The sequence below is a fragment of the Pongo abelii genome, chromosome 22 (assembly GCF_028885655.2).
Source record: "Pongo abelii isolate AG06213 chromosome 22, NHGRI_mPonAbe1-v2.0_pri, whole genome shotgun sequence".
Classification (NCBI taxonomy): domain Eukaryota; kingdom Metazoa; phylum Chordata; class Mammalia; order Primates; family Hominidae; genus Pongo; species Pongo abelii.
The window spans coordinates 8,004,675-8,076,763 of record NC_072007.2 but is presented as its reverse complement, the minus strand read 5'-3'; positions in this window follow the sequence as shown (position 1 = coordinate 8,076,763).

The following is a 72,089-nucleotide window of genomic DNA, read 5'->3' as shown; positions in this document are numbered from 1 at the left end:
GCGCATTGGGACCTATGCTGGAAAAAGAAATATCTTCACATAATACCTAGACGGAAGCATTCTCAGAAACTTCTCTGTGATGAGTCATTTATGAAACACTTTCTTTGAAGAATCTATAAGAGATTATTTGGAGCTCATTGAGGCCTCTGCTGGAAAAGGGAATATCTTCATATAAAAACTAGACAGAACCATTCTGAGAAACTTCCCTGCGCTATTTGCATTCAACTCACACTCTTGAACCTTCTTTTTGAAAGAGCAGATTTGAAACACTCTTTTTGTAGAAAGTGCAAGTGCATATTTGGAGTGCTTTGAGGCCTATGATGGAAAAGGAAATATCCTCACAGAAAAATTAGACAAAAGCATTCTCAGAAATTTCTTTGTGATGTGTGCATTTAATTCACCGAGTTGAACTTTCCTTTTGATAGAACAGTTTTGAAACAGTCTTTTTGTAGAATCTGCAAGTGGATATTTGGATTGCTTGAGGCCTATGCTGGAGTAAGAAATAATTTCACATAAAAACTATATTGAAGCATTCTCAAAAACATCTTTGTGATGTGTGCCTTCAACTCACAGAATTGAAACTTCCTTTTGATAAAGCAGTTTTGAAACACCATATTGTAGAATCTGCAAGTGGATAGTTTTAGCACTTTGAGGCCTAGCCTGGAAAAGGGTATATCTTCACATAAAAACTGGACAGAAGCATTCTCAGAAACTTCCCTGTGCTTTATGAATTCAACTCACAGACTTGAACCTTCCTTTTGATCGAACAGTTTGGAAAAACACTTTTTGTAGAATCTGGAAGTGGATATTTAGAGCGCTTTGAGGCCTATGCAGGAAAAGGAAATACCATCACATAAAAACTAGACAGAAGTATTCTCAGAAACTTCTTTGTGATGTGTGCACTCAACTCACAGATTTGAACCCTGCTTTTCAAAGAACAGTTATGAAACACCCTTTTTGTAGGATCTGCAGGTGGACATTTTTGGCGCTTTGAGGCCAATGCTGGAAAAGGAAATATGTATACATAAAAACTAAACAGAAGCATTCTCAGAAACTTCTCTGTGTTTTATGATTTCAACTCACAGAGTTGAACCTTCCTTTTGATAGCGCAGTTTTGAAACACTCTTTTGTAGAATCTGCAAGTGGATATTTGGAATGCTTTGAGGCCTATGCTCGAAAAGGAAATTTCTTCATATAAATACTAGACAGAAGCATGCTCAGAAACTTCTTTGTGATGAGTGCATTGTACTCACAGACTTTAAATTTCCTTTTGATAGAGCAGTTTTGAAACAGTCTTTTTGTAAAATATGAAAGTGTATATTTGGTGCGATTTGAGGGCTAAGATGGAAAAGGAAATATCTTCACATAAAAACTGGACAGAAGTATTCTCCGTATTTTCTTTGTGATGTGTGCATTAAACTAACAGAGTAGAACCTTCCTTTTGATAGAGCAGTTTTGAAACCCTCTTTTTGTAGAATCTGCAAGTGGATATTTGGAGCGATTTGAGGCCTATGGTGAAAAAGGGGATATCTTCGCATAAAAACTAGATAGAAGCATTCTCAGAAACTTCCCTGTGCCGTATGCATTCAACTCACCGACTTATAACTTCCTTTTGAAAGAGCAGATTTGAAACACTTTTTTTGCAGAAACTGCAAGTGGATATTTGGAGCGCTTTGAGGCCTATGCAGGAAAAGGAAATATCCCCACATAAAAAGTAGACAAAAGCATTCTCCGAAACTTCTTTGTGATGAATGCATTCACCTCACAGAGTTGAACCTTCCCTTTGATGGAACAGTTTTGAAACACTCTTTTTGTAGAATCTGCAAGTGGCTATTTGGAGCGCTTTGAGGCGTATGCTGGAAAAGGAAATATCTTCACATAATAAATAGACGGAAGCATTCACAGAAACTTCTCTGTGATGAGTGCATTCACCTCACAGAGTTCAACCTTCCTTTTGGTAGAACAGTTATGAAACACTCTCTTTGTAGAGTCTACAAGAGATTATTTGGAGCTCATTGAGGCCTATGCTGGAAAAGAAAGTATCTTCCCGGAAAAACTAAGCAGAATCATTCTCAGAAATATTTTTGTGATGAGTGCATTCAACTCACAGCCTTGAACCTTCCTTTTGATAGAGTAGTTTTGAAACACTCGTTTTGTAGAATCTGCAAGTGGATATTTGGAGTGCTTTGAGGTCTATGCTGGAAAAGGAAATATCTTCACATCAAAACTAGACAGAAACATTCTCAGAAATTTCTGTGTGATGAGTGCATTCAACTCACAGGGTTGAACTTTCCTTTTGCTAGAACAGTTTTGAAACATTCTTTTTGTAGAATCTGCAAGTGTGTATTTGGAGCGATTTGAGGCCTATGCTGCAAAAAGAGAAATCTTCACATAAAAACTAGACAGAAGCATTCCCAAAAACTTCCCCGTGCTTCATGCATTCAACTCACAGACTTGAACCTTCCTTTTGATAGAGCAGTTTTGAAACACTCTTTTTGTAGAATCTGCAATTGGATATTTGGAGCGATTTGAGGCCTATGATGAAAAAGGGAATGTCTTCACCTAAAAACTAGACAGAAGCATTCTCTGAAACTTCTTTGCGATGAGTGCATTCAACCCACAGAGTTGAAACCTCCTTTTTTTTAGAACTGTTTTGTAACACTCTCTTTGTAGAATCTGAAAGTGGATACTTGGTGCGCTTTGAGGCCTATGCTGGAAATGGAAATATGTTCTCATAAAAACTAAGCAGAAGCATACTCACAGAGTTCTTAGTGATGAGTGCATTCAACTCACAGACATAAACTTTCCTTTTGATATAGCAGTTTTGACACACTCTTTTTGTAGAATCTGCAAGTGGATATTTGGAGCGCTATGAGGGCTACGCTGTAAAAGGAAATATCATCACACAAAAACTATACGGAAGCATTCTCAGAAACATCTCTATGATGAGCGCATTGTACTCACAGACTTGAACTTTCTTTTTGATAGAGCAGTTTTGAAACACTCCTTTTGTAGAATGTGCAAGTGGATATTTGGTGTGCTTTGAGGCCTAATCTGGAAAAGGAAATATCTTCACATAAAAACTAGACAGAAGCATTCTCTGAAACTTCTTTGTGATGCGTGCATTCATCTAACAGACTAGAAACTTCCTTTTGATAGAGCAGTTTTGAAACACCCTTTTTGTAGAATCTGCAAGTGGATATTTGGAGCGATTTGAGGCCTGTGGTGTAAAAGGGAATATCTTCACATAAAAACTAGAAGGAAGCATTCTCAGAAACTTCAGTGTGCGTTATGCATTCAACTCACAGACTTGAACCTTCCTTTTGAAAGAGCAGATTTGAAAAACTCTTTTTGTAGAAATTGCAAGTGGATATTTGGAGTGCTTTGAGGCCTATGCTGGAAAAGGATATATCCTCACATAAAAACTAGACAAAAGCATTCCCTGAAACTTCTTTGTGATGAATGCATTCAGCCTACAGAGTTGAACTTTCCTTTTGATAGAACAGTTTTGAAACACTCTTTTTGTAGAATCTGCAAGTGGATATTTGGAGAGCTTTGAGACCTATGCTGGAAAAGGAAATATCTTCACATAAAAATTAGACAGAAGCATTCTCAGACACTTCTCTGTGATGAGTGCATTCAACTCAGAGAGTTCAACCTTCCTTTTGGTAGAACAGTTTTGAATCACTCTCTTTCTAGAATCTACAATAGATTATTTGGAGCTCATTTAGGCCTATGATGGGAAAGGGAATATCTTCCCATAAAAACTAAGCAGAATCATTCTCAGAAACATTTATGTGATGAGTGCTTTCAACTCAGAGACTTGAACATTCCTTTTGATAGAGCAGTTTTGAAACACTCTTTTTGTAGAATCTGCAATTGGATATTTGGAGTGCTTTGAGACCTATGCTGGAAAAGGAAATATCTTCACATAAAAATTAGACAGAAGCATTCTCAGACACTTCTCTGTGATGGGCGCATTCAGCTCACTGAGTTCAAGCTTCCTTTAGGTAGAATAGTTTTGAATCACTCTCTTTGTAGAATCTACTATTGATTATTTGGAGCGCATTGAGGCCTACGATGGAAAAGGGAATATCTTCCCATAAAAACTAAGCAGAATGATTCTCAGAAACATTTTTGTGATGAGTGCATTCAACTCTGAGACTTGAACATTCCTTTTGAAAGAGCAGTTTTGAAACACTCTTTTTATAGAAACTACAAGTGGGTATTTGGAGCAATTTGAGGCCTATGCTGGAAAAGGGAATATCTTCACATAAAAATTAGACAGAAGCATTCTCAGAAATTTCTTTGTGATGAGTGCGTTCAACTCACAGGGTTGAACTTTCCTTTTGATAGAACAATTTTGAAACACTCTGTTTGTAGAATTTGCAAGTGGATATTTGGAGCGATTTGAGGCCTATGCTGCAAAAAGGGAATATCTTAACATAAGAACTAGACAGAAGCATTCTCAGAGACTTCCTTGTGCCTTATACATTCAATTCACGGGCTTGAACCTTCTTTTTGGTAGAGCAGTTTTGAAACACCCTTTTTGTAGACTCTGCAAGTGGATTTGAGGCCTACAGTGAAAAAGGGGATATCTTCACATAAAAACTAGATAGAAGCATTCTCAGAAACTTCCCTTTGCCTTATGCAGTCAACTCACAGACTTGAAACTTCCTTTTCAAAGAGCAGATTTTAAATACTCTTTTTGTAGAAACTGCAAGTGGATATTTGGAGCGCTTTGAGGCCTATGCTGGAAAAGGAAATATCCTCACATAAAAACAAGACAAAAGCATTCTCCGAAACTTCTTTGGGATGAATGCATTCAGCTCACAGAGTTGAACCTTGCCTTTGATAGAACAGTTTTGAAACACTCTTTTTTTAGAATCTGCAAGTGGATATTTGGAGCGCATTGGGACCTATGCTGGAAAAAGAAATATCTTCACATAATACCTAGACGGAAGCATTCTCAGAAACTTCTCTGTGATGAGTCATTTATGAAACACTTTCTTTGAAGAATCTATAAGAGATTATTTGGAGCTCATTGAGGCCTATGCTGGAAAAGGGAATATCTTCATATAAAAACTAGACAGAACCATTCTGAGAAACTTCCCTGCGCTATTTGCATTCAACTCACACTCTTGAACCTTCTTTTTGAAAGAGCAGATTTGAAACACTCTTTTTGTAGAAAGTGCAAGTGCATATTTGGAGTGCTTTGAGGCCTATGATGGAAAAGGAAATATCCTCACAGAAAAATTAGACAAAAGCATTCTCAGAAATTTCTTTGTGATGTGTGCATTTAATTCACCGAGTTGAACTTTCCTTTTGATAGAACAGTTTTGAAACAGTCTTTTTGTAGAATCTGCAAGTGGATATTTGGAGCAATTTGAGGTCTATGCTGGAAAAGGAAATATCTTCACATAAAAACTAGACAGAAGCATTCCCAAAAACTTCCCCGTGCTTCATGCATTCAACTCACAGACTTGAACCTTCCTTTTGATAGAGCAGTTTTGAAACACTCTTTTTGTAGAATCTGCAATTGGATATTTGGAGCGATTTGAGGCCTATGATGAAAAAGGGAATGACTTCAACTAAAAACTAGACAGAAGCATTCTCTGAAACTTCTTTGCGATGAGTGCATTCAACCCACAGAGTTGAAACCTCCTTTTTTTTAGAACTGTTTTGTAACACTCTCTGTGTAGAATCTGAAAGTGGATACTTGGTGCGCTTTGAGGCCTATGCTGGAAATGGAAATATGTTCTCATAAAAACTAAGCAGAAGCATACTCACAGAGTTCTTAGTGATGAGTGCATCCAACTCACAGACTTAAACTTTCCTTTTGATATAGCAGTTTTGACACACTCTTTTTGTAGAATCTGCAAGTGGATATTTGGAGCGCTATGAGGCCTACGCTGTAAAAGGAAATATCATCACATAAAAACTATACAGAAGCATTCTCAGAAACATCTCTATGATGAGTGCATTGTACTCACGGACTTGAACTTTCTTCTTGATAGAGCAGTTTTGAAACACTGCTTTTGTAGAATGTGCAAGTGGATATTTGGTGTGCTTTGAGGCCTAATCTGGAAAAGGAAATATCTTCACATAAAAACTAGACAGAAGCATTCTCTGAAACTTCTTTGTGATGCGTGCATTCATCTAACAGACTAGAAACTTCCTTTTGATAGAGCAGTTTTGAAACACCCTTTTTGTAGAATCTACAAGTGGATATTTGGAGCGATTTGAGGCCTGTGGTGTAAAAGGGAATATCTTCACATAAAAACTAGAAGGAAGCATTCTCAGAAACTTCAGTGTGCGTTATGCATTCAACTCACAGACTTGAACATTCCTTTTGAAAGAGCAGATTTGAAAAACTCTTTTTGTAGAAATTGCAAGTGGATATTTGGAGTGGTTTGAGGCCTTTGCTGGGAAAGGATATATCCTCACATAAAAACTAGACAAAAGCATTCTCTGAAACTTCTTTGTGATGAATGCATTCAGCTTACAGAGTTGAACTTTCCTTTTGATAGAACAGTTTTGAAACACTCTTTTTGTAGAATCTGCAAGTGGATATTTGGAGAGCTTTGAGACCTACGCTGGAAAAGGAAATATCTTCACATAAAAATTAGACAGAAGCATTGTCAGACACTTCTCTGTGATGAGTGCATTCAACTCACAGAGTTCAACCTTCCTTTTTGTAGAACAGTTATGAAACACTCTCTTTGTAGAATCTACAAGGGATCATTTGGAGCACATTGGGGCCTATGCTGGAAAAGGAAGTATCTTCCCATTAAAAAAAAAGCAGAATCATTCTGAGATACTTTTTTGTGATCAGTGCATTCGACTCACAGACTTGAACCTTCCTTTTGATAGAGCAGTTTTGAAAAACTCTTTTTGAAGAATCTTCAAGTGGATATTTGGAGCGCTTTGAGGCCTATGCTGGAAAAGGAAATATCTTCACATAAAAACTAGACAGAAGCATTGTCAGACACTTCTCTGTGATGAATGCATTCAACTCACAGAGTTCAACCTTCCTTTTTGTAGAACAGTTATGAAACACTCTCTTTGTATAATCTACAAGGGATCATTTGGAGCACATTAAGACCTATGCTGGAAAAGGGTGTATCTTCCCATAAAAAAATAAGCAGAATCATTCTGAGATACCTTTTTGTGATGAGTGCATTCAACTCACAGACTTGAACATTCCTTTCGATAGAGCAGTTTTGAAACACTCTTTTTGTAGATTCTGCAAGTGGGTATTTTGAGCGCTTTGAGGTCAAAGATGGAAAAGGAAATATCTTCGTATAAAAACTAGACAGAAGCATTCTCAGAAATTACTTCGGAATGAGTGCATTCAACCCAAAGAGTTGAACCTTCCTTTTGATAGAACAGTTTTGAAACACTTTTTTTGTAGAATCTGCAAGTGGATATTTGGAGCAATTTGAGGCCTATGCTAGAAAAGGAAATATCTTCACATAAAAACTAGACGGAAGCATTCTCAGAAATTTCTTGGTGATGAGTGCATTCAACTCACAGGTTTGAACTTGCCTTTTGATAGAACAGCTTTGAAACACTCTGTTTGTAGAATTTGCAAGTGGATATTTGGAGAGATTTGCGGCCTGTGCTGCATAAAGGGAATATCTTAACTTTAGAACAAGACAGAAGCATTCTCAGAGACTCCCCTGTGCTTTATGCATTCAAATCACAGGCTTGAACCTTCCTTTTGATAGAGCAGTTTTGAACCACTCTTTTTGTAGAATCTGCAAGTGGATATTTGGAGTGATTTGAGGCCTATGATGAAAAAGGAAATATCTTCACCTAAAAACTAGACAGAAACATTCTCAGAAACTTCTGTGGGATCAGAACGTTCAACCAACAGAGTTGAACCTTCCTTTTGATAGACTAGTTTTGAAACACACTTTTTGTAGAATCTGCAAGTGGATGTTTGGAGGGCTTTGAGGCCTATGCTGGAAAGAAAATATCTTCACCTAAAAACTAGACAGAAGCATTCTCAGAAACTTCTTTGTGATGAGTGCATTCAACTCACAGTGTTGAAAGTTCCTTTTGATAGAACAATTCTGACACAATCTTCTTATAGAATCTGCAAGTGGATATTTGGATTGCTTGAGGCCTATGCTGGAGTAAGAAATAATTTCACATAAAAACTATATTGAAGCATTCTCAAAAACATCTTTGTGATGTGTGCCTTCAACTCACAGAATTGAAACTTCCTTTTGATAAAGCAGTTTTGAAACACCATATTGTAGAATCTGCAAGTGGATAGTTTTAGCACTTTGAGGCCTAGCCTGGAAAAGGGTATATCTTCACATAAAAACTGGACAGAAGCATTCTCAGAAACTTCCCTGTGCTTTATGAATTCAACTCACAGACTTGAACCTTCCTTTTGATCGAACAGTTTGGAAAAACACTTTTTGTAGAATCTGGAAGTGGATATTTAGAGCGCTTTGAGGCCTATGCAGGAAAAGGAAATACCATCACATAAAAACTAGACAGAAGTATTCTCAGAAACTTCTTTGTGATGTGTGCACTCAACTCACAGATTTGAACCCTGCTTTTCAAAGAGCAGTTATGAAACACCCTTTTTGTAGGATCTGCAGGTGGACATTTTTGGCGCTTTGAGGCCAATGCTGGAAAAGGAAATATGTATACATAAAAACTAAACAGAAGCATTCTCAGAAACTTCTCTGTGTTTTATGATTTCAACTCACAGAGTTGAACCTTCCTTTTGATAGCGCAGTTTTGAAACACTCTTTTGTAGAATCTGCAAGTGGATATTTGGAATGCTTTGAGGCCTATGCTCGAAAAGGAAATTTCTTCATATAAATACTAGACAGAAGCATGCTCAGAAACTTCTTTGTGATGAGTGCATTGTACTCACAGACTTTAAATTTCCTTTTGATAGAGCAGTTTTGAAACAGTCTTTTTGTAAAATATGAAAGTGTATATTTGGTGCGATTTGAGGGCTAAGATGGAAAAGGAAATATCTTCACATAAAAACTGGACAGAAGTATTCTCCGTATTTTCTTTGTGATGTGTGCATTAAACTAACAGAGTAGAACCTTCCTTTTGATAGAGCAGTTTTGAAACCCTCTTTTTGTAGAATCTGCAAGTGGATATTTGGAGCGATTTGAGGCCTATGGTGAAAAAGGGGATATCTTCGCATAAAAACTAGATAGAAGCATTCTCAGAAACTTCCCTGTGCCGTATGCATTCAACTCACCGACTTAAAACTTCCTTTTGAAAGAGCAGATTTGAAACACTTTTTTTGCAGAAACTGCAAGTGGATATTTGGAGCGCTTTGAGGCCTATGCAGGAAAAGGAAATATCCCCACATAAAAAGTAGACAAAAGCATTCTCCGAAACTTCTTTGTGATGAATGCATTCACCTCACAGAGTTGAACCTTCCCTTTGATGGAACAGTTTTGAAACACTCTTTTTGTAGAATCTGCAAGTGGCTATTTGGAGCGCTTTGAGGCGTATGCTGGAAAAGGAAATATCTTCACATAATAAATAGACGGAAGCATTCACAGAAACTTCTCTGTGATGAGTGCATTCACCTCACAGAGTTCAACCTTCCTTTTGGTAGAACAGTTATGAAACACTCTCTTTGTAGAGTCTACAAGAGATTATTTGGAGCTCATTGAGGCCTATGCTGGAAAAGAAAGTATCTTCCCGGAAAAACTAAGCAGAATCATTCTCAGAAATATTTTTGTGATGAGTGCATTCAACTCACAGCCTTGAACCTTCCTTTTGATAGAGTAGTTTTGAAACACTCGTTTTGTAGAATCTGCAAGTGGATATTTGGAGTGCTTTGAGGTCTATGCTGGAAAAGGAAATATCTTCACATCAAAACTAGACAGAAACATTCTCAGAAATTTCTGTGTGATGAGTGCATTCAACTCACAGGGTTGAACTTTCCTTTTGCTAGAACAGTTTTGAAACATTCTTTTTGTAGAATCTGCAAGTGTGTATTTGGAGCGATTTGAGGCCTATGCTGCAAAAAGAGAAATCTTCACATAAAAACTAGACAGAAGCATTCCCAAAAACTTCCCCGTGCTTCATGCATTCAACTCACAGACTTGAACCTTCCTTTTGATAGAGCAGTTTTGAAACACTCTTTTTGTAGAATCTGCAATTGGATATTTGGAGCGATTTGAGGCCTATGATGAAAAAGGGAATGTCTTCACCTAAAAACTAGACAGAAGCATTCTCTGAAACTTCTTTGCGATGAGTGCATTCAACCCACAGAGTTGAAACCTCCTTTTTTTTAGAACTGTTTTGTAACACTCTCTTTGTAGAATCTGAAAGTGGATACTTGGTGCGCTTTGAGGCCTATGCTGGAAATGGAAATATGTTCTCATAAAAACTAAGCAGAAGCATACTCACAGAGTTCTTAGTGATGAGTGCATTCAACTCACAGACATAAACTTTCCTTTTGATATAGCAGTTTTGACACACTCTTTTTGTAGAATCTGCAAGTGGATATTTGGAGCGCTATGAGGGCTACGCTGTAAAAGGAAATATCATCACATAAAAACTATACGGAAGCATTCTCAGAAACATCTCTATGATGAGCGCATTGTACTCACAGACTTGAACTTTCTTTTTGATAGAGCAGTTTTGAAACACTCCTTTTGTAGAATGTGCAAGTGGATATTTGGTGTGCTTTGAGGCCTAATCTGGAAAAGGAAATATCTTCACATAAAAACTAGACAGAAGCATTCTCTGAAACTTCTTTGTGATGCGTGCATTCATCTAACAGACTAGAAACTTCCTTTTGATAGAGCAGTTTTGAAACACCCTTTTTGTAGAATCTGCAAGTGGATATTTGGAGCGATTTGAGGCCTGTGGTGTAAAAGGGAATATCTTCACATAAAAACTAGAAGGAAGCATTCTCAGAAACTTCAGTGTGCGTTATGCATTCAACTCACAGACTTGAACCTTCCTTTTGAAAGAGCAGATTTGAAAAACTCTTTTTGTAGAAATTGCAAGTGGATATTTGGAGTGCTTTGAGGCCTATGCTGGAAAAGGATATATCCTCACATAAAAACTAGACAAAAGCATTCCCTGAAACTTCTTTGTGATGAATGCATTCAGCCTACAGAGTTGAACTTTCCTTTTGATAGAACAGTTTTGAAACACTCTTTTTGTAGAATCTGCAAGTGGATATTTGGAGAGCTTTGAGACCTATGCTGGAAAAGGAAATATCTTCACATAAAAATTAGACAGAAGCATTCTCAGACACTTCTCTGTGATGAGTGCATTCAACTCAGAGAGTTCAACCTTCCTTTTGGTAGAACAGTTTTGAATCACTCTCTTTCTAGAATCTACAATAGATTATTTGGAGCTCATTTAGGCCTATGATGGGAAAGGGAATATCTTCCCATAAAAACTAAGCAGAATCATTCTCAGAAACATTTATGTGATGAGTGCTTTCAACTCAGAGACTTGAACATTCCTTTTGATAGAGCAGTTTTGAAACACTCTTTTTGTAGAATCTGCAATTGGATATTTGGAGTGCTTTGAGACCTATGCTGGAAAAGGAAATATCTTCACATAAAAATTAGACAGAAGCATTCTCAGACACTTCTCTGTGATGGGCGCATTCAGCTCACTGAGTTCAACCTTCCTTTAGGTAGAATAGTTTTGAATCACTCTCTTTGTAGAATCTACTATCGATTATTTGGAGCGCATTGAGGCCTACGATGGAAAAGGGAATATCTTCCCATAAAAACTAAGCAGAATCATTCTCAGAAACATTTTTGTGATGAGTGCATTCAACTCTGAGACTTGAACATTCCTTTTGAAAGAGCAGTTTTGAAACACTCTTTTTATAGAATCTACAAGTGGGTATTTGGAGCAATTTGAGGCCTATGCTGGAAAAGGGAATATCTTCACATAAAAATTAGACAGAAGCATTCTCAGAAATTTCTTTGTGATGAGTGCGTTCAACTCACAGGGTTGAACTTTCCTTTTGATAGAACAGTTTTGAAACACTCTGTTTGTAGAATTTGCAAGTGGATATTTGGAGCGATTTGAGGCCTATGCTGCAAAAAGGGAATATCTTAACATAAGAACTAGACAGAAGCATTCTCAGAGACTTCCTTGTGCCTTATACATTCAATTCACGGGCTTGAACCTTCTTTTTGGTAGAGCAGTTTTGAAACACCCTTTTTGTAGACTCTGCAAGTGGATTTGAGGCCTACAGTGAAAAAGGGGATATCTTCACATAAAAACTAGATAGAAGGATTCTCAGAAACTTCCCTTTGCCTTATGCAGTCAACTCACAGACTTGAAACTTTCTTTTCAAAGAGCAGATTTTAAATACTCTTTTTGTAGAAACTGCAAGTGGATATTTGGAGCGCTTTGAGGCCTATGCTGGAAAAGGAAATATCCTCACATAAAAACAAGACAAAAGCATTCTCCGAAACTTCTTTGGGATGAATGCATTCAGCTCACAGAGTTGAACCTTGCCTTTGATAGAACAGTTTTGAAACACTCTTTTTTTAGAATCTGCAAGTGGATATTTGGAGCGCATTGGGACCTATGCTGGAAAAAGAAATATCTTCACATAATACCTAGACGGAAGCATTCTCAGAAACTTCTCTGTGATGAGTCATTTATGAAACACTTTCTTTGAAGAATCTATAAGAGATTATTTGGAGCTCATTGAGGCCTATGCTGGAAAAGGGAATATCTTCATATAAAAACTAGACAGAACCATTCTGAGAAACTTCCCTGCGCTATTTGCATTCAACTCACACTCTTGAACCTTCTTTTTGAAAGAGCAGATTTGAAACACTCTTTTTGTAGAAAGTGCAAGTGCATATTTGGAGTGCTTTGAGGCCTATGATGGAAAAGGAAATATCCTCACAGAAAAATTAGACAAAAGCATTCTCAGAAATTTCTTTGTGATGTGTGCATTTAATTCACCGAGTTGAACTTTCCTTTTGATAGAACAGTTTTGAAACAGTCTTTTTGTAGAATCTGCAAGTGGATATTTGGATTGCTTGAGGCCTATGCTGGAGTAAGAAATAATTTCACATAAAAACTATATTGAAGCATTCTCAAAAACATCTTTGTGATGTGTGCCTTCAACTCACAGAATTGAAACTTCCTTTTGATAAAGCAGTTTTGAAACACCATATTGTAGAATCTGCAAGTGGATAGTTTTAGCACTTTGAGGCCTAGCCTGGAAAAGGGTATATCTTCACATAAAAACTGGACAGAAGCATTCTCAGAAACTTCCCTGTGCTTTATGAATTCAACTCACAGACTTGAACCTTCCTTTTGATAGAACAGTTTGGAAAAACACTTTTTGTAGAATCTGGAAGTGGATATTTAGAGCGCTTTGAGGCCTATGCAGGAAAAGGAAATACCATCACATAAAAACTAGACAGAAGTATTCTCAGAAACTTCTTTGTGATGTGTGCACTCAACTCACAGATTTGAACCCTGCTTTTCAAAGAGCAGTTATGAAACACCCTTTTTGTAGGATCTGCAGGTGGACATTTTTGGCGCTTTGAGGCCAATGCTGGAAAAGGAAATATGTATACATAAAAACTAAACAGAAGCATTCTCAGAAACTTCTCTGTGTTTTATGATTTCAACTCACAGAGTTGAACCTTCCTTTTGATAGCGCAGTTTTGAAACACTCTTTTGTAGAATCTGCAAGTGGATATTTGGAATGCTTTGAGGCCTATGCTCGAAAAGGAAATTTCTTCATATAAATACTAGACAGAAGCATGCTCAGAAACTTCTTTGTGATGAGTGCATTGTACTCACACACTTTAAATTTCCTTTTGATAGAGCAGTTTTGAAACAGTCTTTTTGTAAAATATGAAAGTGTATATTTGGTGCGATTTGAGGGCTAAGATGGAAAAGGAAATATCTTCACATAAAAACTGGACAGAAGTATTCTCCGTATTTTATTTGTGATGTGTGCATTAAACTAACAGAGTAGAACCTTCCTTTTGATAGAGCAGTTTTGAAACCCTCTTTTTGTAGAATCTGCAAGTGGATATTTGGAGCGATTTGAGGCCTATGGTGAAAAAGGGGATATCTTCGCATAAAAACTAGATAGAAGCATTCTCAGAAACTTCCCTGTGCCGTATGCATTCAACTCACCGACTTAAAACTTCCTTTTGAAAGAGCAGATTTGAAACACTTTTTTTGCAGAAACTGCAAGTGGATATTTGGAGCGCTTTGAGGCCTATGCAGGAAAAGGAAATATCCCCACATAAAAAGTAGACAAAAGCATTCTCCGAAACTTCTTTGTGATGAATGCATTCACCTCACAGAGTTGAACCTTCCCTTTGATGGAACAGTTTTGAAACACTCTTTTTGTAGAATCTGCAAGTGGCTATTTGGAGCGCTTTGAGGCGTATGCTGGAAAAGGAAATATCTTCACATAATAAATAGACGGAAGCATTCACAGAAACTTCTCTGTGATGAGTGCATTCACCTCACAGAGTTCAACCTTCCTTTTGGTAGAACAGTTATGAAACACTCTCTTTGTAGAGTCTACAAGAGATTATTTGGAGCTCATTGAGGCCTATGCTGGAAAAGAAAGTATCTTCCCGGAAAAACTAAGCAGAATCATTCTCAGAAATATTTTTGTGATGAGTGCATTCAACTCACAGCCTTGAACCTTCCTTTTGATAGAGTAGTTTTGAAACACTCGTTTTGTAGAATCTGCAAGTGGATATTTGGAGTGCTTTGAGGTCTATGCTGGAAAAGGAAATATCTTCACATCAAAACTAGACAGAAACATTCTCAGAAATTTCTGTGTGATGAGTGCATTCAACTCACAGGGTTGAACTTTCCTTTTGCTAGAACAGTTTTGAAACATTCTTTTTGTAGAATCTGCAAGTGTGTATTTGGAGCGATTTGAGGCCTATGCTGCAAAAAGAGAAATCTTCACATAAAAACTAGACAGAAGCATTCCCAAAAACTTCCCCGTGCTTCATGCATTCAACTCACAGACTTGAACCTTCCTTTTGATAGAGCAGTTTTGAAACACTCTTTTTGTAGAATCTGCAATTGGATATTTGGAGCGATTTGAGGCCTATGATGAAAAAGGGAATGTCTTCACCTAAAAACTAGACAGAAGCATTCTCTGAAACTTCTTTGCGATGAGTGCATTCAACCCACAGAGTTGAAACCTCCTTTTTTTTAGAACTGTTTTGTAACACTCTCTTTGTAGAATCTGAAAGTGGATACTTGGTGCGCTTTGAGGCCTATGCTGGAAATGGAAATATGTTCTCATAAAAACTAAGCAGAAGCATACTCACAGAGTTCTTAGTGATGAGTGCATTCAACTCACAGACATAAACTTTCCTTTTGATATAGCAGTTTTGACACACTCTTTTTGTAGAATCTGCAAGTGGATATTTGGAGCGCTATGAGGGCTACGCTGTAAAAGGAAATATCATCACATAAAAACTATACGGAAGCATTCTCAGAAACATCTCTATGATGAGCGCATTGTACTCACAGACTTGAACTTTCTTTTTGATAGAGCAGTTTTGAAACACTCCTTTTGTAGAATGTGCAAGTGGATATTTGGTGTGCTTTGAGGCCTAATCTGGAAAAGGAAATATCTTCACATAAAAACTAGACAGAAGCATTCTCTGAAACTTCTTTGTGATGCGTGCATTCATCTAACAGACTAGAAACTTCCTTTTGATAGAGCAGTTTTGAAACACCCTTTTTGTAGAATCTGCAAGTGGATATTTGGAGCGATTTGAGGCCTGTGGTGTAAAAGGGAATATCTTCACATAAAAACTAGAAGGAAGCATTCTCAGAAACTTCAGTGTGCGTTATGCATTCAACTCACAGACTTGAACATTCCTTTTGAAAGAGCAGATTTGAAAAACTCTTTTTGTAGAAATTGCAAGTGGATATTTGGAGTGCTTTGAGGCCTATGCTGGAAAAGGATATATCCTCACATAAAAACTAGACAAAAGCATTCCCTGAAACTTCTTTGTGATGAATGCATTCAGCCTACAGAGTTGAACTTTCCTTTTGATAGAACAGTTTTGAAACACTCTTTTTGTAGAATCTGCAAGTGGATATTTGGAGAGCTTTGAGACCTATGCTGGAAAAGGAAATATCTTCACATAAAAATTAGACAGAAGCATTCTCAGACACTTCTCTGTGATGAGTGCATTCAACTCAGAGAGTTCAACCTTCCTTTTGGTAGAACAGTTTTGAATCACTCTCTTTCTAGAATCTACAATAGATTATTTGGAGCTCATTTAGGCCTATTATGGGAAAGGGAATATCTTCCCATAAAAACTAAGCAGAATCATTCTCAGAAACATTTATGTGATGAGTGCTTTCAACTCAGAGACTTGAACATTCCTTTTGATAGAGCAGTTTTGAAACACTCTTTTTGTAGAATCTGCAATTGGATATTTGGAGTGCTTTGAGACCTATGCTGGAAAAGGAAATATCTTCATATAAAAATTAGACAGAAGCATTCTCAGACACTTCTCTGTGATGGGCGCATTCAGCTCACTGAGTTCAACCTTCCTTTAGGTAGAATAGTTTTGAATCACTCTCTTTGTAGAATCTACTATTGATTATTTGGAGCGCATTGAGGCCTACGATGGAAAAGGGAATATCTTCCCATAAAAACTAAGCAGAATGATTCTCAGAAACATTTTTGTGATGAGTGCATTCAACTCTGAGACTTGAACATTCCTTTTGAAAGAGCAGTTTTGAAACACTCTTTTTATAGAAACTACAAGTGGGTATTTGGAGCAATTTGAGGCCTATGCTGGAAAAGGGAATATCTTCACATAAAAATTAGACAGAAGCATTCTCAGAAATTTCTTTGTGATGAGTGCGTTCAACTCACAGGGTTGAACTTTCCTTTTGATAGAATAGTTTTGAAACACTCTGTTTGTAGAATTTGCAAGTGGATATTTGGAGCGATTTGAGGCCTATGCTGCAAAAAGGGAATATCTTAACATAAGAACTAGACAGAAGCATTCTCAGAGACTTCCTTGGGCCTTATACATTCAATTCACGGGCTTGAACCTTCTTTTTGGTAGAGCAGTTTTGAAACACCCTTTTTGTAGACTCTGCAAGTGGATTTGAGGCCTACAGTGAAAAAGGGGATATCTTCACATAAAAACTAGATAGAAGCATTCTCAGAAACTTCCCTTTGCCTTATGCAGTCAACTCACAGACTTGAAACTTTCTTTTCAAAGAGCAGATTTTAAATACTCTTTTTGTAGAAACTGCAAGTGGATATTTGGAGCGCTTTGAGGCCTATGCTGGAAAAGGAAATATCCTCACATAAAAACAAGACAAAAGCATTCTCCGAAACTTCTTTGGGATGAATGCATTCAGCTCACAGAGTTGAACCTTGCCTTTGATAGAACAGTTTTGAAACACTCTTTTTTTAGAATCTGCAAGTGGATATTTGGAGCGCATTGGGACCTATGCTGGAAAAAGAAATATCTTCACATAATACCTAGACGGAAGCATTCTCAGAAACTTCTCTGTGATGAGTCATTTATGAAACACTTTCTTTGAAGAATCTATAAGAGATTATTTGGAGCTCATTGAGGCCTATGCTGGAAAAGGGAATATCTTCATATAAAAACTAGACAGAACCATTCTGAGAAACTTCCCTGCGCTATTTGCATTCAACTCACACTCTTGAACCTTCTTTTTGAAAGAGCAGATTTGAAACACTCTTTTTGTAGAAAGTGCAAGTGCATATTTGGAGTGCTTTGAGGCCTATGATGGAAAAGGAAATATCCTCACAGAAAAATTAGACAAAAGCATTCTCAGAAATTTCTTTGTGATGTGTGCATTTAATTCACCGAGTTGAACTTTCCTTTTGATAGAACAGTTTTGAAACAGTCTTTTTGTAGAATCTGCAAGTGGATATTTGGATTGCTTGAGGCCTATGCTGGAGTAAGAAATAATTTCACATAAAAACTATATTGAAGCATTCTCAAAAACATCTTTGTGATGTGTGCCTTCAACTCACAGAATTAAAACTTCCTTTTGATAAAGCAGTTTTGAAACACCATATTGTAGAATCTGCAAGTGGATAGTTTTAGCACTTTGAGGCCTAGCCTGGAAAAGGGTATATCTTCACATAAAAACTGGACAGAAGCATTCTCAGAAACTTCCCTGTGCTTTATGAATTCAACTCACAGACTTGAACCTTCCTTTTGATAGAACAGTTTGGAAAAACACTTTTTGTAGAATCTGGAAGTGGATATTTAGAGCGCTTTGAGGCCTATGCAGGAAAAGGAAATACCATCACATAAAAACTAGACAGAAGTATTCTCAGAAACTTCTTTGTGATGTGTGCACTCAACTCACAGATTTGAACCCTGCTTTTCAAAGAGCAGTTATGAAACACCCTTTTTGTAGGATCTGCAGGTGGACATTTTTGGCGCTTTGAGGCCAATGCTGGAAAAGGAAATATGTATACATAAAAACTAAACAGAAGCATTCTCAGAAACTTCTCTGTGTTTTATGATTTCAACTCACAGAGTTGAACCTTCCTTTTGATAGCGCAGTTTTGAAACACTCTTTTGTAGAATCTGCAAGTGGATATTTGGAATGCTTTGAGGCCTATGCTCGAAAAGGAAATTTCTTCATATAAATACTAGACAGAAGCATGCTCAGAAACTTCTTTGTGATGAGTGCATTGTACTCACAGACTTTAAATTTCCTTTTGATAGAGCAGTTTTGAAACAGTCTTTTTGTAAAATATGAAAGTGTATATTTGGTGCGATTTGAGGGCTAAGATGGAAAAGGAAATATCTTCACATAAAAACTGGACAGAAGTATTCTCCGTATTTTCTTTGTGATGTGTGCATTAAACTAACAGAGTAGAACCTTCCTTTTGATAGAGCAGTTTTGAAACCCTCTTTTTGTAGAATCTGCAAGTGGATATTTGGAGCGATTTGAGGCCTATGGTGAAAAAGGGGATATCTTCGCATAAAAACTAGATAGAAGCATTCTCAGAAACTTCCCTGTGCCGTATGCATTCAACTCACCGACTTATAACTTCCTTTTGAAAGAGCAGATTTGAAACACTTTTTTTGCAGAAACTGCAAGTGGATATTTGGAGCGCTTTGAGGCCTATGCAGGAAAAGGAAATATCCCCACATAAAAAGTAGACAAAAGCATTCTCCGAAACTTCTTTGTGATGAATGCATTCACCTCACAGAGTTGAACCTTCCCTTTGATGGAACAGTTTTGAAACACTCTTTTTGTAGAATCTGCAAGTGGCTATTTGGAGCGCTTTGAGGCGTATGCTGGAAAAGGAAATATCTTCACATAATAAATAGACGGAAGCATTCACAGAAACTTCTCTGTGATGAGTGCATTCACCTCACAGAGTTCAACCTTCCTTTTGGTAGAACAGTTATGAAACACTCTCTTTGTAGAGTCTACAAGAGATTATTTGGAGCTCATTGAGGCCTATGCTGGAAAAGAAAGTATCTTCCCGGAAAAACTAAGCAGAATCATTCTCAGAAATATTTTTGTGATGAGTGCATTCAACTCACAGCCTTGAACCTTCCTTTTGATAGAGTAGTTTTGAAACACTCGTTTTGTAGAATCTGCAAGTGGATATTTGGAGTGCTTTGAGGTCTATGCTGGAAAAGGAAATATCTTCACATCAAAACTAGACAGAAACATTCTCAGAAATTTCTGTGTGATGAGTGCATTCAACTCACAGGGTTGAACTTTCCTTTTGCTAGAACAGTTTTGAAACATTCTTTTTGTAGAATCTGCAAGTGTGTATTTGGAGCGATTTGAGGCCTATGCTGCAAAAAGAGAAATCTTCACATAAAAACTAGACAGAAGCATTCCCAAAAACTTCCCCGTGCTTCATGCATTCAACTCACAGACTTGAACCTTCCTTTTGATAGAGCAGTTTTGAAACACTCTTTTTGTAGAATCTGCAATTGGATATTTGGAGCGATTTGAGGCCTATGATGAAAAAGGGAATGTCTTCACCTAAAAACTAGACAGAAGCATTCTCTGAAACTTCTTTGCGATGAGTGCATTCAACCCACAGAGTTGAAACCTCCTTTTTTTTAGAACTGTTTTGTAACACTCTCTTTGTAGAATCTGAAAGTGGATACTTGGTGCGCTTTGAGGCCTATGCTGGAAATGGAAATATGTTCTCATAAAAACTAAGCAGAAGCATACTCACAGAGTTCTTAGTGATGAGTGCATTCAACTCACAGACATAAACTTTCCTTTTGATATAGCAGTTTTGACACACTCTTTTTGTAGAATCTGCAAGTGGATATTTGGAGCGCTATGAGGGCTACGCTGTAAAAGGAAATATCATCACACAAAAACTATACGGAAGCATTCTCAGAAACATCTCTATGATGAGCGCATTGTACTCACAGACTTGAACTTTCTTTTTGATAGAGCAGTTTTGAAACACTCCTTTTGTAGAATGTGCAAGTGGATATTTGGTGTGCTTTGAGGCCTAATCTGGAAAAGGAAATATCTTCACATAAAAACTAGACAGAAGCATTCTCTGAAACTTCTTTGTGATGCGTGCATTCATCTAACAGACTAGAAACTTCCTTTTGATAGAGCAGTTTTGAAGCACCCTTTTTGTAGAATCTGCAAGTGGATATTTGGAGCGATTTGAGGCCTGTGGTGTAAAAGGGAATATCTTCACATAAAAACTAGAAGGAAGCATTCTCAGAAACTTCAGTGTGCGTTATGCATTCAACTCACAGACTTGAACCTTCCTTTTGAAAGAGCAGATTTGAAAAACTCTTTTTGTAGAAATTGCAAGTGGATATTTGGAGTGCTTTGAGGCCTATGCTGGAAAAGGATATATCCTCACATAAAAACTAGACAAAAGCATTCCCTGAAACTTCTTTGTGATGAATGCATTCAGCCTACAGAGTTGAACTTTCCTTTTGATAGAACAGTTTTGAAACACTCTTTTTGTAGAATCTGCAAGTGGATATTTGGAGAGCTTTGAGACCTATGCTGGAAAAGGAAATATCTTCACATAAAAATTAGACAGAAGCATTCTCAGACACTTCTCTGTGATGAGTGCATTCAACTCAGAGAGTTCAACCTTCCTTTTGGTAGAACAGTTTTGAATCACTCTCTTTCTAGAATCTACAATAGATTATTTGGAGCTCATTTAGGCCTATGATGGGAAAGGGAATATCTTCCCATAAAAACTAAGCAGAATCATTCTCAGAAACATTTATGTGATGAGTGCTTTCAACTCAGAGACTTGAACATTCCTTTTGATAGAGCAGTTTTGAAACACTCTTTTTGTAGAATCTGCAATTGGATATTTGGAGTGCTTTGAGACCTATGCTGGAAAAGGAAATATCTTCATATAAAAATTAGACAGAAGCATTCTCAGACACTTCTCTGTGATGGGCGCATTCAGCTCACTGAGTTCAACCTTCCTTTAGGTAGAATAGTTTTGAATCACTCTCTTTGTAGAATCTACTATTGATTATTTGGAGCGCATTGAGGCCTACGATGGAAAAGGGAATATCTTCCCATAAAAACTAAGCAGAATGATTCTCAGAAACATTTTTGTGATGAGTGCATTCAACTCTGAGACTTGAACATTCCTTTTGAAAGAGCAGTTTTGAAACACTCTTTTTATAGAAACTACAAGTGGGTATTTGGAGCAATTTGAGGCCTATGCTGGAAAAGGGAATATCTTCACATAAAAATTAGACAGAAGCATTCTCAGAAATTTCTTTGTGATGAGTGCGTTCAACTCACAGGGTTGAACTTTCCTTTTGATAGAATAGTTTTGAAACACTCTGTTTGTAGAATTTGCAAGTGGATATTTGGAGCGATTTGAGGCCTATGCTGCAAAAAGGGAATATCTTAACATAAGAACTAGACAGAAGCATTCTCAGAGACTTCCTTGGGCCTTATACATTCAATTCACGGGCTTGAACCTTCTTTTTGGTAGAGCAGTTTTGAAACACCCTTTTTGTAGACTCTGCAAGTGGATTTGAGGCCTACAGTGAAAAAGGGGATATCTTCACATAAAAACTAGATAGAAGCATTCTCAGAAACTTCCCTTTGCCTTATGCAGTCAACTCACAGACTTGAAACTTTCTTTTCAAAGAGCAGATTTTAAATACTCTTTTTGTAGAAACTGCAAGTGGATATTTGGAGCGCTTTGAGGCCTATGCTGGAAAAGGAAATATCCTCACATAAAAACAAGACAAAAGCATTCTCCGAAACTTCTTTGGGATGAATGCATTCAGCTCACAGAGTTGAACCTTGCCTTTGATAGAACAGTTTTGAAACACTCTTTTTTTAGAATCTGCAAGTGGATATTTGGAGCGCATTGGGACCTATGCTGGAAAAAGAAATATCTTCACATAATACCTAGACGGAAGCATTCTCAGAAACTTCTCTGTGATGAGTCATTTATGAAACACTTTCTTTGAAGAATCTATAAGAGATTATTTGGAGCTCATTGAGGCCTATGCTGGAAAAGGGAATATCTTCATATAAAAACTAGACAGAACCATTCTGAGAAACTTCCCTGCGCTATTTGCATTCAACTCACACTCTTGAACCTTCTTTTTGAAAGAGCAGATTTGAAACACTCTTTTTGTAGAAAGTGCAAGTGCATATTTGGAGTGCTTTGAGGCCTATGATGGAAAAGGAAATATCCTCACAGAAAAATTAGACAAAAGCATTCTCAGAAATTTCTTTGTGATGTGTGCATTTAATTCACCGAGTTGAACTTTCCTTTTGATAGAACAGTTTTGAAACAGTCTTTTTGTAGAATCTGCAAGTGGATATTTGGAGCAATTTGAGGTCTATGCTGGAAAAGGAAATATCTTCACATAAAAACTAGACAGAAGCATTCCCAAAAACTTCCCCGTGCTTCATGCATTCAACTCACAGACTTGAACCTTCCTTTTGATAGAGCAGTTTTGAAACACTCTTTTTGTAGAATCTGCAATTGGATATTTGGAGCGATTTGAGGCCTATGATGAAAAAGGGAATGTCTTCAACTAAAAACTAGACAGAAGCATTCTCTGAAACTTCTTTGCGATGAGTGCATTCAACCCACAGAGTTGAAACCTCCTTTTTTTTAGAACTGTTTTGTAACACTCTCTGTGTAGAATCTGAAAGTGGATACTTGGTGCGCTTTGAGGCCTATGCTGGAAATGGAAATATGTTCTCATAAAAACTAAGCAGAAGCATACTCACAGAGTTCTTAGTGATGAGTGCATCCAACTCACAGACTTAAACTTTCCTTTTGATATAGCAGTTTTGACACACTCTTTTTGTAGAATCTGCAAGTGGATATTTGGAGCGCTATGAGGCCTACGCTGTAAAAGGAAATATCATCACATAAAAACTATACAGAAGCATTCTCAGAAACATCTCTATGATGAGTGCATTGTACTCACGGACTTGAACTTTCTTCTTGATAGAGCAGTTTTGAAACACTGCTTTTGTAGAATGTGCAAGTGGATATTTGGTGTGCTTTGAGGCCTAATCTGGAAAAGGAAATATCTTCACATAAAAACTAGACAGAAGCATTCTCTGAAACTTCTTTGTGATGCGTGCATTCATCTAACAGACTAGAAACTTCCTTTTGATAGAGCAGTTTTGAAACACCCTTTTTGTAGAATCTACAAGTGGATATTTGGAGCGATTTGAGGTCTGTGGTGTAAAAGGGAATATCTTCACATAAAAACTAGAAGGAAGCATTCTCAGAAACTTCAGTGTGCGTTATGCATTCAACTCACAGACTTGAACATTCCTTTTGAAAGAGCAGATTTGAAAAACTCTTTTTGTAGAAATTGCAAGTGGATATTTGGAGTGGTTTGAGGCCTTTGCTGGGAAAGGATATATCCTCACATAAAAACTAGACAAAAGCATTCTCTGAAACTTCTTTGTGATGAATGCATTCAGCTTACAGAGTTGAACTTTCCTTTTGATAGAACAGTTTTGAAACACTCTTTTTGTAGAATCTGCAAGTGGATATTTGGAGAGCTTTGAGACCTACGCTGGAAAAGGAAATATCTTCACATAAAAATTAGACAGAAGCATTGTCAGACACTTCTCTGTGATGAGTGCATTCAACTCACAGAGTTCAACCTTCCTTTTTGTAGAACAGTTATGAAACACTCTCTTTGTAGAATCTACAAGGGATCATTTGGAGCACATTGGGGCCTATGCTGGAAAAGGAAGTATCTTCCCATTAAAAAAAAAGCAGAATCATTCTGAGATACTTTTTTGTGATCAGTGCATTCGACTCACAGACTTGAACCTTCCTTTTGATAGAGCAGTTTTGAAAAACTCTTTTTGAAGAATCTTCAAGTGGATATTTGGAGCGCTTTGAGGCCTATGCTGGAAAAGGAAATATCTTCACATAAAAACTAGACAGAAGCATTGTCAGACACTTCTCTGTGATGAGTGCATTCAACTCACAGAGTTCAACCTTCCTTTTTGTAGAACAGTTATGAAACACTCTCTTTGTATAATCTACAAGGGATCATTTGGAGCACATTAAGACCTATGCTGGAAAAGGGTGTATCTTCCCATAAAAAAATAAGCAGAATCATTCTGAGATACCTTTTTGTGATGAGTGCATTCAACTCACAGACTTGAACATTCCTTTCGATAGAGCAGTTTTGAAACACTCTTTTTGTAGATTCTGCAAGTGGGTATTTTGAGCGCTTTGAGGTCAAAGATGGAAAAGGAAATATCTTCGTATAAAAACTAGACAGAAGCATTCTCAGAAATTACTTCGGAATGAGTGCATTCAACCCAAAGAGTTGAACCTTCCTTTTGATAGAACAGTTTTGAAACACTTTTTTTGTAGAATCTGCAAGTGGATATTTGGAGCAATTTGAGGCCTATGCTAGAAAAGGAAATATCTTCACATAAAAACTAGACGGAAGCATTCTCAGAAATTTCTTGGTGATGAGTGCATTCAACTCACAGGTTTGAACTTGCCTTTTGATAGAACAGCTTTGAAACACTCTGTTTGTAGAATTTGCAAGTGGATATTTGGAGAGATTTGCGGCCTGTGCTGCATAAAGGGAATATCTTAACTTTAGAACAAGACAGAAGCATTCTCAGAGACTCCCCTGTGCTTTATGCATTCAAATCACAGGCTTGAACCTTCCTTTTGATAGAGCAGTTTTGAACCACTCTTTTTGTAGAATCTGCAAGTGGATATTTGGAGTGATTTGAGGCCTATGATGAAAAAGGAAATATCTTCACCTAAAAACTAGACAGAAACATTCTCAGAAACTTCTGTGGGATCAGAACGTTCAACCAACAGAGTTGAACCTTCCTTTTGATAGACTAGTTTTGAAACACACTTTTTGTAGAATCTGCAAGTGGATGTTTGGAGGGCTTTGAGGCCTATGCTGGAAAGAAAATATCTTCACCTAAAAACTAGACAGAAGCATTCTCAGAAACTTCTTTGTGATGAGTGCATTCAACTCACAGTGTTGAAAGTTCCTTTTGATAGAACAATTCTGACACAATCTTCTTATAGAATCTGCAAGTGGATATTTGGATTGCTTGAGGCCTATGCTGGAGTAAGAAATAATTTCACATAAAAACTATATTGAAGCATTCTCAAAAACATCTTTGTGATGTGTGCCTTCAACTCACAGAATTGAAACTTCCTTTTGATAAAGCAGTTTTGAAACACCATATTGTAGAATCTGCAAGTGGATAGTTTTAGCACTTTGAGGCCTAGCCTGGAAAAGGGTATATCTTCACATAAAAACTGGACAGAAGCATTCTCAGAAACTTCCCTGTGCTTTATGAATTCAACTCACAGACTTGAACCTTCCTTTTGATCGAACAGTTTGGAAAAACACTTTTTGTAGAATCTGGAAGTGGATATTTAGAGCGCTTTGAGGCCTATGCAGGAAAAGGAAATACCATCACATAAAAACTAGACAGAAGTATTCTCAGAAACTTCTTTGTGATGTGTGCACTCAACTCACAGATTTGAACCCTGCTTTTCAAAGAGCAGTTATGAAACACCCTTTTTGTAGGATCTGCAGGTGGACATTTTTGGCGCTTTGAGGCCAATGCTGGAAAAGGAAATATGTATACATAAAAACTAAACAGAAGCATTCTCAGAAACTTCTCTGTGTTTTATGATTTCAACTCACAGAGTTGAACCTTCCTTTTGATAGCGCAGTTTTGAAACACTCTTTTGTAGAATCTGCAAGTGGATATTTGGAATGCTTTGAGGCCTATGCTCGAAAAGGAAATTTCTTCATATAAATACTAGACAGAAGCATGCTCAGAAACTTCTTTGTGATGAGTGCATTGTACTCACAGACTTTAAATTTCCTTTTGATAGAGCAGTTTTGAAACAGTCTTTTTGTAAAATATGAAAGTGTATATTTGGTGCGATTTGAGGGCTAAGATGGAAAAGGAAATATCTTCACATAAAAACTGGACAGAAGTATTCTCCGTATTTTCTTTGTGATGCGTGCATTAAACTAACAGAGTAGAACCTTCCTTTTGATAGAGCAGTTTTGAAACCCTCTTTTTGTAGAATCTGCAAGTGGATATTTGGAGCGATTTGAGGCCTATGGTGAAAAAGGGGATATCTTCGCATAAAAACTAGATAGAAGCATTCTCAGAAACTTCCCTGTGCCGTATGCATTCAACTCACCGACTTAAAACTTCCTTTTGAAAGAGCAGATTTGAAACACTTTTTTTGCAGAAACTGCAAGTGGATATTTGGAGCGCTTTGAGGCCTATGCAGGAAAAGGAAATATCCCCACATAAAAAGTAGACAAAAGCATTCTCCGAAACTTCTTTGTGATGAATGCATTCACCTCACAGAGTTGAACCTTCCCTTTGATGGAACAGTTTTGAAACACTCTTTTTGTAGAATCTGCAAGTGGCTATTTGGAGCGCTTTGAGGCGTATGCTGGAAAAGGAAATATCTTCACATAATAAATAGACGGAAGCATTCACAGAAACTTCTCTGTGATGAGTGCATTCACCTCACAGAGTTCAACCTTCCTTTTGGTAGAACAGTTATGAAACACTCTCTTTGTAGAGTCTACAAGAGATTATTTGGAGCTCATTGAGGCCTATGCTGGAAAAGAAAGTATCTTTCCGGAAAAACTAAGCAGAATCATTCTCAGAAATATTTTTGTGATGAGTGCATTCAACTCACAGCCTTGAACCTTCCTTTTGATAGAGTAGTTTTGAAACACTCGTTTTGTAGAATCTGCAAGTGGATATTTGGAGTGCTTTGAGGTCTATGCTGGAAAAGGAAATATCTTCACATCAAAACTAGACAGAAACATTCTCAGAAATTTCTGTGTGATGAGTGCATTCAACTCACAGGGTTGAACTTTCCTTTTGCTAGAACAGTTTTGAAACATTCTTTTTGTAGAATCTGCAAGTGTGTATTTGGAGCGATTTGAGGCCTATGCTGCAAAAAGAGAAATCTTCACATAAAAACTAGACAGAAGCATTCCCAAAAACTTCCCCGTGCTTCATGCATTCAACTCACAGACTTGAACCTTCCTTTTGATAGAGCAGTTTTGAAACACTCTTTTTGTAGAATCTGCAATTGGATATTTGGAGCGATTTGAGGCCTATGATGAAAAAGGGAATGTCTTCACCTAAAAACTAGACAGAAGCATTCTCTGAAACTTCTTTGCGATGAGTGCATTCAACCCACAGAGTTGAAACCTCCTTTTTTTTAGAACTGTTTTGTAACACTCTCTTTGTAGAATCTGAAAGTGGATACTTGGTGCGCTTTGAGGCCTATGCTGGAAATGGAAATATGTTCTCATAAAAACTAAGCAGAAGCATACTCACAGAGTTCTTAGTGATGAGTGCATTCAACTCACAGACATAAACTTTCCTTTTGATATAGCAGTTTTGACACACTCTTTTTGTAGAATCTGCAAGTGGATATTTGGAGCGCTATGAGGGCTACGCTGTAAAAGGAAATATCATCACATAAAAACTATACGGAAGCATTCTCAGAAACATCTCTATGATGAGCGCATTGTACTCACAGACTTGAACTTTCTTTTTGATAGAGCAGTTTTGAAACACTCCTTTTGTAGAATGTGCAAGTGGATATTTGGTGTGCTTTGAGGCCTAATCTGGAAAAGGAAATATCTTCACATAAAAACTAGACAGAAGCATTCTCTGAAACTTCTTTGTGATGCGTGCATTCATCTAACAGACTAGAAACTTCCTTTTGATAGAGCAGTTTTGAAACACCCTTTTTGTAGAATCTGCAAGTGGATATTTGGAGCGATTTGAGGCCTGTGGTGTAAAAGGGAATATCTTCACATAAAAACTAGAAGGAAGCATTCTCAGAAACTTCAGTGTGCTTTATGCATTCAACTCACAGACTTGAACCTTCCTTTTGAAAGAGCAGATTTGAAAAACTCTTTTTGTAGAAATTGCAAGTGGATATTTGGAGTGCTTTGAGGCCTATGCTGGAAAAGGATATATCCTCACATAAAAACTAGACAAAAGCATTCCCTGAAACTTCTTTGTGATGAATGCATTCAGCCTACAGAGTTGAACTTTCCTTTTGATAGAACAGTTTTGAAACACTCTTTTTGTAGAATCTGCAAGTGGATATTTGGAGAGCTTTGAGACCTATGCTGGAAAAGGAAATATCTTCACATAAAAATTAGACAGAAGCATTCTCAGACACTTCTCTGTGATGAGTGCATTCAACTCAGAGAGTTCAACCTTCCTTTTGGTAGAACAGTTTTGAATCACTCTCTTTCTAGAATCTACAATAGATTATTTGGAGCTCATTTAGGCCTATGATGGGAAAGGGAATATCTTCCCATAAAAACTAAGCAGAATCATTCTCAGAAACATTTATGTGATGAGTGCTTTCAACTCAGAGACTTGAACATTCCTTTTGATAGAGCAGTTTTGAAACACTCTTTTTGTAGAATCTGCAATTGGATATTTGGAGTGCTTTGAGACCTATGCTGGAAAAGGAAATATCTTCACATAAAAATTAGACAGAAGCATTCTCAGACACTTCTCTGTGATGGGCGCATTCAGCTCACTGAGTTCAACCTTCCTTTAGGTAGAATAGTTTTGAATCACTCTCTTTGTAGAATCTACTATCGATTATTTGGAGCGCATTGAGGCCTACGATGGAAAAGGGAATATCTTCCCATAAAAACTAAGCAGAATCATTCTCAGAAACATTTTTGTGATGAGTGCATTCAACTCTGAGACTTGAACATTCCTTTTGAAAGAGCAGTTTTGAAACACTCTTTTTATAGAATCTACAAGTGGGTATTTGGAGCAATTTGAGGCCTATGCTGGAAAAGGGAATATCTTCACATAAAAATTAGACAGAAGCATTCTCAGAAATTTCTTTGTGATGAGTGCGTTCAACTCACAGGGTTGAACTTTCCTTTTGATAGAACAGTTTTGAAACACTCTGTTTGTAGAATTTGCAAGTGGATATTTGGAGCGATTTGAGGCCTATGCTGCAAAAAGGGAATATCTTAACATAAGAACTAGACAGAAGCATTCTCAGAGACTTCCTTGTGCCTTATACATTCAATTCACGGGCTTGAACCTTCTTTTTGGTAGAGCAGTTTTGAAACACCCTTTTTGTAGACTCTGCAAGTGGATATTTACAGCGATTTGAGGCCTACAGTGAAAAAGGGGATATCTTCACATAAAAACTAGATAGAAGCATTCTCAGAAACTTCCCTTTGCCTTATGCAGTCAACTCACAGACTTGAAACTTCCTTTTCAAAGAGCAGATTTTAAATACTCTTTTTGTAGAAACTGCAAGTGGATATTTGGAGCGCTTTGAGGCCTATGCTGGAAAAGGAAATATCCTCACATAAAAACAAGACAAAAGCATTCTCCGAAACTTCTTTGGGATGAATGCATTCAGCTCACAGAGTTGAACCTTGCCTTTGATAGAACAGTTTTGAAACACTCTTTTTTTAGAATCTGCAAGTGGATATTTGGAGCGCATTGGGATCTATGCTGGAAAAAGAAATATCTTCACATAATACCTAGACGGAAGCATTCTCAGAAACTTCTCTGTGATGAGTCATTTATGAAACACTTTCTTTGAAGAATCTATAAGAGATTATTTGGAGCTCATTGAGGCCTATGCTGGAAAAGGGAATATCTTCATATAAAAACTAGACAGAAGCATTCTGAGAAACTTCCCTGAGCTATTTGCATTCAACTCACACTCTTGAACCTTCTTTTTGAAAGAGCAGATTTGAAACACTCTTTTTGTAGAAAGTGCAAGTGCATATTTGGAGTGCTTTGAGGCCTATGATGGAAAAGGAAATATCCTCACAGAAAAATTAGACAAAAGCATTCTCAGAAATTTCTTTGTGATGTGTGCATTTAATTCACCGAGTTGAACTTTCCTTTTGATGGAACAGTTTTGAAACAGTCTTTTTGTAGAATCTGCAAGTGGATATTTGGAGAATTTTGAGGTCTATGCTGGAAAAGGAAATATCTTCACATAAAAACTAGACAGAAGCATTCCCAAAAACTTCCCCGTGCTTCATGCATTCAACTCACAGACTTGAACCTTCCTTTTGATAGAGCAGTTTTGAAACACTCTTTTTGTAGAATCTGCAATTGGATATTTGGAGCGATTTGAGGCCTATGATGAAAAAGGGAATATCTTCACCTAAAAACTAGACAGAAGCATTCTCTGAAACTTCTTTGCGATGAGTGCATTCAACCCACAGAGTTGAAACCTCCTTTTTTTTAGAACTGTTTTGTAACACTCTCTTTGTAGAATCTGAAAGTGGATACTTGGTGCGCTTTGAGGCCTATGCTGGAAATGGAAATATGTTCTCATAAAAACTAAGCAGAAGCATACTCACAGAGTTCTTAGTGATGAGTGCATCCAACTCACAGACTTAAACTTTCCTTTTGATATAGCAGTTTTGACACACTCTTTTTGTAGAATCTGCAAGTGGATATTTGGAGGGCTATGAGGCCTACGCTGTAAAAGGAAATATCATCACATAAAAACTATACAGAAGCATTCTCAGAAACATCTCTATGATGAGTGCATTGTACTCACGGACTTGAACTTTCTTTTTGATAGAGCAGTTTTGAAACACTCCTTTTGTAGAATGTGCAAGTGGATATTTGGTGTGCTTTGAGGCCTAATCTGGAAAAGGAAGTATCTTCACATATAAACTAGACAGAAGCATTCTCTGAAACTTCCTTGTGATGCGTGCATTCATCTAACAGACTAGAAACCTCCTTTTGATAGAGCAGTTTTGAAACACCCTTTTTGTAGAATCTACAAGTGGATATTTGGAGCGATTTGAGGCCTGTGGTGTAAAAGGGAATATCTTCACATAAAAACTAGAAGGAAGCATTCTCAGAAACTTCAGTGTGCGTTATGCATTCAACTCACAGACTTGAACATTCCTTTTGAAAGAGCAGATTTTAAAAACTCTTTTTGTAGAAATTGCAAGTGGATATTTGGAGTGGATTGAGGCCTTTGCTGGGAAAGGATATATCCTCACATAAAAACTAGACAAAAGCATTCTATGAAACTTCTTTGTGATGAATGCATTCAGCTTACAGAGTTGAACTTTCCTTTTGATAGAACAGTTTTGAAACACTCTTTTTGTAGAATCTGCAAGTGGATATTTGGGGAGCTTTGAGACCTATGCTGGAAAAGGAAATATCTTCACATAAAAATTGGACAGAAGCATTGTCAGACACTTCTCTGTGATGAGTGCATTCAACTCACAGAGTTCAACCTTCCTTTTTGTAGAACAGTTATGAAACACTCTCTTTGTAGAATCTACAAGGGATCATTTGGAGCACATTGGGGCCTATGCTGGAAAAGGAAGTATCTTCCCATTAAAAAAAAAGCAGAATCATTCTGAGATACTTTTTTGTGATCAGTGCATTCGACTCACAGACTTGAACCTTCCTTTTGATAGAGCAGTTTTGAAACACTCTTTTTGAAGAATCTTCAAGTGGATATTTGGAGCGCTTTGAGGCCTATGCTGGAAAAGGAAATATCTTCACATAAAAACTAGACAGAAGCATTGTCAGACACTTCTCTGTGATGAGTGCATTCAACTCACAGAGTTCAACCTTCCTTTTTGTAGAACAGTTATGAAACACTCTCTTTGTATAATCTACAAGGGATCATTTGGAGCACATTAAGACCTATGCTGGAAAAGGGTGTATCTTCCCATAAAAAAATAAGGAGAATCATTCTGAGATACCTTTTTGTGATGAGTGCATTCAACTCACAGACTTGAACATTCCTTTCGATAGAGCAGTTTTGAAACACTCTTTTTGTAGATTCTGCAAGTGGGTATTTTGAGCGCTTTGAGGTCAAAGATGGAAAAGGAAATATCTTCATATAAAAACTAGACAGAAGCATTCTCAGAAATTACTTCGGGATGAGTGCATTCAACCCAAAGAGTTGAACCTTCCTTTTGATAGAACAGTTTTGAAACACTTTTTTTGGAGAATCTGCAAGTGGATATTTGGAGCAATTTGAGGCCTATGCTAGAAAAGGAAATATCTTCACATAAAAACTAGACGGAAGCATTCTCAGAAATTTCTTGGTGATGAGTGCATTCAACTCACAGGTTTGAACTTGCCTTTTGATAGAACAGCTTTGAAACACTCTGTTTGTAGAATTTGCAAGTGGATATTTGGAGAGATTTGTGGCCTGTGCTGCATAAAGGGAATATCTTAACTTTAGAACAAGACAGAAGCATTCTCAGAGACTCCCCTGTGCTTTATGCATTCAAATCACAGGCTTGAACCTTCCTTTTGATAGAGCAGTTTTGAACCACTCTTTTTGTAGAATCTGCAAGTGGATATTTGGAGTGATTTGAGGCCTATGATGAAAAAGGAAATATCTTCACCTAAAAACTAGACAGAAACATTCTCAGAAACTTCTGTGGGATCAGAACGTTCAACCAACAGAGTTGAACCTTCCTTTTGATAGACTAGTTTTGAAACACACTTTTTGTAGAATCTGCAAGTGGATGTTTGGAGGGCTTTGAGGCCTATGCTGGAAAGAAAATATCTTCACCTAAAAACTAGACAGAAGCATTCTCAGAAACTTCTTTGTGATGAGTGCATTCAACTCACAGTGTTGAAAGTTCCTTTTGATAGAACAATTCTGACACAATCTTCTTATAGAATCTGCAAGTGGATATTTGGATTGCTTGAGGCCTATGCTGGAGTAAGAAATAATTTCACATAAAAACTATATTGAAGCATTCTCAAAAACATCTTTGTGATGTGTGCCTTCAACTCACAGAATTGAAACTTCCTTTTGATAAAGCAGTTTTGAAACACCATATTGTAGAATCTGCAAGTGGATAGTTTTAGCACTTTGAGGCCTAGCCTGGAAAAGGGTATATCTTCACATAAAAACTGGACAGAAGCATTCTCAGAAACTTCCCTGTGCTTTATGAATTCAACTCACAGACTTGAACCTTCCTTTTGATAGAACAGTTTGGAAAAACACTTTTTGTAGAATCTGGAAGTGGATATTTAGAGCGCTTTGAGGCCTATGCAGGAAAAGGAAATACCATCACATAAAAACTAGACAGAAGTATTCTCAGAAACTTCTTTGTGATGTGTGCACTCAACTCACAGATTTGAACCCTGCTTTTCAAAGAGCAGTTATGAAACACCCTTTTTGTAGGATCTGCAGGTGGACATTTTTGGCGCTTTGAGGCCAATGCTGGAAAAGGAAATATGTATACATAAAAACTAAACAGAAGCATTCTCAGAAACTTCTCTGTGTTTTATGATTTCAACTCACAGAGTTGAACCTTCCTTTTGATAGCGCAGTTTTGAAACACTCTTTTGTAGAATCTGCAAGTGGATATTTGGAATGCTTTGAGGCCTATGCTCGAAAAGGAAATTTCTTCATATAAATACTAGACAGAAGCATGCTCAGAAACTTCTTTGTGATGAGTGCATTGTACTCACAGACTTTAAATTTCCTTTTGATAGAGCAGTTTTGAAACAGTCTTTTTGTAAAATATGAAAGTGTATATTTGGTGCGATTTGAGGGCTAAGATGGAAAAGGAAATATCTTCACATAAAAACTGGACAGAAGTATTCTCCGTATTTTCTTTGTGATGTGTGCATTAAACTAACAGAGTAGAACCTTCCTTTTGATAGAGCAGTTTTGAAACCCTCTTTTTGTAGAATCTGCAAGTGGATATTTGGAGCGATTTGAGGCCTATGGTGAAAAAGGGGATATCTTCGCATAAAAACTAGATAGAAGCATTCTCAGAAACTTCCCTGTGCCGTATGCATTCAACTCACCGACTTAGAACTTCCTTTTGAAAGAGCAGATTTGAAACACTTTTTTTGTAGAAACTGCAAGTGGATATTTGGAGCGCTTTGAGGCCTATGCAGGAAAAGGAAATATCCCCACATAAAAAGTAGACAAAAGCATTCTCCGAAACTTCTTTGTGATGAATGCATTCACCTCACAGAGTTGAACCTTCCCTTTGATGGAACAGTTTTGAAACACTCTTTTTGTAGAATCTGCAAGTGGCTATTTGGAGCGCTTTGAGGCGTATGCTGGAAAAGGAAATATCTTCACATAATAAATAGACGGAAGCATTCACAGAAACTTCTCTGTGATGAGTGCATTCACCTCACAGAGTTCAACCTTCCTTTTGGTAGAACAGTTATGAAACACTCTCTTTGTAGAGTCTACAAGAGATTATTTGGAGCTCATTGAGGCCTATGCTGGAAAAGAAAGTATCTTCCCGGAAAAACTAAGCAGAATCATTCTCAGAAATATTTTTGTGATGAGTGCATTCAACTCACAGCCTTGAACCTTCCTTTTGATAGAGTAGTTTTGAAACACTCGTTTTGTAGAATCTGCAAGTGGATATTTGGAGTGCTTTGAGGTCTATGCTGGAAAAGGAAATATCTTCACATCAAAACTAGACAGAAACATTCTCAGGAATTTCTGTGTGATGAGTGCATTCAACTCACAGGGTTGAACTTTCCTTTTGCTAGAACAGTTTTGAAACATTCTTTTTGTAGAATCTGCAAGTGTGTATTTGGAGCGATTTGAGGCCTATGCTGCAAAAAGAGAAATCTTCACATAAAAACTAGACAGAAGCATTCCCAAAAACTTCCCCGTGCTTCATGCATTCAACTCACAGACTTGGACCTTCCTTTTGATAGAGCAGTTTTGAAACACTCTTTTTGTAGAATCTGCAATTGGATATTTGGAGCGATTTGAGGCCTATGATGAAATAGGGAATGTCTTCACCTAAAAACTAGACAGAAGCATTCTCTGAAACTTCTTTGCGATGAGTGCATTCAACCCACAGAGTTGAAACCTCCTTTTTTTTAGAACTGTTTTGTAACACTCTCTTTGTAGAATCTGAAAGTGGATACTTGGTGCGCTTTGAGGCCTATGCTGGAAATGGAAATATGTTCTCATAAAAACTAAGCAGAAGCATACTCACAGAGTTCTTAGTGATGAGTGCATTCAACTCACAGATATAAACTTTCCTTTTGATATAGCAGTTTTGACACACTCTTTTTGTAGAATCTGCAAGTGGATATTTGGAGCGCTATGAGGGCTACGCTGTAAAAGGAAATATCATCACATAAAAACTATACGGAAGCATTCTCAGAAACATCTCTATGATGAGCGCATTGTACTCACAGACTTGAACTTTCTTTTTGATAGAGCAGTTTTGAAACACTCCTTTTGTAGAATGTGCAAGTGGATATTTGGTGTGCTTTGAGGCCTAATCTGGAAAAGGAAATATCTTCACATAAAAACTAGACAGAAGCATTCTCTGAAACTTCTTTGTGATGCATGCATTCATCTAACAGACTAGAAACTTCCTTTTGATAGAGCAGTTTTGAAACACCCTTTTTGTAGAATCTGCAAGTGGATATTTGGAGCGGTTTGAGGCCTGTGGTGTAAAAGGGAATATCTTCACATAAAAACTAGAAGGAAGCATTCTCAGAAACTTCAGTGTGCTTTATGCGTTCAACTCACAGACTTGAACCTTCCTTTTGAAAAAGCAGATTTGAAAAACTCTTTTTGTAGAAATTGCAAGTGGATATTTGGAGTGCTTTGAGGCCTATGCTGGAAAAGGATATATCCTCACATAAAAACTAGACAAAAGCATTCCCTGAAACTTCTTTGTGATGAATGCATTCAGCCTACAGAGTTGAACTTTCCTTTTGATAGAACAGTTTTGAAACACTCTTTTTGTAGGATTTGCAAGTGTTTATTTGGAGCGCTTTGAGTCCTATGATGGAAAAGGAAATATCTTCCCATAAAAACGAGGTAGAAGCATTCTCAGAACATTCTCTGTGATGAGTGCATTCAACTCACACACTTGAACTTTCGTTTTGATAGAGCAGTTTTGAAACACTCTTTTAGTAGCATCTGTAAGTCGATATTTGGAGGGCTTTTATGCCAAGGCTGGAAAACAAAATATCATCACATTAAAACTAGGCAGAAGCATTCTCAGAAACTTCTTCGTGATGAGTGCATTCAACTCACAGAGTTGAACGTTCCTTTCGATAGAACAGTTTGAAACACTCCTTTTGTAGGATCTGCAACTGTTTATTTGGAGCACTTTGAGGCCTTTGTTGGAAAAGGAAATATCTTCACGTAAAATTAGACAGAAGCATTCTCAGAGACTTCCCTGTGGTTTCTGCATTCAACTCAAAAAGTTGAACCTTCCTTTTGATAGAACAGTTTTGAAAAACTCTTTTCGTAGAATCTGCAAGTCGACATTTGGAACGCTTTGAGGCCTATGCTGGAAAAGGAAATATCTTCACATAAAAACTAGATAGAAGCATTCTCAGAAACTTCTTTGTGATGTGTGCATTCTACTCACGGAGTTGAAACTTCCTTTTGATAGATCAGTTTTGAAACACTCTTTTCGTGGATTCTGCAAGTGGACATTTGGAGGGCTTTGAAGCCTGTGCTGGAAAGGGAAATATCTTCACATAAAAACTAGACGGAAGCATTCTCAGAAACTTCCCTGGCTGTATGCATTCAAGTCCCAGAGAGGAACCTTCCTTTTGAAAGCGCAGTTTTGAAACACTCTTTTTGTAGAATGTGCTGGTGGATGTTTGGAGCGATTTGAGGCCAATGCAGGAAAACCAATTATCTTCCCATAAAAACTAGACAGAAGCATTCTCAGAAACTTCTTTGTGCTGTGTAAATTCAACTCACGGAGTTGAACCTTACTTTTGATAGAGTAGTTTCGAAACAGGCTTTTTGAAAAATCTGCAAGTGGATATTTGGAGTGATTTGAGACCTATGCTGCAAAAAGAAATATCTCCACATAAACCCTAGACAGAAGCATTCTCAGAAACTTCTGTGTGATGAGTGCATTCAACTCACGGACTTGAAGGTTAGTTTTGATACACCAGTTTTGAAACACTCTTTTTGAAGAATCTGCAAGTGTTTATTTGGAGCGCTTTGAGGCCTATGATGGAAAAGGACATGTCTTCACATAAAAAGGAGACAGAAGCATTCTCAGAAACTTCTGTGTGATGCGTGCATTCAACTCACAGAGTTGAACCTTCCTTTTGATAGAGCAGTTTTGAAGCACTCTTTTAGTAGCATCTGAATGTTGATATTTTGAGGGTATTTATGCCAATGCTGGAAAACGAAATATCAACACATAAAAACTAGACAGAAGCATTCTTAGAAACTTCTTCGTGAAGAGTGCATTCAACTCACAGAGTTGAACGTTACTTATGATAGAACAGTTTTGAAACACTCCTTTTGTAGGATCTGCAACTGTTTATTTGGAGGGCTTTGAGGCCTATGTTGGAAAAGGAAATATCTTCACATAAAAACTAGACAGAAGCATTCTCAGAGACTTGCCTGTGCTTTCTGCATTCATCTCACATAGTTGAAACTTCCTTTTGATAGAACAGTTTTGAAAAACTCTTTTCGTAGAATCTGCAAGGGGATATTTGGAGCGCTTTGAGTCCTATGCTGGAAAAGGAAATATCTTCACATAAAAACGAGAGAGAAGCATTCTCAGAAATTTCTGTGTGATGAGTGCATTCAACTCACACACTTGAAATTTCCTTTTGATAGAGCAGTTTTGAAACACTCTTTTTGTAGAATCTGCAAGTGGATATTTGGAGGGTTTTGAGGCCTATGCGGGAAAACAAAATATCTTCCCATAAAAACTAGACAGAAGCATTCTCAGAAACTTCTTTGTGCTGTGTGCATTCAACTCACAGACTTGAACCTTCATTTTGAAAGAGCAGTTTTGAAACACTCTTTTTGTAGAATCTGCAAGTGGATACTTGGAGCGTTTTGAGGCCTTTGTTGGGAAATGAAATATCTTCACCTGAAAACTACACAGAAGCATTCTCAGAAACTACTTTGTGATGTATGCATTCAAATCACATAGTTGAACCTGACTTTTGATAGAGCAGTTTGGAAACAGCCTTTTTGTAAAATCTGCAAGTGGATATTTGGAGCTATTTGGGGCCTACGCTGCAAAAGGAAATATCTTCACAGGATCCCTAGACAGAAGCATTCTCAGGAACTTCTGCGGATGAGTGCATTCAACTCACAGACTTGAACCTTACTTTTGAGAGAACAGTTTTGAAACACTCCTTTTGTAGAATCTGCAAGTGTTTATTTGGAGCGCTTTGAGGCCTATGATGGAAAATGAAATATCTTCACATAAAAATGAGAGAGAAGCATTCTCAGAAACTTCTGTGTGATGAGTGCACTCAACTCACACACTTGAAATTTCCTTTTGATAGAGCAGTTTTGACACACTCTTTTAGTAACATCTGTAAGTGGATATTTGAAGGGTTTTTATGGCAATGCTGGAAAAGGAAATATCATCACATAAAAACTAGGCAGAAGCATTCTCAGAAACTTCTTCATGATGAGTGCATTCAACTCACAGTGTTGAACGTTCCTTTTGATAGAACAGTTTTGAAACACTGTTTTAGTAGCATCTGCAAATGGATATTTGGAGTGCTAAGAGGCGAACACTGGAAAAGGAAATATCTTCACATAAAAACCAGATAGAAGCATTCTCACAAACATGCCTGTGATGTGCACATTCAACTCACAGAGTTGAAGCTTCCTTTTGATATAGCTGTTTTGAAACACTCTTTTAGTAGAATCTTCAAGTGGATAATTGGAGTGTTTAGAAGCCAGCACTGGAAAAGGCAGCAACTTCACATAAAAACTAGACGGAAGCATTCTCAGAAACTTCCCTGTGCTTTATGCATTCAAGTCACCGAGAGGAACCTTCCTTTTGAAAGCGCAGTTTTGAAACACTCTTTTTGTAGAATTTGCTAGGGGATGTTTGGAGCGATTTGAGGCCTATGCTGGAAAACGAAATATCTTCCCATAAAAACTAGACAGAAGTATTCTGAGAAACTTCTTTGTGCTGTGTGCATTCAACTCACAGGATTGAAGCTGCCTTTTGATAGAGTAGTTTTGAAACAGCCTTTTTGTAAAATCTGCAAGTGGATATTTGGAGCGATTTGAGAACTATGCTGCAAAAAGAAATATCTCCACATAAACCTTTGACAGAAGGATTCTCAGAAACTTCTTTGTCATTTGGGGATTGAACTCACGGAGTTGAATCTTCCTTTTCGTAGAGCAGCTTTGCAATACTCTTGTTGTGGAAACTGCAAGTGTATATTTAGTGCGATTGTGGCATCTAGTGGAAATGGAAACACATTCAGATGAAAACTAGATAGAACCATTCTCAGAAACTTCTTTGCGATGTGTGCATTCTACTCACAGAGTTCAACCTTCCTTTTGATAGAAAAGTTTTCAAACACTCTTTTTCTGGAGTCTGCAAGTGGATATTTGGAGCGCTTTGAAGCCTATGCTGGAAAAGGAAACATCTTCACCTAAAAACTAGATAGAAGCATTCTCAGAAACTTTTTTGTGATGTGCGCATTCAACTCACAGTGTTGAAGCTTCCTTTTGATATAGCTGTTTTGAAACACTCTTTCAGTAGAATCTGCAAGTGGATATTTGGAGGGCTAAGAGGCCAACACTGGAAAAGGAAATATCTTCACATAAAAACTAGATGGAAGCATTCTCAGAAACTTCCCTGTGGTTTATGCATTGAAGACACAGAGTGGAACCTTCCTTTTGAAAGCGCAGTTTTGAAACCCTCTTTTTGTAGAATTTGCTAGTGGATGTTTGCAGCGATTTGAGGCGTATGCTGGAAAACGAAATACCTGCCCCTAAAAACTAGACAGAAACATTCTCAGAAACTTCTTTGTGATGAGTGCATTCAACTCACAGACTTGAACCTTCATTTTTAAAGAGGAGTTTTGAAACACACTTTTTGTAGTATCTGCAAGTGGATATTATGAGCGTTTTGAGGCCTTTGCTGGGAAATGAAATATCTTCACCTGAAAACTACCCAGAAGCATTCTCAGAAACTTCTTTGTGATGTGTGCATTCAACTCACAGAGTTAAAGCTGCCTTTTGGTAGAGCAGTTTGGAAACAGCCTTTTTGTAAAATCTGCATGTGGATATACGGAGCGCTTTGAGGCCTCTGCTGGAATAGGAAATATCTTCACATAAAAAATTGATAGAAGCATTCTCAGAAACTTCCCTGTGCTTTATGCATTCAAGTCACAGAGAGGAACCTTCCTTTTGAAAGCACAGTTTTGAAACACTCTTTTTGTAGTATTTGCTAGTGGATGTTTTGAGGGATTTGAGGCCTATGCTGGAAAACGAAATATCTTCCCATAAAAACTAGACAGAAGCATTCTCAGAAACTTCTTTGTGATGAGTGCATTCAACTCACAGACTTTAACTTTCCTTTTGAAATAGCAGTTTTGAAAACAGTCCTTTTGTAGAATCTGCAGGTGGATATTTTGAGCATTTTGATGCCTTTGCTGGGAAATGAAATATCTTCACCTGAAAACTAGACAGAAGCATTCTCATAAACTTCTTTGTGATGTGCGCATTCAACTGACAGAGTTGAAGCTTCCTTTTGATATAGCTGTTTTGAAACACTCTTTCTGTAGGATCTGCAAGTTGATATATGGAGTGTTAAGAGGCCAACACTGGAAAAGGAAATAACTTCACATAAAAACTAGACGGAGGCATTCTCAGAAACTGCCCTGTGCTTTATGCATTCAAGTCACAGAGAGGAACCTTCCTTTTGAAAGCGCAGTTTTGAAACACTCCTTTACCAACATAGGCCTCAAAGAGCTCTAAATAAACACTTGGAGATTCTACAAAAATAGTGTAGAGTTTATTGGAGATTCCAATCCATTCCATTCTGTTGCATTCTACTCACAGAGTTGAACTTTTCTTTTGATAGAACAGTTTGGAAATACTCTTTTGAAGAATCTGCAAGTATTTATTTGAAGCGCTTTGAGGCCTACATTGGAAAAGGAAATATCATCCCATAAAAACTAGACCGAAGAATTCTCAGAAACTTCTTTGTGATGAGTGCATTCTACTCACAGAGTTGAACCATCCTTTGAAAGAACAGTTTTGAAACACTCTTTTTGTAGAATCTGCAAGTGGGTATTTGAGCGCTTTGAGGCCTATGTTGGAAAAGGAAATTTCTTCCCATAAAAAGTAGACTGAAGCATTCTCAGAAACTTCTTTGTGATGAGTGCATTCTACTAACAGAGTTGAACCTTCCTTTTGATAGAACAGTTTTGAAACACTCTTTTTGGAGATTCTGCAAGTGTTTATATGTAGTGCTTTGAGGCCTATGCTGGAAAAGGAATTATCTTCACATAAAAACTAGACAGAAGCATTCTCAGAAACTTTTTCTGATGTGTGCATTCAACTCACCGAGTTGAACCTTCCTTTTGGTAGAGCATTTTTGAAACACTCTTTTTCTAGAATGTGCAAGTGGATATTTGGAGTGTTAGGGGGTCAACACTGTAAAAGGAAATATCTTCCCATAAAAACTAGACAGAAGCATTCTCAGAAACTTCTTTGTGATGAGTGCATTCCACTCACAGACTTTAACTTTCCTTTTGAAAGAGCAGTTTTGAAAAACTCTTTTTGTAGAATCTGCAGGTGGATATTTTGTGTGCTTTGAGGCCTAAGCAGCAAAAGGAAATATCCTCACGTAAAAACTAGACAGAAACATTCTCCAAAACCTCTTTGTGATGTGTGCATTCAAATAACAGAGTAGAACCTTCCTTTTGATAGTGCAGTTTTGAAACACCCTTTTTGTAGAATCTACAAGTGGATATTTGGAGAGATTTGAGGCCTATGCTGAAAAAGGGGATATCTTCACATAAAAACTAGATAGAAGCATTCTCACAAACTTCTCTGTGCTTTATGCATTCAACTTACAGACTTGAAACTTCCTTCTGAAAGAGCAGATTTGAAACACTGTTTTTGTAGAAACTGCAAGTGGATATTTGGAGCGCTTTGAGGCCTATGCTGGAAAAGGAAATATCCTCACATAAAAACTAGAAAAAAAATCCTCTGAAACTTGTTATGAGGAATTCATTCAGCTCACAGAGTTGAACCTTCCTTTTGATGGAACAGTTTTGAAACACTCTTTTTGTAGAATCTGCAAGTGGATATTTGGAGCGCTTTGAGGCCTATGCTGGAAAAGGAAATATCTTCACATAAAAACTAGACGGAAGCATTGTCAGACACTTCTCTGTGATGAGTGCATTCAACTCACAGAGTTCAACCTTCCTGTTTGTAGAACAGTTATGAAACACTCTCTTTGTAGAATCTACAAGGGATCATTTGGAGCACATTGGGGCCTATGCTGGAAAAGGAAGTATCTTCCCATTAAAAAAAAAGCAGAATCATTCTGAGATACTTTTTTGTGATCAGTGCATTCGACTCACAGACTTGAACCTTCCTTTTGATAGAGCAGTTTTGAAACACTCTTTTTGAAGAATCTTCAAGTGGATATTTGGAGCGCTTTGAGGCCTATGCTGGAAAAGGAAATATCTTCACATAAAAACTAGACAGAAGCATTGTCAGACACTTCTCTGTGATGAGTGCATTCAACTCACAGAGTTCAACCTTCCTTTTTGTAGAACAGTTATGAAACACTCTCTTTGTATAATCTACAAGGGATCATTTGGAGCACATTAAGACCTATGCTGGAAAAGGGTGTATCTTCCCATAAAAAAATAAGCAGAATCATTCTGAGATACCTTTTTGTGATGAGTGCATTCAACTCACAGACTTGAACATTCCTTTCGATAGAGCAGTTTTGAAACACTCTTTTTGTAGATTCTGCAAGTGGGTATTTTGAGCGCTTTGAGGTCAAAGATGGAAAAGGAAATATCTTCATATAAAAACTAGACAGAAGCATTCTCAGAAATTACTTCGGGATGAGTGCATTCAACCCAAAGAGTTGAACCTTCCTTTTGATAGAACAGTTTTGAAACACTTTTTTTGGAGAATCTGCAAGTGGATATTTGGAGCAATTTGAGGCCTATGCTAGAAAAGGAAATATCTTCACATAAAAACTAGACGGAAGCATTCTCAGAAATTTCTTGGTGATGAGTGCATTCAACTCACAGGTTTGAACTTGCCTTTTGATAGAACAGTTTTGAAACACTCTGTTTGTAGAATTTGCAAGTGGATATTTGGAGAGATTTGTGGCCTGTGCTGCATAAAGGGAATATCTTAACTTTAGAACAAGACAGAAGCATTCTCAGAGACTCCCCTGTGCTTTATGCATTCAAATCACAGGCTTGAACCTTCCTTTTGATAGAGCAGTTTTGAACCACTCTTTTTGTAGAATCTGCAAGTGGATATTTGGAGTGATTTGAGGCCTATGATGAAAAAGGAAATATCTTCACCTAAAAACTAGACAGAAACATTCTCAGAAACTTCTGTGGGATCAGAACGTTCAACCAACAGAGTTGAACCTTCCTTTTGATAGACTAGTTTTGAAACACACTTTTTGTAGAATCTGCAAGTGGATGTTTGGAGGGCTTTGAGGCCTATGCTGGAAAGAAAATATCTTCACCTAAAAACTAGACAGAAGCATTCTCAGAAACTTCTTTGTGATGAGTGCATTCAACTCACAGTGTTGAAAGTTCCTTTTGATAGAACAATTCTGACACAATCTTCTTATAGAATCTGCAAGTGGATATTTGGATTGCTTGAGGCCTATGCTGGAGTAAGAAATAATTTCACATAAAAACTATATTGAAGCATTCTCAAAAACATCTTTGTGATGTGTGCCTTCAACTCACAGAACTGAAACTTCCTTTTGATAAAGCAGTTTTGAAACACCATATTGTAGAATCTGCAAGTGGATAGTTTTAGCACTTTGAGGCCTAGCCTGGAAAAGGGTATATCTTCACATAAAAACTGGACAGAAGCATTCTCAGAAACTTCCCTGTGCTTTATGAATTCAACTCACAGACTTGAACCTTCCTTTTGATAGAACAGTTTGGAAAAACACTTTTTGTAGAATCTGGAAGTGGATATTTAGAGCGCTTTGAGGCCTATGCAGGAAAAGGAAATACCATCACATAAAAACTAGACAGAAGTATTCTCAGAAACTTCTTTGTGATGTGTGCACTCAACTCACAGATTTGAACCCTGCTTTTCAAAGAGCAGTTATGAAACACCCTTTTTGTAGGATCTGCAGGTGGACATTTTTGGCGCTTTGAGGCCAATGCTGGAAAAGGAAATATGTATACATAAAAACTAAACAGAAGCATTCTCAGAAACTTCTCTGTGTTTTATGATTTCAACTCACAGAGTTGAACCTTCCTTTTGATAGCGCAGTTTTGAAACACTCTTTTGTAGAATCTGCAAGTGGATATTTGGAATGCTTTGAGGCCTATGCTCGAAAAGGAAATTTCTTCATATAAATACTAGACAGAAGCATGCTCAGAAACTTCTTTGTGATGAGTGCATTGTACTCACACACTTTAAATTTCCTTTTGATAGAGCAGTTTTGAAACAGTCTTTTTGTAAAATATGAAAGTGTATATTTGGTGCGATTTGAGGGCTAAGATGGAAAAGGAAATATCTTCACATAAAAACTGGACAGAAGTATTCTCCGTATTTTCTTTGTGATGTGTGCATTAAACTAACAGAGTAGAACCTTCCTTTTGATAGAGCAGTTTTGAAACCCTCTTTTTGTAGAATCTGCAAGTGGATATTTGGAGCGATTTGAGGCCTATGGTGAAAAAGGGGATATCTTCGCATAAAAACTAGATAGAAGCATTCTCAGAAACTTCCCTGTGCCGTATGCATTCAACTCACCGACTTAAAACTTCCTTTTGAAAGAGCAGATTTGAAACACTTTTTTTGCAGAAACTGCAAGTGGATATTTGGAGCGCTTTGAGGCCTATGCAGGAAAAGGAAATATCCCCACATAAAAAGTAGACAAAAGCATTCTCCGAAACTTCTTTGTGATGAATGCATTCACCTCACAGAGTTGAACCTTCCCTTTGATGGAACAGTTTTGAAACACTCTTTTTGTAGAATCTGCAAGTGGCTATTTGGAGCGCTTTGAGGCGTATGCTGGAAAAGGAAATATCTTCACATAATAAATAGACGGAAGCATTCACAGAAACTTCTCTGTGATGAGTGCATTCACCTCACAGAGTTCAACCTTCCTTTTGGTAGAACAGTTATGAAACACTCTCTTTGTAGAGTCTACAAGAGATTATTTGGAGCTCATTGAGGCCTATGCTGGAAAAGAAAGTATCTTCCCGGAAAAACTAAGCAGAATCATTCTCAGAAATATTTTTGTGATGAGTGCATTCAACTCACAGCCTTGAACCTTCCTTTTGATAGAGTAGTTTTGAAACACTCGTTTTGTAGAATCTGCAAGTGGATATTTGGAGTGCTTTGAGGTCTATGCTGGAAAAGGAAATATCTTCACATCAAAACTAGACAGAAACATTCTCAGAAATTTCTGTGTGATGAGTGCATTCAACTCACAGGGTTGAACTTTCCTTTTGCTAGAACAGTTTTGAAACATTCTTTTTGTAGAATCTGCAAGTGTGTATTTGGAGCGATTTGAGGCCTATGCTGCAAAAAGAGAAATCTTCACATAAAAACTAGACAGAAGCATTCCCAAAAACTTCCCCGTGCTTCATGCATTCAACTCACAGACTTGAACCTTCCTTTTGATAGAGCAGTTTTGAAACACTCTTTTTGTAGAATCTGCAATTGGATATTTGGAGCGATTTGAGGCCTATGATGAAAAAGGGAATGTCTTCACCTAAAAACTAGACAGAAGCATTCTCTGAAACTTCTTTGCGATGAGTGCATTCAACCCACAGAGTTGAAACCTCCTTTTTTTTAGAACTGTTTTGTAACACTCTCTTTGTAGAATCTGAAAGTGGATACTTGGTGCGCTTTGAGGCCTATGCTGGAAATGGAAATATGTTCTCATAAAAACTAAGCAGAAGCATACTCACAGAGTTCTTAGTGATGAGTGCATTCAACTCACAGACATAAACTTTCCTTTTGATATAGCAGTTTTGACACACTCTTTTTGTAGAATCTGCAAGTGGATATTTGGAGCGCTATGAGGGCTACGCTGTAAAAGGAAATATCATCACATAAAAACTATACGGAAGCATTCTCAGAAACATCTCTATGATGAGCGCATTGTACTCACAGACTTGAACTTTCTTTTTGATAGAGCAGTTTTGAAACACTCCTTTTGTAGAATGTGCAAGTGGATATTTGGTGTGCTTTGAGGCCTAATCTGGAAAAGGAAATATCTTCACATAAAAACTAGACAGAAGCATTCTCTGAAACTTCTTTGTGATGCGTGCATTCATCTAACAGACTAGAAACTTCCTTTTGATAGAGCAGTTTGAAACACCCTTTTTGTAGAATCTGCAAGTGGATATTTGGAGCGATTTGAGGCCTGTGGTGTAACAGGGAATATCTTCACATAAAAACTAGAAGGAAGCATTCTCAGAAACTTCAGTGTGCGTTATGCATTCAACTCACAGACTTGAACATTCCTTTTGAAAGAGCAGATTTGAAAAACTCTTTTTGTAGAAATTGCAAGTGGATATTTGGAGTGCTTTGAGGCCTATGCTGGAAAAGGATATATCCTCACATAAAAACTAGACAAAAGCATTCCCTGAAACTTCTTTGTGATGAATGCATTCAGCCTACAGAGTTGAACTTTCCTTTTGATAGAACAGTTTTGAAACACTCTTTTTGTAGAATCTGCAAGTGGATATTTGGAGAGCTTTGAGACCTATGCTGGAAAAGGAAATATCTTCACATAAAAATTAGACAGAAGCATTCTCAGACACTTCTCTGTGATGAGTGCATTCAACTCAGAGAGTTCAACCTTCCTTTTGGTAGAACAGTTTTGAATCACTCTCTTTCTAGAATCTACAATAGATTATTTGGAGCTCATTTAGGCCTATGATGGGAAAGGGAATATCTTCCCATAAAAACTAAGCAGAATCATTCTCAGAAACATTTATGTGATGAGTGCTTTCAACTCAGAGACTTGAACATTCCTTTTGATAGAGCAGTTTTGAAACACTCTTTTTGTAGAATCTGCAATTGGATATTTGGAGTGCTTTGAGACCTATGCTGGAAAAGGAAATATCTTCATATAAAAATTAGACAGAAGCATTCTCAGACACTTCTCTGTGATGGGCGCATTCAGCTCACTGAGTTCAACCTTCCTTTAGGTAGAATAGTTTTGAATCACTCTCTTTGTAGAATCTACTATTGATTATTTGGAGCGCATTGAGGCCTACGATGGAAAAGGGAATATCTTCCCATAAAAACTAAGCAGAATGATTCTCAGAAACATTTTTGTGATGAGTGCATTCAACTCTGAGACTTGAACATTCCTTTTGAAAGAGCAGTTTTGAAACACTCTTTTTATAGAAACTACAAGTGGGTATTTGGAGCAATTTGAGGCCTATGCTGGAAAAGGGAATATCTTCACATAAAAATTAGACAGAAGCATTCTCAGAAATTTCTTTGTGATGAGTGCGTTCAACTCACAGGGTTGAACTTTCCTTTTGATAGAACAGTTTTGAAACACTCTGTTTGTAGAATTTGCAAGTGGATATTTGGAGCGATTTGAGGCCTATGCTGCAAAAAGGGAATATCTTAACATAAGAACTAGACAGAAGCATTCTCAGAGACTTCCTTGGGCCTTATACATTCAATTCACGGGCTTGAACCTTCTTTTTGGTAGAGCAGTTTTGAAACACCCTTTTTGTAGACTCTGCAAGTGGATTTGAGGCCTACAGTGAAAAAGGGGATATCTTCACATAAAAACTAGATAGAAGCATTCTCAGAAACTTCCCTTTGCCTTATGCAGTCAACTCACAGACTTGAAACTTCCTTTTCAAAGAGCAGATTTTAAATACTCTTTTTGTAGAAACTGCAAGTGGATATTTGGAGCGCTTTGAGGCCTATGCTGGAAAAGGAAATATCCTCACATAAAAACAAGACAAAAGCATTCTCCGAAACTTCTTTGGGATGAATGCATTCAGCTCACAGAGTTGAACCTTGCCTTTGATAGAACAGTTTTGAAACACTCTTTTTTTAGAATCTGCAAGTGGATATTTGGAGCGCATTGGGACCTATGCTGGAAAAAGAAATATCTTCACATAATACCTAGACGGAAGCATTCTCAGAAACTTCTCTGTGATGAGTCATTTATGAAACACTTTCTTTGAAGAATCTATAAGAGATTATTTGGAGCTCATTGAGGCCTATGCTGGAAAAGGGAATATCTTCATATAAAAACTAGACAGAAGCATTCTGAGAAACTTCCCTGCGCTATTTGCATTCAACTCCCACTCTTGAACCTTCTTTTTGAAAGAGCAGATTTGAAACACTCTTTTTGTAGAAAGTGAAAGTGCATATTTGGAGTGCTTTGAGGCCTATGATGGAAAAGGAAATATCCTCACAGAAAAATTAGACAAAAGCATTCTCAGAAATTTCTTTGTGATGTGTGCATTTAATTCACCGAGTTGAACTTTCCTTTTGATAGAACAGTTTTGAAACAGTCTTTTTGTAGAATCTGCAAGTGGATATTTGGAGCAATTTGAGGTCTATGCTGGAAAAGGAAATATCTTCACATAAAAACTAGACAGAAGCATTCCCAAAAACTTCCCCGTGCTTCATGCATTCAACTCACAGACTTGAACCTTCCTTTTGATAGAGCAGTTTTGAAACACTCTTTTTGTAGAATCTGCAATTGGATATTTGGAGCGATTTGAGGCGTATGATGAAAAAGGGAATGTCTTCAACTAAAAACTAGACAGAAGCATTCTCTGAAACTTCTTTGCGATGAGTGCATTCAACCCACAGAGTTGAAACCTCCTTTTTTTTAGAACTGTTTTGTAACACTCTCTGTGTAGAATCTGAAAGTGGATACTTGGTGCGCTTTGAGGCCTATGCTGGAAAAGGAAATATGTTCTCATAAAAACTAAGCAGAAGCATACTCACAGAGTTCTTAGTGATGAGTGCATCCAACTCACAGACTTAAACTTTCCTTTTGATATAGCAGTTTTGACACACTCTTTTTGTAGTATCTGCAAGTGGATATTTGGAGCGCTATGAGGCCTACGCTGTAAAAGGAAATATCATCACATAAAAACTATACAGAAGCATTCTCAGAAACATCTCTATGATGAGTGCATTGTACTCACGGACTTGAAATTTCTTCTTGATAGAGCAGTTTTGAAACACTCCTTTTGTAGAATGTGCAAGTGGATATTTGGTGTGCTTTGAGGCCTAATCTGGAAAAGGAAATATCTTCACATAAAAATTAGACAGAAGCATTGTCAGACACTTCTCTGTGATGAGTGCATTCAACTCACAGAGTTCAACCTTCCTTTTTGTAGAACAGTTATGAAACACTCTCTTTGTAGAATCTACAAGGGATCATTTTGAGCACATTGGGGCCTATGCTGGAAAAGGAAGTATCTTCCCATTAAAAAAAAAGCAGAATCATTCTGAGATACTTTTTTGTGATCAGTGCATTCGACTCACAGACTTGAACCTTCCTTTTGATAGAGCAGTTTTGAAAAACTCTTTTTGAAGAATCTTCAAGTGGATATTTGGAGCGCTTTGAGGCCTATGCTGGAAAAGGAAATATCTTCACATAAAAACTAGACAGAAGCATTGTCAGACACTTCTCTGTGATGAGTGCATTCAACTCACAGAGTTCAACCTTCCTTTTTGTAGAACAGTTATGAAACACTCTCTTTGTATAATCTACAAGGGATCATTTGGAGCACATTAAGACCTATGCTGGAAAAGGGTGTATCTTCCCATAAAAAAATAAGCAGAATCATTCTGAGATACCTTTTTGTGATGAGTGCATTCAACTCACAGACTTGAACATTCCTTTCGATAGAGCAGTTTTGAAACACTCTTTTTGTAGATTCTGCAAGTGGGTATTTTGAGCGCTTTGAGGTCAAAGATGGAAAAGGAAATATCTTCGTATAAAAACTAGACAGAAGCATTCTCAGAAATTACTTCGGAATGAGTGCATTCAACCCAAAGAGTTGAACCTTCCTTTTGATAGAACAGTTTTGAAACACTTTTTTTGTAGAATCTGCAAGTGGATATTTGGAGCAATTTGAGGCCTATGCTAGAAAAGGAGATAACTTCACATAAAAACTAGACGGAAGCATTCTCAGAAATTTCTTGGTGATGAGTGCATTCAACTCACAGGTTTGAACTTGCCTTTTGATAGAACAGCTTTGAAACACTCTGTTTGTAGAATTTGCAAGTGGATATTTGGAGAGATTTGCGGCCTGTGCTGCATAAAGGGAATATCTTAACTTTAGAACAAGACAGAAGCATTCTCAGAGACTCCCCTGTGCTTTATGCATTCAAATCACAGGCTTGAACCTTCCTTTTGATAGAGCAGTTTTGAACCACTCTTTTTGTAGAATCTGCAAGTGGATATTTGGAGTGATTTGAGGCCTATGATGAAAAAGGAAATATCTTCACCTAAAAACTAGACAGAAACATTCTCAGAAACTTCTGTGGGATCAGAACGTTCAACCAACAGAGTTGAACCTTCCTTTTGATAGACTAGTTTTGAAACACACTTTTTGTAGAATCTGCAAGTGGATGTTTGGAGGGCTTTGAGGCCTATGCTGGAAAGAAAATATCTTCACCTAAAAACTAGACAGAAGCATTCTCAGAAACTTCTTTGTGATGAGTGCATTCAACTCACAGTGTTGAAAGTTCCTTTTGATAGAACAATTCTGACACAATCTTCTTATAGAATCTGCAAGTGGATATTTGGATTGCTTGAGGCCTATGCTGGAGTAAGAAATAATTTCACATAAAAACTATATTGAAGCATTCTCAAAAACATCTTTGTGATGTGTGCCTTCAACTCACAGAATTGAAACTTCCTTTTGATAAAGCAGTTTTGAAACACCATATTGTAGAATCTGCAAGTGGATAGTTTTAGCACTTTGAGGCCTAGCCTGGAAAAGGGTATATCTTCACATAAAAACTGGACAGAAGCATTCTCAGAAACTTCCCTGTGCTTTATGAATTCAACTCACAGACTTGAACCTTCCTTTTGATAGAACAGTTTGGAAAAACACTTTTTGTAGAATCTGGAAGTGGATATTTAGAGCGCTTTGAGGCCTATGCAGGAAAAGGAAATACCATCACATAAAAACTAGACAGAAGTATTCTCAGAAACTTCTTTGTGATGTGTGCACTCAACTCACAGATTTGAACCCTGCTTTTCAAAGAGCAGTTATGAAACACCCTTTTTGTAGGATCTGCAGGTGGACATTTTTGGCGCTTTGAGGCCAATGCTGGAAAAGGAAATATGTATACATAAAAACTAAACAGAAGCATTCTCAGAAACTTCTCTGTGTTTTATGATTTCAACTCACAGAGTTGAACCTTCCTTTTGATAGCGCAGTTTTGAAACACTCTTTTGTAGAATCTGCAAGTGGATATTTGGAATGCTTTGAGGCCTATGCTCGAAAAGGAAATTTCTTCATATAAATACTAGACAGAAGCATGCTCAGAAACTTCTTTGTGATGAGTGCATTGTACTCACAGACTTTAAATTTCCTTTTGATAGAGCAGTTTTGAAACAGTCTTTTTGTAAAATATGAAAGTGTATATTTGGTGCGATTTGAGGGCTAAGATGGAAAAGGAAATATCTTCACATAAAAACTGGACAGAAGTATTCTCCGTATTTTCTTTGTGATGTGTGCATTAAACTAACAGAGTAGAACCTTCCTTTTGATAGAGCAGTTTTGAAACCCTCTTTTTGTAGAATCTGCAAGTGGATATTTGGAGCGATTTGAGGCCTATGGTGAAAAAGGGGATATCTTCGCATAAAAACTAGATAGAAGCATTCTCAGAAACTTCCCTGTGCCGTATGCATTCAACTCACCGACTTAAAACTTCCTTTTGAAAGAGCAGATTTGAAACACTTTTTTTGCAGAAACTGCAAGTGGATATTTGGAGCGCTTTGAGGCCTATGCAGGAAAAGGAAATATCCCCACATAAAAAGTAGACAAAAGCATTCTCCGAAACTTCTTTGTGATGAATGCATTCACCTCAAAGAGTTGAACCTTCCCTTTGATGGAACAGTTTTGAAACACTCTTTTTGTAGAATCTGCAAGTGGCTATTTGGAGCGCTTTGAGGCGTATGCTGGAAAAGGAAATATCTTCACATAATAAATAGACGGAAGCATTCACAGAAACTTCTCTGTGATGAGTGCATTCACCTCACAGAGTTCAACCTTCCTTTTGGTAGAACAGTTATGAAACACTCTCTTTGTAGAGTCTACAAGAGATTATTTGGAGCTCATTGAGGCCTACGCTGGAAAAGAAAGTATCTTCCCGGAAAAACTAAGCAGAATCATTCTCAGAAATATTTTTGTGATGAGTGCATTCAACTCACAGCCTTGAACCTTCCTTTTGATAGAGTAGTTTTGAAACACTCGTTTTGTAGAATCTGCAAGTGGATATTTGGAGTGCTTTGAGGTCTATGCTGGAAAAGGAAATATCTTCACATCAAAACTAGACAGAAACATTCTCAGAAATTTCTGTGTGATGAGTGCATTCAACTCACAGGGTTGAACTTTCCTTTTGCTAGAACAGTTTTGAAACATTCTTTTTGTAGAATCTGCAAGTGTGTATTTGGAGCGATTTGAGGCCTATGCTGCAAAAAGAGAAATCTTCACATAAAAACTAGACAGAAGCATTCCCAAAAACTTCCCCGTGCTTCATGCATTCAACTCACAGACTTGAACCTTCCTTTTGATAGAGCAGTTTTGAAACACTCTTTTTGTAGAATCTGCAATTGGATATTTGGAGCGATTTGAGGCCTATGATGAAAAAGGGAATGTCTTCACCTAAAAACTAGACAGAAGCATTCTCTGAAACTTCTTTGCGATGAGTGCATTCAACCCACAGAGTTGAAACCTCCTTTTTTTTAGAACTGTTTTGTAACACTCTCTTTGTAGAATCTGAAAGTGGATACTTGGTGCGCTTTGAGGCCTATGCTGGAAATGGAAATATGTTCTCATAAAAACTAAGCAGAAGCATACTCACAGAGTTCTTAGTGATGAGTGCATTCAACTCACAGACATAAACTTTCCTTTTGATATAGCAGTTTTGACACACTCTTTTTGTAGAATCTGCAAGTGGATATTTGGAGCGCTATGAGGGCTACGCTGTAAAAGGAAATATCATCACATAAAAACTATACGGAAGCATTCTCAGAAACATCTCTATGATGAGCGCATTGTACTCACAGACTTGAACTTTCTTTTTGATAGAGCAGTTTTGAAACACTCCTTTTGTAGAATGTGCAAGTGGATATTTGGTGTGCTTTGAGGCCTAATCTGGAAAAGGAAATATCTTCACATAAAAACTAGACAGAAGCATTCTCTGAAACTTCTTTGTGATGCGTGCATTCATCTAACAGACTAGAAACTTCCTTTTGATAGAGCAGTTTTGAAACACCCTTTTTGTAGAATCTGCAAGTGGATATTTGGAGCGATTTGAGGCCTGTGGTGTAACAGGGAATATCTTCACATAAAAACTAGAAGGAAGCATTCTCAGAAACTTCAGTGTGCGTTATGCATTCAACTCACAGACTTGAACATTCCTTTTGAAAGAGCAGATTTGAAAAACTCTTTTTGTAGAAATTGCAAGTGGATATTTGGAGTGCTTTGAGGCCTATGCTGGAAAAGGATATATCCTCACATAAAAACTAGACAAAAGCATTCCCTGAAACTTCTTTGTGATGAATGCATTCAGCCTACAGAGTTGAACTTTCCTTTTGATAGAACAGTTTTGAAACACTCTTTTTGTAGAATCTGCAAGTGGATATTTGGAGAGCTTTGAGACCTATGCTGGAAAAGGAAATATCTTCACATAAAAATTAGACAGAAGCATTCTCAGACACTTCTCTGTGATGAGTGCATTCAACTCAGAGAGTTCAACCTTCCTTTTGGTAGAACAGTTTTGAATCACTCTCTTTCTAGAATCTACAATAGATTATTTGGAGCTCATTTAGGCCTATGATGGCAAAGGGAATATCTTCCCATAAAAACTAAGCAGAATCATTCTCAGAAACATTTATGTGATGAGTGCTTTCAACTCAGAGACTTGAACATTCCTTTTGATAGAGCAGTTTTGAAACACTCTTTTTGTAGAATCTGCAATTGGATATTTGGAGTGCTTTGAGACCTATGCTGGAAAAGGAAATATCTTCATATAAAAATTAGACAGAAGCATTCTCAGACACTTCTCTGTGATGGGCGCATTCAGCTCACTGAGTTCAACCTTCCTTTAGGTAGAATAGTTTTGAATCACTCTCTTTGTAGAATCTACTATTGATTATTTGGAGCGCATTGAGGCCTACGATGGAAAAGGGAATATCTTCCCATAAAAACTAAGCAGAATGATTCTCAGAAACATTTTTGTGATGAGTGCATTCAACTCTGAGACTTGAACATTCCTTTTGAAAGAGCAGTTTTGAAACACTCTTTTTATAGAAACTACAAGTGGGTATTTGGAGCAATTTGAGGCCTATGCTGGAAAAGGGAATATCTTCACATAAAAATTAGACAGAAGCATTCTCAGAAATTTCTTTGTGATGAGTGCGTTCAACTCACAGGGTTGAACTTTCCTTTTGATAGAACAGTTTTGAAACACTCTGTTTGTAGAATTTGCAAGTGGATATTTGGAGCGATTTGAGGCCTATGCTGCAAAAAGGGAATATCTTAACATAAGAACTAGACAGAAGCATTCTCAGAGACTTCCTTGTGCCTTATACATTCAATTCACGGGCTTGAACCTTCTTTTTGGTAGAGCAGTTTTGAAACACCCTTTTTGTAGACTCTGCAAGTGGATTTGAGGCCTACAGTGAAAAAGGGGATATCTTCACATAAAAACTAGATAGAAGCATTCTCAGAAACTTCCCTTTGCCTTATGCAGTCAACTCACAGACTTGAAACTTCCTTTTCAAAGAGCAGATTTTAAATGCTCTTTTTGTAGAAACTGCAAGTGGATATTTGGAGCGCTTTGAGGCCTATGCTGGAAAAGGAAATAGCCTCACATAAAAACAAGACAAAAGCATTCTCCAAAACTTCTTTGGGATGAATGCATTCAGCTCACAGAGTTGAACCTTGCCTTTGATAGAACAGTTTTGAAACACTCTTTTTTTAGAATCTGCAAGTGGATATTTGGAGCGCATTGGGACCTATGCTGGAAAAAGAAATATCTTCACATAATACCTAGACGGAAGCATTCTCAGAAACTTCTCTGTGATGAGTCATTTATGAAACACTTTCTTTGAAGAATCTATAAGAGATTATTTGGAGCTCATTGAGGCCTATGCTGGAAAAGGGAATATCTTCATATAAAAACTAGACAGAAGCATTCTGAGAAACTTCCCTGCGCTATTTGCATTCAACTCCCACTCTTGAACCTTCTTTTTGAAAGAGCAGATTTGAAACACTCTTTTTGTAGAAAGTGAAAGTGCATATTTGGAGTGCTTTGAGGCCTATGATGGAAAAGGAAATATCCTCACAGAAAAATTAGACAAAAGCATTCTCAGAAATTTCTTTGTGATGTGTGCATTTAATTCACCGAGTTGAACTTTCCTTTTGATAGAACAGTTTTGAAACAGTCTTTTTGTAGAATCTGCAAGTGGATATTTGGAGCAATTTGAGGTCTATGCTGGAAAAGGAAATATCTTCACATAAAAACTAGACAGAAGCATTCCCAAAAACTTCCCCGTGCTTCATGCATTCAACTCACAGACTTGAACCTTCCTTTTGATAGAGCAGTTTTGAAACACTCTTTTTGTAGAATCTGCAATTGGATATTTGGAGCGATTTGAGGCCTATGATGAAAAAGGGAATGTCTTCAACTAAAAACTAGACAGAAGCATTCTCTGAAACTTCTTTGCGATGAGTGCATTCAACCCACAGAGTTGAAACCTCCTTTTTTTTAGAACTGTTTTGTAACACTCTCTGTGTAGAATCTGAAAGTGGATACTTGGTGCGCTTTGAGGCCTATGCTGGAAATGGAAATATGTTCTCATAAAAACTAAGCAGAAGCATACTCACAGAGTTCTTAGTGATGAGTGCATCCAACTCACAGACTTAAACTTTCCTTTTGATATAGCAGTTTTGACACACTCTTTTTGTAGAATCTGCAAGTGGATATTTGGAGCGCTATGAGGCCTACGCTGTAAAAGGAAATATCATCACATAAAAACTATACAGAAGCATTCTCAGAAACATCTCTATGATGAGTGCATTGTACTCACGGACTTGAACTTTCTTCTTGATAGAGCAGTTTTGAAACACTCCTTTTGTAGAATGTGCAAGTGGATATTTGGTGTGCTTTGAGGCCTAATCTGGAAAAGGAAATATCTTCACATAAAAACTAGACAGAAGCATTCTCTGAAACTTCTTTGTGATGCGTGCATTCATCTAACAGACTAGAAACTTCCTTTTGATAGAGCAGTTTTGAAACACCCTTTTTGTAGAATCTACAAGTGGATATTTGGAGCGATTTGAGGCCTGTGGTGTAAAAGGGAATATCTTCACATAAAAACTAGAAGGAAGCATTCTCAGAAACTTCAGTGTGCGTTATGCATTCAACTCACAGACTTGAACATTCCTTTTGAAAAAGCAGATTTGAAAAACTCTTTTTGTAGAAATTGCAAGTGGATATTTGGAGTGGTTTGAGGCCTTTGCTGGGAAAGGATATATCCTCACATAAAAACTAGACAAAAGCATTCTCTGAAACTTCTTTGTGATGAATGCATTCAGCTTACAGAGTTGAACTTTCCTTTTGATAGAACAGTTTTGAAACACTCTTTTTGTAGAATCTGCAAGTGGATATTTGGAGAGCTTTGAGACCTACGCTGGAAAAGGAAATATCTTCACATAAAAATTAGACAGAAGCATTGTCAGACACTTCTCTGTGATGAGTGCATTCAACTCACAGAGTTCAACCTTCCTTTTTGTAGAACAGTTATGAAACACTCTCTTTGTAGAATCTACAAGGGATCATTTGGAGCACATTGGGGCCTATGCTGGAAAAGGAAGTATCTTCCCATTAAAAAAAAAGCAGAATCATTCTGAGATACTTTTTTGTGATCAGTGCATTCGACTCACAGACTTGAACCTTCCTTTTGATAGAGCAGTTTTGAAAAACTCTTTTTGAAGAATCTTCAAGTGGATATTTGGAGCGCTTTGAGGCCTATGCTGGAAAAGGAAATATCTTCACATAAAAACTAGACAGAAGCATTGTCAGACACTTCTCTGTGATGAGTGCATTCAACTCACAGAGTTCAACCTTCCTTTTTGTAGAACAGTTATGAAACACTCTCTTTGTATAATCTACAAGGGATCATTTGGAGCACATTAAGACCTATGCTGGAAAAGGGTGTATCTTCCCATAAAAAAATAAGCAGAATCATTCTGAGATACCTTTTTGTGATGAGTGCATTCAACTCACAGACTTGAACATTCCTTTCGATAGAGCAGTTTTGAAACACTCTTTTTGTAGATTCTGCAAGTGGGTATTTTGAGCGCTTTGAGGTCAAAGATGGAAAAGGAAATATCTTCGTATAAAAACTAGACAGAAGCATTCTCAGAAATTACTTCGGAATGAGTGCATTCAACCCAAAGAGTTGAACCTTCCTTTTGATAGAACAGTTTTGAAACACTTTTTTTGTAGAATCTGCAAGTGGATATTTGGAGCAATTTGAGGCCTATGCTAGAAAAGGAAATATCTTCACATAAAAACTAGACGGAAGCATTCTCAGAAATTTCTTGGTGATGAGTGCATTCAACTCACAGGTTTGAACTTGCCTTTTGATAGAACAGCTTTGAAACACTCTGTTTGTAGAATTTGCAAGTGGATATTTGGAGAGATTTGCGGCCTGTTCTGCATAAAGGGAATATCTTAACTTTAGAACAAGACAGAAGCATTCTCAGAGACTCCCCTGTGCTTTATGCATTCAAATCACAGGCTTGAACCTTCCTTTTGATAGAGCAGTTTTGAACCACTCTTTTTGTGGAATCTGCAAGTGGATATTTGGAGTGATTTGAGGCCTATGATGAAAAAGGAAATATCTTCACCTAAAAACTAGACAGAAACATTCTCAGAAACTTCTGTGGGATCAGAACGTTCAACCAACAGAGTTGAACCTTCCTTTTGATAGACTAGTTTTGAAACACACTTTTTGTAGAATCTGCAAGTGGATGTTTGGAGGGCTTTGAGGCCTATGCTGGAAAGAAAATATCTTCACCTAAAAACTAGACAGAAGCATTCTCAGAAACTTCTTTGTGATGAGTGCATTCAACTCACAGTGTTGAAAGTTCCTTTTGATAGAACAATTCTGACACAATCTTCTTATAGAATCTGCAAGTGGATATTTGGATTGCTTGAGGCCTATGCTGGAGTAAGAAATAATTTCACATAAAAACTATATTGAAGCATTCTCAAAAACATCTTTGTGATGTGTGCCTTCAACTCACAGAATTGAAACTTCCTTTTGATAAAGCAGTTTTGAAACACCATATTGTAGAATCTGCAAGTGGATAGTTTTAGCACTTTGAGGCCTAGCCTGGAAAAGGGTATATCTTCACATAAAAACTGGACAGAAGCATTCTCAGAAACTTCCCTGTGCTTTATGAATTCAACTCACAGACTTGAACCTTCCTTTTGATAGAACAGTTTGGAAAAACACTTTTTGTAGAATCTGGAAGTGGATATTTAGAGCGCTTTGAGGCCTATGCAGGAAAAGGAAATACCATCACATAAAAACTAGACAGAAGTATTCTCAGAAACTTCTTTGTGATGTGTGCATTCAACTCACAGATTTGAACCCTGCTTTTCAAAGAGCAGTTATGAAACACCCTTTTTGTAGGATCTGCAGGTGGACATTTTTGGCGCTTTGAGGCCAATGCTGGAAAAGGAAATATGTATACATAAAAACTAAACAGAAGCATTCTCAGAAACTTCTCTGTGTTTTATGATTTCAACTCACAGAGTTGAACCTTCCTTTTGATAGCGCAGTTTTGAAACACTCTTTTGTAGAATCTGCAAGTGGATATTTGGAATGCTTTGAGGCCTATGCTCGAAAAGGAAATTTCTTCATATAAATACTAGACAGAAGCATGCTCAGAAACTTCTTTGTGATGAGTGCATTGTACTCACAGACTTTAAATTTCCTTTTGATAGAGCAGTTTTGAAACAGTCTTTTTGTAAAATATGAAAGTGTATATTTGGTGCGATTTGAGGGCTAAGATGGAAAAGGAAATATCTTCACATAAAAACTGGACAGAAGTATTCTCCGTATTTTCTTTGTGATGCGTGCATTAAACTAACAGAGTAGAACCTTCCTTTTGATAGAGCAGTTTTGAAACCCTCTTTTTGTAGAATCTGCAAGTGGATATTTGGAGCGATTTGAGGCCTATGGTGAAAAAGGGGATATCTTCGCATAAAAACCAGATAGAAGCATTCTCAGAAACTTCCCTGTGCCGTATGCATTCAACTCACCGACTTAAAACTTCCTTTTGAAAGAGCAGATTTGAAACACTTTTTTTGCAGAAACTGCAAGTGGATATTTGGAGCGCTTTGAGGCCTATGCAGGAAAAGGAAATATCCCCACATAAAAAGTAGACAAAAGCATTCTCCGAAACTTCTTTGTGATGAATGCATTCACCTCACAGAGTTGAACCTTCCCTTTGATGGAACAGTTTTGAAACACTCTTTTTGTAGAATCTGCAAGTGGCTATTTGGAGCGCTTTGAGGCGTATGCTGGAAAAGGAAATATCTTCACATAATAAATAGACGGAAGCATTCACAGAAACTTCTCTGTGATGAGTGCATTCACCTCACAGAGTTCAACCTTCCTTTTGGTAGAACAGTTATGAAACACTCTCTTTGTAGAGTCTACAAGAGATTATTTGGAGCTCATTGAGGCCTATGCTGGAAAAGAAAGTATCTTCCCGGAAAAACTAAGCAGAATCATTCTCAGAAATATTTTTGTGATGAGTGCATTCAACTCACAGCCTTGAACCTTCCTTTTGATAGAGTAGTTTTGAAACACTCGTTTTGTAGAATCTGCAAGTGGATATTTGGAGTGCTTTGAGGTCTATGCTGGAAAAGGAAATATCTTCACATCAAAACTAGACAGAAACATTCTCAGAAATTTCTGTGTGATGAGTGCATTCAACTCACAGGGTTGAACTTTCCTTTTGCTAGAACAGTTTTGAAACATTCTTTTTGTAGAATCTGCAAGTGTGTATTTGGAGCGATTTGAGGCCTATGCTGCAAAAAGAGAAATCTTCACATAAAAACTAGACAGAAGCATTCCCAAAAACTTCCCCGTGCTTCATGCATTCAACTCACAGACTTGAACCTTCCTTTTGATAGAGCAGTTTTGAAACACTCTTTTTGTAGAATCTGCAATTGGATATTTGGAGCGATTTGAGGCCTATGATGAAAAAGGGAATGTCTTCACCTAAAAACTAGACAGAAGCATTCTCTGAAACTTCTTTGCGATGAGTGCATTCAACCCACAGAGTTGAAACCTCCTTATTTTTAGAACTGTTTTGTAACACTCTCTTTGTAGAATCTGAAAGTGGATACTTGGTGCGCTTTGAGGCCTATGCTGGAAATGGAAATATGTTCTCATAAAAACTAAGCAGAAGCATACTCACAGAGTTCTTAGTGATGAGTGCATTCAACTCACAGACATAAACTTTCCTTTTGATATAGCAGTATTGACACACTCTTTTTGTAGAATCTGCAAGTGGATATTTGGAGCGCTATGAGGGCTACGCTGTAAAAGGAAATATCATCACATAAAAACTATACGGAAGCATTCTCAGAAACATCTCTATGATGAGCGCATTGTACTCACAGACTTGAACTTTCTTTTTGATAGAGCAGTTTTGAAACACTCCTTTTGTAGAATGTGCAAGTGGATATTTGGTGTGCTTTGAGGTCTAATCTGGAAAAGGAAATATCTTCACATAAAAACTAGACAGAAGCATTCTCTGAAACTTCTTTGTGATGCGTGCATTCATCTAACAGACTAGAAACTTCCTTTTGATAGAGCAGTTTTGAAACACCCTTTTTGTAGAATCTGCAAGTGGATATTTGGAGCGATTTGAGGCCTGTGGTGTAAAAGGGAATATCTTCACATAAAAACTAGAAGGAAGCATTCTCAGAAACTTCAGTGTGCTTTATGCATTCAACTCACAGACTTGAACCTTCCTTTTGAAAGAGCAGATTTGAAAAACTCTTTTTGTAGAAATTGCAAGTGGATATTTGGAGTGCTTTGAGGCCTATGCTGGAAAAGGATATATCCTCACATAAAAACTAGACAAAAGCATTCCCTGAAACTTCTTTGTGATGAATGCATTCAGCCTACAGAGTTGAACTTTCCTTTTGATAGAACAGTTTTGAAACACTCTTTTTGTAGAATCTGCAAGTGGATATTTGGAGAGCTTTGAGACCTATGCTGGAAAAGGAAATATCTTCACATAAAAATTAGACAGAAGCATTCTCAGACACTTCTCTGTGATGAGTGCATTCAACTCAGAGAGTTCAACCTTCCTTTTGGTAGAACAGTTTTGAATCACTCTCTTTCTAGAATCTACAATAGATTATTTGGAGCTCATTTAGGCCTATGATGGGAAAGGGAATATCTTCCCATAAAAACTAAGCAGAATCATTCTCAGAAACATTTATGTGATGAGTGCTTTCAACTCAGAGACTTGAACATTCCTTTTGATAGAGCAGTTTTGAAACACTCTTTTTGTAGAATCTGCAATTGGATATTTGGAGTGCTTTGAGACCTATGCTGGAAAAGGAAATATCTTCACATAAAAATTAGACAGAAGCATTCTCAGACACTTCTCTGTGATGGGCGCATTCAGCTCACTGAGTTCAACCTTCCTTTAGGTAGAATAGTTTTGAATCACTCTCTTTGTAGAATCTACTATCGATTATTTGGAGCGCATTGAGGCCTACGATGGAAAAGGGAATATCTTCCCATAAAAACTAAGCAGAATCATTCTCAGAAACATTTTTGTGATGAGTGCATTCAACTCTGAGACTTGAACATTCCTTTTGAAAGAGCAGTTTTGAAACACTCTTTTTATAGAATCTACAAGTGGGTATTTGGAGCAATTTGAGGCCTATGCTGGAAAAGGGAATATCTTCACATAAAAATTAGACAGAAGCATTCTCAGAAATTTCTTTGTGATGAGTGCGTTCAACTCACAGGGTTGAACTTTCCTTTTGATAGAACAGTTTTGAAACACTCTGTTTGTAGAATTTGCAAGTGGATATTTGGAGCGATTTGAGGCCTATGCTGCAAAAAGGGAATATCTTAACATAAGAACTAGACAGAAGCATTCTCAGAGACTTCCTTGTGCCTTATACATTCAATTCACAGGCTTGAACCTTCTTTTTGGTAGAGCAGTTTTGAAACACCCTTTTTGTAGACTCTGCAAGTGGATATTTACAGCGATTTGAGGCCTACAGTGAAAAAGGGGATATCTTCACATAAAAACTAGATAGAAGCATTCTCAGAAACTTCCCTTTGCCTTATGCAGTCAACTCACAGACTTGAAACTTCCTTTTCAAAGAGCAGATTTTAAATACTCTTTTTGTAGAAACTGCAAGTGGATATTTGGAGCGCTTTGAGGCCTATGCTGGAAAAGGAAATATCCTCACATAAAAACAAGACAAAAGCATTCTCCGAAACTTCTTTGGGATGAATGCATTCAGCTCACAGAGTTGAACCTTGCCTTTGATAGAACAGTTTTGAAACACTCTTTTTTTAGAATCTGCAAGTGGATATTTGGAGCGCATTGGGACCTATGCTGGAAAAAGAAATATCTTCACATAATACCTAGACGGAAGCATTCTCAGAAACTTCTCTGTGATGAGTCATTTATGAAACACTTTCTTTGAAGAATCTATAAGAGATTATTTGGAGCTCATTGAGGCCTATGCTGGAAAAGGGAATATCTTCATATAAAAACTAGACAGAAGCATTCTGAGAAACTTCCCTGAGCTATTTGCATTCAACTCACACTCTTGAACCTCCTTTTTGAAAGAGCAGATTTGAAACACTCTTTTTGTAGAAAGTGCAAGTGCATATTTGGAGTGCTTTGAGGCCTATGATGGAAAAGGAAATATCCTCACAGAAAAATTAGACAAAAGCATTCTCAGAAATTTCTTTGTGATGTGTGCATTTAATTCACCGAGTTGAACTTTCCTTTTGATGGAACAGTTTTGAAACAGTCTTTTTGTAGAATCTGCAAGTGGATATTTGGAGAATTTTGAGGTCTATGCTGGAAAAGGAAATATCTTCACATAAAAACTAGACAGAAGCATTCCCCAAAACTTCCCCGTGCTTCATGCATTCAACTCACAGACTTGAACCTTCCTTTTGATAGAGCAGTTTTGAAACACTCTTTTTGTAGAATCTGCAATTGGATATTTGGAGCGATTTGAGGCCTATGATGAAAAAGGGAATATCTTCACCTAAAAACTAGACAGAAGCATTCTCTGAAACTTCTTTGCGATGAGTGCATTCAACCCACAGAGTTGAAACCTCCTTTTTTTTAGAACTGTTTTGTAACACTCTCTTTGTAGAATCTGAAAGTGGATACTTGGTGCGCTTTGAGGCCTATGCTGGAAATGGAAATATGTTCTCATAAAAACTAAGCAGAAGCATACTCACAGAGTTCTTAGTGATGAGTGCATCCAACTCACAGACTTAAACTTTCCTTTTGATATAGCAGTTTTGACACACTCTTTTTGTAGAATCTGCAAGTGGATATTTGGAGCGCTATGAGGCCTACGCTGTAAAAGGAAATATCATCACATAAAAACTATACAGAAGCATTCTCAGAAACATCTCTATGATGAGTGCATTGTACTCACGGACTTGAACTTTCTTTTTGATAGAGCAGTTTTGAAACACTCCTTTTGTAGAATGTGCAAGTGGATATTTGGTGTGCTTTGAGGCCTAATCTGGAAAAGGAAGTATCTTCACATATAAACTAGACAGAAGCATTCTCTGAAACTTCCTTGTGATGCGTGCATTCATCTAACAGACTAGAAACCTCCTTTTGATAGAGCAGTTTTGAAACACCCTTTTTGTAGAATCTACAAGTGGATATTTGGAGCGATTTGAGGCCTGTGGTGTAAAAGGGAATATCTTCACATAAAAACTAGAAGGAAGCATTCTCAGAAACTTCAGTGTGCGTTATGCATTCAACTCACAGACTTGAACATTCCTTTTGAAAGAGCAGATTTGAAAAACTCTTTTTGTAGAAATTGCAAGTGGATATTTGGAGTGGTTTGAGGCCTATGCTGGAAAAGGATATATCCTCACATAAAAACTAGACAAAAGCATTCTCTGAAACTTCTTTGTGATGAATGCATTCAGCTTACAGAGTTGAACTTTCCTTTTGATAGAACAGTTTTGAAACACTCTTTTTGTAGAACCTGCAAGTGGATATTTGGAGAGCTTTGAGACGTATGCTGGAAAAGGAAATATCTTCACATAAAAATTAGACAGAAGCATTGTCAGACACTTCTCTGTGATGAGTGCATTCAACTCACAGAGTTCAACCTTCCTTTTTGTAGAACAGTTATGAAACACTCTCTTTGTAGAATCTACAAGGGATCATTTGGAGCACATTGGGGCCTATGCTGGAAAAGGAAGTATCTTCCCATTAAAAAAAAAGCAGAATCATTATGAGATACTTTTTTGTGATCAGTGCATTCGACTCACAGACTTGAACCTTCCTTTTGATAGAGCAGTTTTGAAAAACTCTTTTTGAAGAATCTTCAAGTGGATATTTGGAGCGCTTTGAGGCCTATGCTGGAAAAGGAAATATCTTCACATAAAAACTAGACAGAAGCATTGTCAGACACTTCTCTGTGATGAGTGCATTCAACTCACAGAGTTCAACCTTCCTTTTTGTAGAACAGTTATGAAACACTCTCTTTGTATAATCTACAAGGGATCATTTGGAGCACATTAAGACCTATGCTGGAAAAGGGTGTATCTTCCCATAAAAAAATAAGCAGAATCATTCTGAGATACCTTTTTGTGATGAGTGCATTCAACTCACAGACTTGAACATTCCTTTCGATAGAGCAGTTTTGAAACACTCTTTTTGTAGATTCTGCAAGTTGGTATTTTGAGCGCTTTGAGGTCAAAGATGGAAAAGGAAATATCTTCATATAAAAACTAGACAGAAGCATTCTCAGAAATTACTTCGGGATGAGTGCATTCAACCCAAAGAGTTGAACCTTCCTTTTGATAGAACAGTTTTGAAACACTTTTTTTGGAGAATCTGCAAGTGGATATTTGGAGCAATTTGAGGCCTATGCTAGAAAAGGAAATATCTTCACATAAAAACTAGACGGAAGCATTCTCAGAAATTTCTTGGTGATGAGTGCATTCAACTCACAGGTTTGAACTTGCCTTTTGATAGAACAGTTTTGAAACACTCTGTTTGTAGAATTTGCAAGTGGATATTTGGAGAGATTTGTGGCCTGTGCTGCATAAAGGGAATATCTTAACTTTAGAACAAGACAGAAGCATTCTCAGAGACTCCCCTGTGCTTTATGCATTCAAATCACAGGCTTGAACCTTCCTTTTGATAGAGCAGTTTTGAACCACTCTTTTTGTAGAATCTGCAAGTGGATATTTGGAGTGATTTGAGGCCTATGATGAAAAAGGAAATATCTTCACCTAAAAACTAGACAGAAACATTCTCAGAAACTTCTGTGGGATCAGAACGTTCAACCAACAGAGTTGAACCTTCCTTTTGATAGACTAGTTTTGAAACACACTTTTTGTAGAATCTGCAAGTGGATGTTTGGAGGGCTTTGAGGCCTATGCTGGAAAGAAAATATCTTCACCTAAAAACTAGACAGAAGCATTCTCAGAAACTTCTTTGTGATGAGTGCATTCAACTCACAGTGTTGAAAGTTCCTTTTGATAGAACAATTCTGACACAATCTTCTTATAGAATCTGCAAGTGGATATTTGGATTGCTTGAGGCCTATGCTGGAGTAAGAAATAATTTCACATAAAAACTATATTGAAGCATTCTCAAAAACATCTTTGTGATGTGTGCCTTCAACTCACAGAATTGAAACTTCCTTTTGATAAAGCAGTTTTGAAACACCATATTGTAGAATCTGCAAGTGGATAGTTTTAGCACTTTGAGGCCTAGCCTGGAAAAGGGTATATCTTCACATAAAAACTGGACAGAAGCATTCTCAGAAACTTCCCTGTGCTTTATGAATTCAACTCACAGACTTGAACCTTCCTTTTGATAGAACAGTTTGGAAAAACACTTTTTGTAGAATCTGGAAGTGGATATTTAGAGCGCTTTGAGGCCTATGCAGGAAAAGGAAATACCATCACATAAAAACTAGACAGAAGTATTCTCAGAAACTTCTTTGTGATGTGTGCACTCAACTCACAGATTTGAACCCTGCTTTTCAAAGAGCAGTTATGAAACACCCTTTTTGTAGGATCTGCAGGTGGACATTTTTGGCGCTTTGAGGCCAATGCTGGAAAAGGAAATATGTATACATAAAAACTAAACAGAAGCATTCTCAGAAACTTCTCTGTGTTTTATGATTTCAACTCACAGAGTTGAACCTTCCTTTTGATAGCGCAGTTTTGAAACACTCTTTTGTAGAATCTGCAAGTGGATATTTGGAATGCTTTGAGGCCTATGCTCGAAAAGGAAATTTCTTCATATAAATACTAGACAGAAGCATGCTCAGAAACTTCTTTGTGATGAGTGCATTGTACTCACACACTTTAAATTTCCTTTTGATAGAGCAGTTTTGAAACAGTCTTTTTGTAAAATATGAAAGTGTATATTTGGTGCGATTTGAGGGCTAAGATGGAAAAGGAAATATCTTCACATAAAAACTGGACAGAAGTATTCTCCGTATTTTCTTTGTGATGTGTGCATTAAACTAACAGAGTAGAACCTTCCTTTGATAGAGCAGTTTTGAAACCCTCTTTTTGTAGAATCTGCAAGTGGATATTTGGAGCGATTTGAGGCCTATGGTGAAAAAGGGGATATCTTCGCATAAAAACTAGATAGAAGCATTCTCAGAAACTTCCCTGTGCCGTATGCATTCAACTCACCGACTTAAAACTTCCTTTTGAAAGAGCAGATTTGAAACACTTTTTTTGCAGAAACTGCAAGTGGATATTTGGAGCGCTTTGAGGCCTATGCAGGAAAAGGAAATATCCCCACATAAAAAGTAGACAAAAGCATTCTCCGAAACTTCTTTGTGATGAATGCATTCACCTCACAGAGTTGAACCTTCCCTTTGATGGAACAGTTTTGAAACACTCTTTTTGTAGAATCTGCAAGTGGCTATTTGGAGCGCTTTGAGGCGTATGCTGGAAAAGGAAATATCTTCACATAATAAATAGACGGAAGCATTCACAGAAACTTCTCTGTGATGAGTGCATTCACCTCACAGAGTTCAACCTTCCTTTTGGTAGAACAGTTATGAAACACTCTCTTTGTAGAGTCTACAAGAGATTATTTGGAGCTCATTGAGGCCTATGCTGGAAAAGAAAGTATCTTCCCGGAAAAACTAAGCAGAATCATTCTCAGAAATATTTTTGTGATGAGTGCATTCAACTCACAGCCTTGAACCTTCCTTTTGATAGAGTAGTTTTGAAACACTCGTTTTGTAGAATCTGCAAGTGGATATTTGGAGTGCTTTGAGGTCTATGCTGGAAAAGGAAATATCTTCACATCAAAACTAGACAGAAACATTCTCAGAAATTTCTGTGTGATGAGTGCATTCAACTCACAGGGTTGAACTTTCCTTTTGCTAGAACAGTTTTGAAACATTCTTTTTGTAGAATCTGCAAGTGTGTATTTGGAGCGATTTGAGGCCTATGCTGCAAAAAGAGAAATCTTCACATAAAAACTAGACAGAAGCATTCCCAAAAACTTCCCCGTGCTTCATGCATTCAACTCACAGACTTGAACCTTCCTTTTGATAGAGCAGTTTTGAAACACTCTTTTTGTAGAATCTGCAATTGGATATTTGGAGCGATTTGAGGCCTATGATGAAAAAGGGAATGTCTTCACCTAAAAACTAGACAGAAGCATTCTCTGAAACTTCTTTGCGATGAGTGCATTCAACCCACAGAGTTGAAACCTCCTTTTTTTTAGAACTGTTTTGTAACACTCTCTTTGTAGAATCTGAAAGTGGATACTTGGTGCGCTTTGAGGCCTATGCTGGAAATGGAAATATGTTCTCATAAAAACTAAGCAGAAGCATACTCACAGAGTTCTTAGTGATGAGTGCATTCAACTCACAGACATAAACTTTCCTTTTGATATAGCAGTTTTGACACACTCTTTTTGTAGAATCTGCAAGTGGATATTTGGAGCGCTATGAGGGCTACGCTGTAAAAGGAAATATCATCACATAAAAACTATACGGAAGCATTCTCAGAAACATCTCTATGATGAGCGCATTGTACTCACAGACTTGAACTTTCTTTTTGATAGAGCAGTTTTGAAACACTCCTTTTGTAGAATGTGCAAGTGGATATTTGGTGTGCTTTGAGGCCTAATCTGGAAAAGGAAATATCTTCACATAAAAACTAGACAGAAGCATTCTCTGAAACTTCTTTGTGATGCGTGCATTCATCTAACAGACTAGAAACTTCCTTTTGATAGAGCAGTTTTGAAACACCCTTTTTGTAGAATCTGCAAGTGGATATTTGGAGCGATTTGAGGCCTGTGGTGTAAAAGGGAATATCTTCACATAAAAACTAGAAGGAAGCATTCTCAGAAACTTCAGTGTGCGTTATGCATTCAACTCACAGACTTGAACCTTCCTTTTGAAAGAGCAGATTTGAAAAACTCTTTTTGTAGAAATTGCAAGTGGATATTTGGAGTGCTTTGAGGCCTATGCTGGAAAAGGATATATCCTCACATAAAAACTAGACAAAAGCATTCCCTGAAACTTCTTTGTGATGAATGCATTCAGCCTACAGAGTTGAACTTTCCTTTTGATAGAACAGTTTTGAAACACTCTTTTTGTAGAATCTGCAAGTGGATATTTGGAGAGCTTTGAGACCTATGCTGGAAAAGGAAATATCTTCACATAAAAATTAGACAGAAGCATTCTCAGACACTTCTCTGTGATGAGTGCATTCAACTCAGAGAGTTCAACCTTCCTTTTGGTAGAACAGTTTTGAATCACTCTCTTTCTAGAATCTACAATAGATTATTTGGAGCTCATTTAGGCCTATGATGGGAAAGGGAATATCTTCCCATAAAAACTAAGCAGAATCATTCTCAGAAACATTTATGTGATGAGTGCTTTCAACTCAGAGACTTGAACATTCCTTTTGATAGAGCAGTTTTGAAACACTCTTTTTGTAGAATCTGCAATTGGATATTTGGAGCGCTTTGAGGCCTATGCTGGAAAAGGAAATATCTTCACATAAAAACTAGACAGAAGCATTGTCAGACACTTCTCTGTGATGAGTGCATTCAACTCACAGAGTTCAACCTTCCTTTTTGTAGAACAGTTATGAAACACTCTCTTTGTATAATCTACGAGGGATCATTTGGAGCACATTAAGACCTATGCTGGAAAAGGGTGTATCTTCCCATAAAAAAATAAGCAGAATCATTCTGAGATACCTTTTTGTGATAAGTGCATTCAACTCACAGACTTGAACATTCCTTTCGATAGAGCAGTTTTGAAACACTCTTTTTGTAGATTCTGCAAGTGGGTATTTTGAGCGCTTTGAGGTCAAAGATGGAAAAGGAAATATCTTCGTATAAAAACTAGACAGAAGCATTCTCAGAAATTACTTCGGAATGAGTGCATTCAACCCAAAGAGTTGAACCTTCCTTTTGATAGAACAGTTTTGAAACACTTTTTTTGGAGAATCTGCAAGTGGATATTTGGAGCAATTTGAGGCCTATGCTAGAAAAGGAAATATCTTCACATAAAAACTAGACGGAAGCATTCTCAGAAATTTCTTGGTGATGAGTGCATTCAACTCACAGGTTTGAACTTGCCTTTTGATAGAACAGCTTTGAAACACTCTGTTTGTAGAATTTGCAAGTGGATATTTGGAGAGATTTGCGGCCTGTGCTGCATAAAGGGAATATCTTAACTTTAGAACAAGACAGAAGCATTCTCAGAGACTCCCCTGTGCTTTATGCATTCAAATCACAGGCTTGAACCTTCCTTTTGATAGAGCAGTTTTGAACTACTCTTTTTGTAGAATCTGCAAGTGGATATTTGGAGTGATTTGAGGCCTATGATGAAAAAGGAAATATCTTCACCTAAAAACTAGACAGAAACATTCTCAGAAACTTCTGTGGGATCAGAACGTTCAACCAACAGAGTTGAACCTTCCTTTTGATAGACTAGTTTTGAAACACACTTTTTGTAGAATCTGCAAGTGGATGTTTGGAGGGCTTTGAGGCCTATGCTGGAAAGAAAATATCTTCACCTAAAAACTAGACAGAAGCATTCTCAGAAACTTCTTTGTGATGAGTGCATTCAACTCACAGTGTTGAAAGTTCCTTTTGATAGAACAATTCTGACACAATCTTCTTATAGAATCTGCAAGTGGATATTTGGATTGCTTGAGGCCTATGCTGGAGTAAGAAATAATTTCACATAAAAACTATATTGAAGCATTCTCAAAAACATCTTTGTGATGTGTGCCTTCAACTCACAGAATTGAAACTTCCTTTTGATAAAGCAGTTTTGAAACACCATATTGTAGAATCTGCAAGTGGATAGTTTTAGCACTTTGAGGCCTAGCCTGGAAAAGGGTATATCTTCACATAAAAACTGGACAGAAGCATTCTCAGAAACTTCCCTGTGCTTTATGAATTCAACTCACAGACTTGAACCTTCCTTTTGATAGAACAGTTTGGAAAAACACTTTTTGTAGAATCTGGAAGTGGATATTTAGAGCGCTTTGAGGCCTATGCAGGAAAAGGAAATACCATCACATAAAAACTAGACAGAAGTATTCTCAGAAACTTCTTTGTGATGTGTGCACTCAACTCACAGATTTGAACCCTGCTTTTCAAAGAGCAGTTATGAAACACCCTTTTTGTAGGATCTGCAGGTGGACATTTTTGGCGCTTTGAGGCCAATGCTGGAAAAGGAAATATGTATACATAAAAACTAAACAGAAGCATTCTCAGAAACTTCTCTGTGTTTTATGATTTCAACTCACAGAGTTGAACCTTCCTTTTGATAGCGCAGTTTTGAAACACTCTTTTGTAGAATCTGCAAGTGGATATTTGGAATGCTTTGAGGCCTATGCTCGAAAAGGAAATTTCTTCATATAAATACTAGACAGAAGCATGCTCAGAAACTTCTTTGTGATGAGTGCATTGTACTCACAGACTTTAAATTTCCTTTTGATAGAGCAGTTTTGAAACAGTCTTTTTGTAAAATATGAAAGTGTATATTTGGTGCGATTTGAGGGCTAAGATGGAAAAGGAAA